At 39.2% G+C, this 72,089-nt stretch overlaps 2 protein-coding genes across 3 annotated transcripts; one reads left to right on the top strand and one right to left on the bottom strand.

Annotated features, from left to right (window-relative positions):
- The first annotated feature begins 26,455 nt into the window (after nucleotides 1-26,455).
- DAPP1 (dual adaptor of phosphotyrosine and 3-phosphoinositides 1) lies at nucleotides 26,456-54,306 on the top strand. Its single transcript, XM_063310452.1, has 9 exons — nucleotides 26,456-26,603; nucleotides 37,862-37,984; nucleotides 39,598-39,731; nucleotides 44,301-44,431; nucleotides 45,282-45,329; nucleotides 47,055-47,117; nucleotides 48,952-49,037; nucleotides 50,268-50,355; nucleotides 52,562-54,306. Exons 1-9 carry the CDS (start codon nucleotides 26,518-26,520, stop codon nucleotides 52,610-52,612), a joined length of 810 nt encoding a protein of 269 aa, XP_063166522.1. The 5' UTR covers nucleotides 26,456-26,517; the 3' UTR covers nucleotides 52,613-54,306.
- On the bottom strand, nucleotides 54,110-63,959 carry LAMTOR3 (late endosomal/lysosomal adaptor, MAPK and MTOR activator 3). Of its 2 annotated transcripts, none has more exons than XM_063310454.1 (7): nucleotides 63,877-63,959; nucleotides 60,928-60,966; nucleotides 60,426-60,460; nucleotides 58,401-58,459; nucleotides 57,295-57,428; nucleotides 56,651-56,714; nucleotides 54,110-55,776 (listed from the first exon to the last, which is right to left on the bottom strand). In XM_063310454.1, exons 2-7 carry the CDS (start codon nucleotides 60,934-60,936, stop codon nucleotides 55,703-55,705), a joined length of 375 nt encoding a protein of 124 aa, XP_063166524.1. In that variant the 5' UTR covers nucleotides 60,937-60,966; nucleotides 63,877-63,959; the 3' UTR covers nucleotides 54,110-55,702. The 2 variants fall into 2 exon arrangements, with proteins under 2 accessions (XP_063166524.1, XP_063166525.1); XM_063310455.1 differs by having other exon boundaries at nucleotides 63,917-63,931.
- Between the last annotated feature and the right edge of the window lie 8,130 nt (nucleotides 63,960-72,089).

Raw genomic sequence — 72,089 nt, 5'->3', positions numbered from 1 at the left:
TTGCCTTTCGCTGCAAGCAAGACCCAATTCCAAGAAGTGGAACTGTAAACCTGGACAAGTTTCAAGACCCTAACCTGAGTGAGATTAAAAGGATTTAGAGGCTTTAAATTGCCCCTTAGAATGGGAGGCTGCGTTTCCTCTCCAGGATGAGTATGGATCAAGTTCTGGCAAACTATTATACTGTGTAATCTACGGTCATGTAACTGAACCCTGTTAGCATCAGGAGCAAAAGTACTTGCGAAATAACACATTTAGAAAGTGCTATCTTTCTCCTTATCAAGTCACCCCATCATGCCAGGTGCTCTTGGGAAATATGCTTACTGAGCGGTGAACCAAAAAGCCTGTGGTTGTCCTGGGTTTCCCACTTATTTCAACAAACCATATAAACATTATTTTGTCTCACAGAATACATTCATTCCCATTTTATCCTACAATTTGGAAATTATGGCAATGTTGACAGTCTCTCCCTCTCTCCACATAATTCGTAACAGCATTTTTAAGGCCACCTGACTTAATTCTTTTATGCTGATAGAGATACAGGAAAATGCCATTTTTATCAAAACTGAGTAGTAAATGTAACCCAACCAGGCATGTCTGACTTTATATTGAAATTAATGTAAATTCCATTTGGCTTAAAATAATTGTCATGATTCTTCTTAGAAGCTTGTGAACACTGAATGCACCAGAAATATTGTTAGCCATTTAAGATGATAGTGCTGCTAATTTGATTTAAAGGTTCAAAAATGATTAATATGCAATGTTAAGTCAGTCAGTCTTGCTATCATTACATTGTAGCTCTCAGCTATTTTTTACCCATTTCCAGGTGTTTTACTATTCCAGTGTGATACTGGAAGAAATTAATGAGCTATAACAGGCTTTTCTAGCAGTTATAAAGCATTTTTCTAGCACTTCAAAGTCTTTCTTCCTTTTCTTGGAACCAAGGCCATGATAATAGGGTAACAAAAGGAAGATTATAGCTTTGACAGAAGGATTATGACAGGGAACTCAGCAGGTAATAGCACTTAGTTGATCTTGGCTGATCTTACAACGCTAAGCAAGGATATATCTGGTTGGCACTTGGATGGAAAATCATAAGAAAGTCTTAAGTTTAGATTGGGAAGTACAAAAATATAATTCTGGAAGAATGCAATAGCAAACAATAGCCTTACTGTTGCAAACAAAACAAAACTTCTGAGGAATTGAGATAAACTTGAGGGAGTGTTTTAAAAAAATGAGGTTAGGTATAGCGGCCATATAAATTTTCCATCACACTTGGCACTTGGGACAGTTACCCATTCATTAGAGTTGTGGAAATTCTTTGTCATATGATTGTTGGGCTGCTACTCAATCACTGCTCTGGTTCATATCCTTAGTCACATCCTGCAAGGAGCAGTGAAGTCCAGCCACATCTCATAGGAAGTCTGCAGTATATTTAAATTGTTGCCTGATTTTGCTGCTGCCCAGATCACCTTATAGGATATCTATGGTGTGACTTGTCTTACCATCATCACAGTATTTTAGCACTGTTCTCTGCTGAATGTATTGATTTAAATGTTTGAGGTAAATCACAAGGCAATTGACAATAGATTGTTATAGTGCACCCACATATATGTCTACAATTCTCAAACCCACAATATCCAACCTCCACACTTAATCCCTGGTTGATGTCAGAGGCTAAAATATGCCTACAGGGGTTGGAGCCAGCCCACTTCCCCATCTTGACCCAACAGCTGAATGAAACTGGGAGGTGGGACTGAATGAAAGGAAACCTTCTGCCTTCTATTTCTCTTGCAGAAGAACATGGCATCATCTCTTGTATTCCCTCACTTTGCTTGATGAATTGGAAAAATGCAATCAATGCAACAACCCAAAAAAGGGTTTCACAGGAGGCCAATACTTCACTGATAAGCACCTTTCCATATCACTGAAGATACATATTGGATGAATGGCCAAAGAAGTAAGATGTGGTTCAAATGAGATGGAACCTAATACTGCTGGCAGGATCAGCTTCTGCCAGTTTTGTCTCCTGCCTTTCAAACGGAAGGAGAAGGCATGAGCAACGTAGGAAGATCAGGCTAGCAGTGGTGGGAATAGGTTAGGCTGGAAGAGTTGAAATGATGGGTCAGGTCAGGACTGTAGATAGGGTTGGAGTGTGCTTGAAGGCACAAATGGAGTAAAACAAATGAAATACATTTGCCCTGCTTCAAAAAACTAATAGAAGAAACTGCAGGCACAGAGTTATAATATAGTACCACTGTAACATGTATTTAGTGATTGCGTACTGTTCGTACTAAACAGAATAAATCCATCCTAGTATAATTCAGAGGCATGGATCTAGTTTTTCATACTGTTATGCTAAGAATAAGCTATATGATATATGAAAATTTGATATCAGGATTCAAAGATCATGTAGCTGTTTGTTCTTCTACATCTCTGGGTCTATATTTTCCACTTGTATAACATGAAAACATCTACTTTAGCCTGCCATTTCCAAAAGAAGCATAAACATATTTGACTTCAGTACTCAGCAGAAATTTTTGGAAGGGAGGATTAAAGATGCAGATCCATCAACTGATTTGCCACCATAAAACATGTTTCACATTCATCAAAGTTAGAGTTTACACTGCCAAGTTAAAAGCTGCTCTACTATTTTTGGTTTGGGTTTGGCAATAATACCTAAAGTTCACGTACTACAAATCTGGCTTATATTTCTTCCTTGACTTGTGAGGAAAATAGTGCTCTCCATCACATGGTGCTGAAAGGATAAATTTAAAAAAGCCCCGGGGCAAAGCCTTCATGAAACTGGATTTGCTATATATAGATGAGTGTAATAAATATCATTGTGAACTGTTTGCAATCTGTTGCGAGAGAGAGATACATAATCATGAGTGCACACACACACCATACATATGAGTTATAATTAGATTTCTTCCATAAACATTTGTAAATTGGCTCTATTTGTCATCTATCTGAGAGCCAGTTTGGTGTAGAGGTTAAGGCATCAGGCTAGAAATCAGGGGACCATGAGTTCTAGTCCTGCCTTAGACACAAAGCCAGCTGGGTGACCTTGGGCCAGTCACTCTCTCTCAGCCCTAGGAAGGAGGCAATGGCAGACCACTTCTGAAAATCTTGCCAAGAAAACTGCAGGGACTTGTCCAGGTGGTCTCTGAGAATCAGACAAAATTGAACAGATAAAAAAAAATCTATCTATATCTATATATCTATATATCTATCATCTAGTTATCTCTCTAGTTACCTAGTTAATTCTCTCAGAAAGTATTTGAGGTCTAACACTATTGCTATTGTAAATTATTCAAGTCAAAATGTTGATTGATTTATGAAATATCTAACAGCAGTAAGTAAATAGATAATAAAATCCACAATAATGTGGTTCTGGTGATAGACTGGCACAAAGAAATCAAGGTTCAAGTGTACCCTCAATCATGAAAGGTCCCTGGGTGACTTTGGGCCAGTCACTCTCACTCAGCCTGACCTACTTCACAGGGTTTTTGTTGGGAAAAATAAGAGGAGGGAATGCTATGTATGTCACCCTGAGCTCCTGAAGGCAAAGTGGGATATAAATCTAATAAATAAATAAATAAATAAATAAGGACTAGATAATTTTCACTTCTTGCTACCATTTTTTAGTATTAGCTAATGCAGAAGATTCAGTTTAATTGACAAATACCCATCTACTATTAAATATCTTTATACGGGTCCATATTGTAACTATACTTGGATATTGAGTACTATTCTGATGGATGGATGGATGGATGGATGGTGTGTGGCACAGCAACAGCTTCAGAGGCTGTTTGGCTTTGAAATAGATAAATAAAACGATAAATAAAGGAGCATGCATAAATGGAGATTTAAAATTCAGTTGGAATCTGCCCTCCTGTAACTTAAAATCCATGACCTGCACTCTAGAACTCAGATTCAAGGAAGAAAAATGCTATTGCAATGCTTTTTCAATCATTTTCAGTTATTAATGTGTATTTACATGTGTTGGGACAAGAAAAGGTTCCATATTGTTTTTACAGAATGTTTTCATTATGGTTCAATGCTGAGTAGTACCCTGGGCTCTTACAGGGAGCAAAGAAAAGAAAATAAATAAATAAATAAATAAATAAATCAGAAACAGTTGTTGGGGAACATAAATTGGGGGGGCGGTGGGGGTGGAGTTATTGCTCTCACATCCTGCATGTGTTCACTGGGAACAGAATGCTAGGCCAATTATGCCCTAAGGTTTGAGTCAGCATAATTTTTCTTACTGTGTTTTGCAATGTATTTTCAGCCAACCATTTGATTTTCCTTTATAACTTCCCTAGTTCCTATTTAATGCATATTCAGGTTTTATATTTCCATTCAATTACCATATTATGAATTACAGTGGAGCTTTTAGTGACAACTGTGGGGTGGGGTGGGTTGTACAAGTGGCAATTCTGCTATTTCCAGGGATTGTCCTTTCACTTATCCCAACTCTGCACAGACTAAGGATATGACTAAGCAGATAATTTGTAAAACTTTGGATGCACTCTTTTACTCTGGTCCGAATATCAGTCACACAGCAGGACCAATGGGGGTGTTTGCTTCTCTCAGCCTAGGAGATCAAGAGTTGGCTGGGCGGACTATAAATGAACTCTGATAACCACCATGACAAATGTTAAGCCAATTTTTCTGGACTGAGGGTCAACGCACCCCACATCCACACAGCTTTGTAGATACAATTCCGTTTTCCTGCATGTGCATTCACTTCCTTTTGCTCCAATGGTTGCAAGTATAGATTGTACAAAGCACATGCACAGGAAATTGTAACATGCAAGCCAGTAACACATATGTCGCAAAGTCCACAGCCTGCCACATTTCCCCTACAGAAGGCTACACAAGGGTGATTCATGCTCTTGCAAAAAGCTGCTGTTCCCCTGTGCTACTTACAGATGGAGATCCTTTTGCCTCGTTTCCTCCTGTGGCTCCTCAATTTTCCCTAATCTGCTTTAGCCTGCACTTGGCAGTGGGATAATCAAGAGGGAGGTCAGGCTTGCAATGCATTTGCCAGATGCCTGACCCTTATTCATTTGTGCACCATGGTACTTTCCAACCACAACAGGTGTGTCCTCTTTCAATCTCTTTCACATTTCAGCAGCAGGGTAGCACACTAACTCTTCTGCCTTCCCCCAAGAAAGGTTATAGCTGACAAATCTGGCAGGGTATTAGCTCTGCAGTTTAGGCAGAATGATAGCCACAGATGAGAATGCTTATTTTTCTTTCTTTGATTCACATCGCTCTGAAAATGCATCTTCTCTCTTCCCATACTTTGGCATTGACATCAGCAGCCAGCATTTGTGTATCTCCATTACCAACCAACATTAATTTTATGGAAGCTAACTTTTATCCTCTGGGATAAACTGGAAATACTGGGAATTATAGTTTGGCATGGTAGTAGGTCTACTAGGGATTTCTCAGAAAAATCTATACTAGAACCACTATGATTTCTCAGGCATCATTTTGTCAGGTTTATTTTAAAACTAATAATTGTTGTTCTAAGGCTGCAAGTAAACGAATCAGCACAGCTTCTGTGGTGTTTATAATGCCCTTACATTCCATACACTGAAGAAGAAGTATGAACACCTTAAAATCATGTGTGCTCATTATAAGCATATTTAATGAGAGTGCATCTATAACTATAGTATCAAAATTGCAGAAAAAGTTAGGGGTTAAGATGGCAATTGCCAATCTTTTCTTATTAGAAGTCCAGTAAATGCATGTACAATTGTGCAGGAGTGTAGGTTTTGAAATAAGAAGCCTGTACCATTACTCTTAGTGACATAATTAAATGAATTCAAATAGAAAATTAGGTTCCTGATGGCTCGTGAAACACCCTGTCAAAGAAGAAATGAAAATAGATTCTTTTGATAGCCATGGAATTTTAAATCTCATTAACTTAATTGAGAGAGAACATGTTAAGTTTGTTCTGCTAAATTCACAAGCAAATACTTCTGAAAAATTAAGACTGCTGTAACTCTGGTTTTATTGAATATTTTATAGATGAGGCGGCTAAAATAGTTATTAATAGCAATAGTAGTAGAAATAACAGAGCAAGACAACATCAAGGATGTGAGAACCTTAATAAAATAAGGAAGCAGTCAGTTTAACTGAGCTTCATTTTGTAATTTTAGTATAACCAGTGGCTTCTGCTGAAAACACAGCCATGGTTTCAATATTAGGAGTGTGATTGAATTCTCTTTTTTAACTTATTCAAGGTTGGGGGAAGGTGAAAGAGAAGAAGCAACAGGCAAGAACTTGTGTGGCAGCTGCTTTTGTATATTATTCATTACTATAATCCAATCCAAATGGATTAATTTAATGTGCCCAGTTGTGCACCTAATTGTATCTATGATCCGTATATTTATATCAGAAGAGAGGATTTGTTATTACTGCTTTTAGTCAATGCATTTTTATTGTTGGATTTTAATTATAACTTTGCTATTTTATTTATATTTTTACATTTTATTATTAGCTTCATTGAGCAGTATTTTGGTTGAAATAAGAATCTAACATACCTCTCTTGTTCAATGTGGTGAACAAGTTCCAGTTTGATTTATAAATAAAATGACATGCATAACATTAATGAAAAATAAATAATGATGAATAAATAATTACAATTAAAAACAAAAACAGAATAGAGGAATAAGAGATGATGTTTGAAACAGAAAGACTCCCCAAAAGAGCCTACTCTATACCCAAAGTATGGGAATAGAGAAGATGCCAATTAAAAAAAACACAGCAAATAGTATCAGTGCTGATGTGATTGGCAGAATTTTTAAAAATTAAAATAAAAGTATTAATATCAAGAAGAACAATCCTTTCTATTGGTGGAAAGCCATAAATAAGAGGTCAAAGTTGCTCTCCATTCCACCTGTGGGGCCTCTTTTTCTGGTCTTTATCTCAGCAGACTAGATGGAAATTTCTCCAGTATTTCTCCAAAAATCAGTAACAATTATATGTACGTCACTCCTGGAATGCGCCCTTTGGGGAATGGAGGCACTGCCACGTTCCCTGTGTCTTGGTGGAAGCTGCACTGATGGAATAAACAGATTTATCTGATTGGTGCTCCAGCTGGAGTGAGTGGTGTAAGACTACGATTATGACTATTTTTAAAATTTAAAAATAGATTTCAACTATTTTTAGACGAGAGACCATTATTCAAGTAAAATGGGAGTAAATAAGGGGTTGAGGCTGTGGATCTATGCCTTGTTACATGTCTCTCAAATAATTTGAGTCTGCATTAAGGCCATTGCAAAGGCCTGAACAGGGGTCTTTTCTGTAATCTGTCATAAGTCAATGACGGTAGCAGAATGGTGAAGAAGCAACTGAGCTGTGCAAGTCTCTGGTTTGATTCTTGTGTCGGCCATGAATTTAGCAAATGGCTGTAGGCAAAATTTCCCATCTCTCCTTGGCCTCAGTACTCCTTTCCTGTTTATTACAGGAACGTAACAGTATCAACCTACCTCATAGACTTTCGGTAAAAATTGGAACAAGACTACGCTGCAATTACAGTGTGACATTACTATATAAATATGAAATGTTTTTAATATAGTTATTTCATCTCCTTGGATTCCCCCCCCCCCCATTTTGAATCCAGTTTTTATTCAGATTTATTCCGAAGTAAATGTTGCCTGCACATTTCTGTCAATGCCACTAAGAATTGCTCCACATGTTCATATGCAGTGACCTTTATTCCATTGCTTTTCTGTGATCTCCCAGAGGAAAACCCTTTCCTTCAAAAGCGGCACCAAATTTCCCCAACCAAGGGAAATGGGTGTGAGCCAGTGAAATTGTTCACTGGAATATACCTTATTAGATTATTGACATTTTATTGGCAGGTGACAGCCATTAAGTGCATTGGTAGGAACATATTTAAAAAATTAACTTGAGCTGCAAGACAGACAGACAGACAGACATTTTTATACCTTTGGGGACAAAACCATATTTAGATATTTCTGCTGACAAGTCAGTCTGGCCAGAATATAACTACTGATGCCAAATTGTTTGGAATGACCCTTGATTATTTCCCTGAAGCTTGATGATGGATATTGATTTAAATACACTATTGAAAATTCAGTTTCCCATTAGCATTAGCTGAGATCCGTTCCCCTAACCTTTTGCATTTTGTCAAGGGTGCTGAGCCTGATCTGCACTGAGACTTACAGTAAGCACGCAGTGAAGAGGGCTGAGTGATTGCTTTGCCACATGGCCAGGTGGCACATCAGTTCAAGATGCGTAGAGGGTAAAAATACATGCTTCATCAGAAACTCTCTGCCCATAGCTTGGAATTAATAGGGGTTCATATGACTTGGCCTTGGCTTACTTTACATTTTAAAGGGAAAGGGGGAAAGGTGATGGGAAGTATCAACTTATAAATTTCAAAGAATGGCTTCCCCACCTATAAATCCACTTGAACTGTGCTAAAAAATATATTTAGGTTCAGTCTTTTAGCTCTGGTTGTCCTGAAAATGCACACTACACTGTTCTGTAACATAAAGAAATAATTTTATGCATGAGCACCCAAAATAGTGGAATCTAAAATGAATAAAAGCCACAAAAGGGTCACAAGACAGAGTGGATGACTCAAACGGTGCAGCTATCACATATACAACTACACTACTATACCGTATCTCTTTTCAGTGTTTTTGCTTGAAGATCAAGGATTCATGGGTATTTCTTTTAAACGGCCTTCATTTCAGAGGTTTCTTTCATTGCATTTATCAAGTTCTTGATCTGGTTCTCCAAGTGCAAATTGGCATGGCAACCAACCATCCCATGTTTATGTGCTTGGGAGAAACCATAGCAGCCTCTATCAGTACTGATAGGTCTGGGACCTGGAACTAACCTTCATACTTCACAGCCCCATTTCTTGTAATTTTTCACTGGCTTGTTTTTTCAGTCCTTGAAGGAAAAGTATGTTCTAATAGGCTTCTTTCTTTGCCAGTTGTACCCAAGTCTTGCAATTCATTCTCCTACTGCTGTTATACTGTACTGTAGATCTTTAGTTAACAGACTTTATTCAAAGTGTGTGTTTTATTAGTTAGCTTTAGCCTATCAAAGTTTCCATAGCTATCTCACTTATCTTCGCTGATTTCTGCTGCTTAACCTTGTCATTTCTCAGCCTCATTTCAGGCCCATGAGACACCTTGGTCCAATTCAACCTCCCACCATAAAATGAATAATCTGGGCACCTGTCCTACACCCTCCTATGGTCTTTGTTATCTCTTCCTGCTTCTGCTCAATAAAAATGAGGGGCTGTATAAATAACAATCCTAAGTGAGTGACTATGAATCCATTGTGATAAATAAACATGGCAGGCCTGGCATGATAAATCGAAGAACAAAAAGAGCAGACATGGCTGATTAAGAATTTTTCTAAGCCATTTACTGAATTTGCTCTTATAACATATAATGTATACTTATTGACAGCCACAAAATATGTCTGTTATATTCAGAAAGACTAAATTCTTTAATGGTTCAACAATTCTCAGTTATCCTGGACATGAAGTGGAGAACCACAAGAATATGAGAATAGCCATGTCAGCCTTGCCATTATACACCATTAGCATCTTAGATACAAAGAACAGAAAATTAATCCCAAATGCATTCAACATTAGAAACATAGCCAATAACGTTTCCATTCCTAGCACATGGTAGACTATCTGCAGTCTTCCAGGTGTCTTCAATGTATTCAAGTCCCAAATGCCTTCCATCCATGATTGGGACTTATCTTAGCAAGTGGCAGTACCTGACTGACATTGTTTAGAGTCTCCCCTCTCCAGATATTCCATGGCTGTAGGTTAGATTGGGAACTTGAAACAAATATCCCAGAAGAAGGCAGTGACAAATCACTTCCTTACCATGGCCAAAGAAACTTCATGGATATATCCGTATAGGTACGAGAAATTGAGCCTGATTTGAGGATATTTTTGCTTTTACCATTTTTGTTCCTTACGAAACATCTTAGAGTGGGAGACCTCATTAAAAACAAACAACAACAACAAACCACATACAGATAGTCCTCATTTAACAACCATTCATTCAGTGACTGTTCACAGTTACGACAGCACTGAAAAAGTGGTACTTACAACTGGTCCTCAAAGTTCCAGCTGTCGCAGCACCCTCAGAACTTACAATGGTTGCAGCATCCCACGGTCACATGATCGCCATTTACAACCTTTCCTGCCAGCTTCTGACAAGCAAAGTCAATGGGGAAGCTGGCAGGGAAGGTTGCAAGTCACTCCAGTAAATCACTCGCACTCTCCCCTACCTGGCAGCAGCCACCCCCGGCCTGGCCACACTCATGCCGTGCCTCATAGGCCACCTGCACAGCCTTCTCCACCCAGTAGCAGCCACTTACCTGCCTGCTGGCCTGCTTGCAAGGCACCTGAGACTTGCTTAACAACCTACAATCCTTGCTTAACAGGAGTGCTGGGATTGCCATCACTAAGTGATGTGGTTATGTGATGTTGCACTTCACAGCTACATTGCTTAATGATGGAAATTCTGGTCCCAATTACTATAGTTAACTGAAGACTAGCTGTACATCTTGATGAATGTTCTAAGAATATGTGGATAGCCAAAGAAGCTTGGCAAGGACTTGTTGGGAGGTGGAGGAACTTCAGGAATGTAGTCAAACGAGGAATGCCTCCCTTCAGAATGCGAAGACCTAGCTCTCTGGAAAAGGCTCTAATGCTGGGAAAGGTGGAAGGAAAGAGAAGAAGAGGAAGACCAGCAGCAAGGTGGATGGACTCAGTTACAGTGGTGATTGGGGCACTGTTGGGGGACTTGAAAGAAAAGGTTAGGGATAGATTATCATGGAGAAAATATATCTATGTAGTTTCTAGGAGTTGAAAATGACTCAATGGCACATAAACAATCAATCAAATAGACTGTGCCAAAACAAAATAAACCACATTGTGTTTTAACATGATGGTCTGATTCATACAACATCACTAAGACAATGGCTGGGTTCCTGAAATATATTGAATCAGAAATACCAACCCCATTTTAGTCCTAGTCTAACATGTTGTCTAGATGACTGTTGGAAAATATGGTAACCCCCAGATTGATTAGCAACAGCAGTTTCCTAGCCATGATGACTGAGTAAAGAAACCAGTGGATGTGAAGTGGTATGATCCAAACTTATCCAGGTGTTTACATACAACAAGAGTGACATGGAAGCACAGTCATTAAAACTATTTCCCGCTACTGGTTTAAAGCACTACCCACCTTTTCTACTGGCAAAAAGTATTGCTGTTGTACATCTGGTTGTCTCTTCCATGGCTCTGCAGTGTGGGATTGTGCTATCCTCACTAATGGGTAAACCAATAATCTCATCCTTGCCTTCCATCCCTCTGTTCCTGTTCTCCTTGATTAACATTAATAATGGCAGGAAACAAGCAAAAATCAGGATATAGCAAACTGCCGCATCTACATTAATGCCATTTATGACTTGCATAATTTCAACTTTGCTCCATTTTAGTTTGTGCAAATCCCTTTCAATCCTCTGCCCCCTTCCTTTTATCTTAGTGTAGTGTAGTGTAGTATAGTGTAGTATTGTGGAGGTGGTAGTTTATCAGGGACATGAAGGCAAATTATTACATGATTGAAAGTTGTTGAAATTAACAAGGAGTCTATGGGCATTTGGAAATATTTTTGTCTTTTCAGAGTTCTTCAAGTCTCTTGTTTTGTAAAACCATCCTTGGGATGTTATACTGTAGTTGTGAGTGGATGGAGGGGGCAAGAAAGGGTAAGTGTGGTGGGAGAAGTGATAGTGTTTATACATAGCTAGGTATACTAACAGTTTGTTTTTAAAAAGGGGCAAAGACTGGATCTTGAACACAAGATCTTGAGTCTTAATTGAGAAGGCAAACACCAGAAGAGAAATTATAGTGGCAGATGCCAGCCAATGAACAGCTAGAAAGCAGTGTGACCACACTTCTGGATATGCCCATATCTGTGGCAATAGTAGAAATAAATCACCTGATTTAGATACCACAAGAAGCTGAGAAATGTCATCAGTTTTGGGCACCTTGTAAATTTGTGGAGATACCCTGTCATTTTAAGCAGCAATCTCTCAATACTTTTAATCTGGAATATCAAGTGAAGACTAAAGTCTGGCTTCATCCTGAGCTGGGAGCTAGATAAGCCAGCATTGTGGAGGAAGATCTTAGTTCCTGAGCATGTTCATGTTAACTGATACTACAGGCTATGAAGAAATTTATCCAATCTTACATCACTGAAAAGTGTCAGATGTATCGTTACCTATTCATATTGCTTTATGTAAAGTTTTTATCTGCACCAGTACTTATCAGGCACATTGGCACCATACAACATAGTCAGGAGGCTACCTCTTCACCGATGCCATCTTCGCTATAGCTGCATGTTGCTTGTATTTTCTTCAGCTCTGCTGTCAGCAATATCGGCCTCCTCCTCTTCTTTGTCTTGCCGTATCTTGCATGGGCCTTCATGCATGTTCTCCCCAGCTGTATTTGAAGAATGCAGAGAGAAGAGAGGAAAAATGCAGTTCACGTTGGAAGCAAAAGTTATAGGTTCTATGAGCAGTCACCATAGAGCAGGGTTCCTCAACCTTGGCAACTCTAAGCTGTGAGGACTTCAACTCCCAGAATTCCCCAGCCAGCTTTGAAGTCCGCACAGCTTAGAGTTGCCAAGATTGAGGAACCCTGCCATAGAGAGTTAAAAGACTCTTGCTTTGGGGAACAGATAGTATTTGAAGATATTATTTCAAGCTAAGTCTCTAGTAGCTCCAAAAAAACTAATCCTGTAGAAAGACATTCTGAGAAACCCTATAAAAAGTACTGGAAAGTGGAATGTTATACATCATAAACTAGCTGGGATCTAAGCTGATTTAATTGTGTCAACATAATTGTTAAATCAAATGTTAATGCAGAGATGGGCAGTGAGGAAATACAATAAATAAATAAATAACCTTTCTTCAAGGAAATTATAGGAAATGTAGTAAATAGGACTTGGGAATTACTGCTTTAAAATATTATTATTTGGTATGTATGTGCATACAAACACATACACACACACAACTTTTTTATCTTCCCTTCCTACAAACTTGTGTTTTTTGTTTGTGACTATTTGCATCTGCCAAATTTACTGAGGCATTGTCCCTCCTTTTCTCCAGGCAACTGAACTTGGTTATCATTTTCATTCCTGACACCAAGTAAAACATCTATCCAAATTCACATTTCCATCTAATGTTGACTGCTATCTTATTTTGCATCTCTCAGAGAAGTCCTGGCCATTTTGGACTTTTCAGCTATGCTGTACTGATGTGATAATTTATAGATCAAAATATATATATCAACATTTATCACCTGCAAAATATGAAATAGATACCTGCTAGCATGAAGCCCTATGAGGAGATCATTCTCATACAACAGATTCAGTTACTGTAAAGTCTTTAGTTTGCCAGAAACTCTCTGCCAAGTTGCATTTGGTTCATAACAGTCTCATGTTATGAGGACAGACAGAAAGGAAGGAAGGAAGGAAGGAAGGAAGGAAGGAAGGAAGGAAGGAAGGAAGGAAGGAAGGAAGGAAGGAAGGAGAGTGAGAAAAGAGGAATCTCAAATTGAATGATTTGGTAACTCTCATTTCTGTTTTACCATATATTAATACAGTGAGTAGTCCATTCACATCCACTGGGCTCTTCCAGCTAGTATAAATTGCTAAACCAAGCAGGAATATACAGGTTATTACATTTAAACTAAGAGACTTGTCTTGATGTTTTCAAACAAGATGGAATGCATAAACCAGGAGAATTTTGCCATCATGGTGCATGAGGTCCAGAAAAGGCATAGATCTGCAGCTATATGACACAATAAGCTTTCACATTCTTGATTAGTATCATCTTACCTAGTACAAGGATCTCAATTGCTGTAAACAAAAGCACTGCTTGTTCATGGCAAGTCTTCTGAAATTCAGCAAACTTTTGCAATGGGCTTAGCTACCACCTCAGAATCAACAACACTCCCTGTGATTCCACATTGTTATTGGCATGGATGGGGGTAGCTGAGGTAGCTTGGTTGCAGCTCCATTTAGTGTGATGCTGGAGCTCTGCAGAGTTCGGGGGGCTGGCCATTGACCCACTGCACTGGAACTCCAGTCTCTGCTTCCAAGCTCTTTCACTCTTCTTTGCTCTCCTTTATCCCTGCATCTGCCAGAAGGATAGCTTGCATATTTATAATTCTATGGAGTATAGGAAGGAATTATGATTGTGTTCTTTCCCTTTTTGTTAGCTGTTCTGCACTTCTTTCAAAAGAATGCAAAGTATTATCTTGTCCCTTTCATTGATATCCAATCCTCTTCCTCCTCTTGAATAGAAACCAAAAGATAACAAGGATGATAATGATAATGATAATAGCAGCAGCAGCAGCAACAACGTTAGTTGCTATCTCAGACCTTACAAGGGAGTGGACAACTTTTGGGGGGAGTCTATGGGACAAAGTGGCCAGGGCGATGATGCCAATTGGGTAAGTCTGTCTTTCTTCTTATTCTTGTGGAGAAATTCTATTTTTTTTTTAAAAACTCCACTATTAGACTTGCATTATGGTTTCCATATGCTTCTTGCTTAAATGTGGGGGTCAAAGGAGGCTCCAAACCATGGCAGCAGAAGGAGCTTCACATAGCTTGGAGCCCCACTGTGCCCACTGATACCCTGGATATATGTATAGAGAAAATGACACAAATGGACATAGAGCAGTGGGTTGAACAAAAGAATGCTACAGCAGTGAGAACAAATAGGCCAAGCATGCTTTAAATAGGGCAGGCTAGCAAGGAACTGTAATCTGATCGGTTTTATGTTGCCATAGCCACATGCAGTATTACAAATATAATGAAAACAAACCCTTCCCTGATGAGCAGACCAAACTGAGTTTCATTGCACAAGGCAGGAATAAAGGCTTCCCAACCTCTAACAGTGAGACCAAAGCTTAAAGGGAGGCAAGATTCCCTTCCTTTTTTGCCCAGTTGAATTAATTTGGGCTTTGCTTGCTTGTGTACCATCTGTGATTTGTTTATTTGAATGGGGTTTAATACAGTCTAATTATACCTCTTCTGAAGTGGGTTGAGAAATCTGCTATGAATAGATGCCATCTATTAAAAAAAAACACCTTGATGGACTGGTTGACCTGTTGGCAGAAAATGGACGTGTTACCCATATGGGGCCCCTGGAACAGCTGTTATCACCAATGCAATAATAAATAACCAAAGGATCAGGATCTGATCAGGTCTGGATCAGACTGGATTGAAGTGGGATTGCAGGAGTGAGCCAAAACACCGTGGCTTAATGACAGCTCACCTACAAAACGGTCTGCAAACCCTTCCTAAACTCCTTAACATATTTATAACAGTGTTTGACAACTTTGGCATCTTCCAGATGTGCAGACAACCCCCCAATTCTCTGCAATGCCACACACAACTGGAATTGGCCAACAATAATTGATAAAATTTCCCCCTTACCTTATTATCCTATCCTTTCCCTGAGGAATGCAGCATGGTCTGTGTGGATCCCCACCTACCTTTTTATCTCACAATATTTCTGTAAAATAGGTTAGACTGAAAGAATCACCTTCCCAATTACCTTCATGGCTGAGCAGGGTTTTCAAATGTTTCACCCTTCCTGTGTAGGCACTCACTCTCTGATTTCTTTTGAGATGGATATTCTAGTGGTTTGGACCTCTTATATGCAAAGCATGATTTTTACCCTTGTGCTATGTGGCCATTTATATGATCTGGATGTGTAGTTTTTCTCTTTAACCCTGTTGTAAAATATATGCCATGCATAATAAGATAACAAAAAGCCAGGGACCACTTGGAGCCAATTATGACTTTACAGTGTGGAAACATCTTCTCATGGTCCTTTCCTAGGCTGCCTCAAGGGCATCAAATTAAAAATTAGAACAAGGTAGTTTCCCCTCTCCACCAGATTTGTTCTGTGTTCATATTACAGCTTCCCTTCAATAAGTATTGACTTTTGCAGTCAGCATACATTAATCAACCAAGCAGAAATGGTTTGTCTTGAAGGACTGAGTAATTGAGGTCCAACAAGAAAAAAAAAAAAACAAGTTTCCATGATGCCAATACAGCCTTTGGGGGAGCTATAACATATGAATTGAAAATGCTGCTTAATGGAGTGCCAAAACAAGATGAAACCTCAAACACACACCATACCTGCAATATTTTTTCTTCTTACCCCTCTAAACTTACAGATCATAAACTGGAGCTATTCAGACTTACTGGTCTTATAACATAACAAAAAATGTTATGATGCCAAAAATCAGTGCACATTTGAAATCTCCATGCTCTCTTATCTTTCATCCAATTAATCAAATATTTTCCTGTGCAATTCTTCTCTGCCATCAACTTTGTAAGCAGATTCTTGGCCTAAAAACATTAGTAACTGTCCAGCCTTGATAACTGATTTTATACGGCAATTAATCTAGAATTGTGCGTGCATGTATCTAATTTCACCTTATAGCTTTTATATTCATACAATTCAGCAGAGAGTAGCAGGAAGAAAATACTATGTAGAAACATTACTTGGAGGCTTCCTAAGATTAATAACCATCACTGGAAAAACAGCAAACAAGGGGATATTAGAGGCTTTAAATTTTTTACATTGGGTAGCATTTGAAATAACCTGCTGGTTATGTTATGAGAAACAAGCAAATGTCCATTGGATTTGTCTCCTGGTTTTGTATCCACAAGATATTCTAGATATTTTGGATTAATGCTCATGAAGCCTAGTCACAATGGCTAGCAGTAAGGGACTGTGAGAATGTAGTTCATAATATCCAGTTGGGCTGGTGGCCCTAATGGCCTCTTAGTAGCAGATTTTGTGGAGCTTTATCCAGAAACAGGTGAAGAGGGTTCAGATTCTCAGTTTCACTAAAGACTGCAAATCAAAGGGAGAACTACAGGATAATTCAGATATGAATTTTTCACAGCATTCCATGATTTTCCTGTTGCGAGCTACACTAGATAGGCAACTGGATGATAACTAAGTGATACACAGCTTATTAACCATAATATGGTAAATTGTTCTTTTTGGGGTTTATCTAGTCTTTCTTTTGTACTATTAAATGTCCAGCTTCTAATCCATGAATTTTTTGGTATCAAGCTTCATCTCATCTGTTTCAGAAGTTCACCAACTGTTTCAGCCCTAATGCTGTGGTCCTCTGTGCGTGGGGATCATCTTCATAGAACCATCAGAGTTGGAGGTGGGTAGGTGTTCATCAAAGCACAGCACTGGCTGCAAGCCAATGCTTTCTCTAGTGGGACAGTATAGCAGCAATCAGCAAGATGAATTTTACTTGGAAACATTACTATCATGGGAGATAATAGCATGAGATCCTAGCCATCAATATAGGCTTCTGAAAAAGTCCCATTCTTTTGTTTACAGTAATGATAAAATATAGGGAACTGGTTTTATTAGGTAGGTAGATAGTTTAGAGAAAGAAAGAGAGAGAGGGATACTGTAGTCTTAGCAGTCAACTTGAGGGAAAATGCGAATTTATGTTCTCAGTTGAACAAAACCTCAGAAAGGACAACTTTATGCAATGGTGCTAGGTGTAAGATTACTGGCTATTCGTTTGTTGCTCAAGGCTTCAAAGTATTCCTAAGTAATCCAGTACAGAATACTCTTTTTTAAAAGAAATGTGGGATATTTTAACAAAAGATTTGGGTAAGAAATGTGGATTCCTTTTTTGCAAAAGTAATATAGGGGCTTCTGCAGATCATTCTCTATTCTTCAGAATATTTCTTAATGATTCTAGTGATAACAAGAGGAGAAACAGAAGGTAGTATTTGTTCTGGATCTGTGTGTATATTACTCTCTTAGTGCACTTTGTATCATAGGGTGGTACAAGAAACATTTTCTCCCTCCTCCTCAGAGGAAAAAAGAAAACCAGCAAGAAGTGCCAAGTAATAGACAAGCACGAATTGTAGCTTTTAATATTCCTACATGGATGTTCCAGGTAAGACTACACCTCTCAAGAGGATCTCTATTTATAATTACCACTCTAATAGGCTGTGCAGCCAGGTGTTAATGTGACAAAGTATTGGTTTTTATCATGACCCAGATACCTCAACCCAAAATGGAAGACAGCAGAACAGAGATTTTTTTATTCATATCAACCACTATGGAGGGGCAGAAGTCCCTCCAGGGGCATGATGGGGGAAGAGAGAATATATACTGTGTGATGCACTGAACATCACTCAACAGGTCTCTTGACTCTCCTGATTTCCTTTATGGAACGGAGGCCCTTTTCGTCTTAGAAGTCTTTTGTGCAATGACCAGGAGAAGCATCTGGGACTTTAAATAAGCATCTGGCATTAAATCAAGCTGTCAGTGGCTTGGAAATGCCAGCGGTATTTCAGATTCCCATTTGTTATCTCCTTGGTTTCTGGTTTCACACATATAAGTAGTGGTTATGTGGCCTCTTACCAAAATAAGAGGAGCTAAAATCACATAATCACGTTTGAAAGGGTACCCTGAATACTATATGGAGAGATTATATGCTGAACATTAGGAATCCTACGTTCAAGGGATGGAGCCACAGCTCTAAATATGGGTCAGAAGGCCACCAAATGTGATTTTTAAAATTTTTGAATTTATTTTTATCCTGCCTTTATTATTTTCTTATAAGTAACTCAAGGCAGCAAACATACCTAATATTCCTTCCTCCTCCTATTTTCCCCACAACAACCCTGTGAGTTGAGCTGGGCTGAGAGAGAGGGACTGGCCCAAGGTCACCCAGCCAGCTTTCATGCCTAAGGCGGGACTAGAACTCTCCTACCACGCCTGATTGGCTCTTGGGCTGAGAGAGAGGGACTGGCCCAAGGTCACCCAGCTGGCTTTCATGCCTAAGGCGGGACTAGAACTCTCCTACCACGCCTGATTGGCTCTTGGGCTGAGAGAGAGGGACTGGCCCAAGGTCACCCAGCCGGCTTTCATGCCTAAGGCGGGACTAGAACTCAGTCTCCTGGTTTCTAGGCCATTGTCTTAACCACTAGACCAAACTGGTAATCCTTCCTGCAAGGTAGGACCATCCACATAACATCCACCATCTGTTTTGTACTATGTGAACAGCACAGACAGCATTTTAAAATTCAGACAACACTATTTTGTACACATTTCCATCAACCTCTAAAAGACTTCCTGCACAGCTGACAAATGCACCAAAAAGTCCATTTCTCCAATCAAATAGCGATGATCATTGCAAGTTGAACTTAAGGGCTTTTCTTTAGGTTTCAAAGAGTCTGCCTTTTTACTTCTTCTGCAGAGAAAAAAAAACTTTCCTCAACAGTGCATTGATGTTACAAGATTATAGCATTCTCTGAAAATGTTGATGTGCTTAGAAAATAACAACCCTTCTACCAGATGGCTGAGAGTCTACATTGATGTATATTGTGATTGCTGGGTAGAGTGTGAATCTGTGGGTCTCACACACTCTTTTGGATACTGTTTGCAAGCTCTTCCTTGCATGACAAGACACAAGGCCTTTATCCCTTTAGTACTTGTGCCATTTATTTAGCTTTTTATTTTCTTGTCTATGTTTCTTTTTCATACCCGGAAAAATTACTCTCCTAGGTAGCACAAAATCATTGCACAAAAAGGAGTTTTTATCGGGTCTTCTGCTAGGACAGACAGGCAGAAAACTAGCAGAGTGCATCCATGAATGCCAACTAGAAGTCAGAAGACACGATAGATTAAAAACTCCTTAATCTCACAACACATGGACAGACGCAACCATAGTTTCAACTGCGAAACTGTGAGCATCCTAGACCAAGCCAAATCCAAAAATGTTAGGGAATTCCTCGAAGTTTAGCATTCAGACAAATCAGCCATCAGTAGACACATAGAATTAAACTATATTTACATGCCATTCAAAAGAGACAACAAAAAGCTAAGAAGAAAACAAAAAGACCAGAACACATCTCCTCCAGAAGCCAACACCCAGATAAGCAGGGATTGACACCAGACAAATGATTAAGCAAGCAGAAAACAACACCCTAATCAAAGAACTTCCAAGGAAAAAACCACACCTCCACCAACACTGGCAAGGCAAGCTACTGTATATCAACAGGGAGCAAACCCCAAACTCACTCGCACTGATGATGTTACCTAGTTGGATAGTGAAACATCTGCAAGCAACCAAGCTCAGAGAACATCAAGGACTCCACAATCTTCATTTTCCACAATTAGGTGGCTGCCTACATTCTTTCCCTGGACTGATGCATCTAAAGAGATGTTATTGAAGGGCACAATAGCTCTTCTTGCTCCTATCTGCACATAAAGCATCCAGATGCAGTTTTGGAAAGTAACAGGTTGTCACTCCCTTGCTGAACCTGATTTACTTCACACTTAGTCCACCATTCTGGTTCCAGCAGAAGTCAGCTTAATATTCATTATATTTGACATTTGTATAGACTTTACTTCAAACCTTTTTACTCTGTTCTTCAGCCAGAAAGGATGCTAAAGCTTACATACATTCAGTTTAAAAGGCCACAACCCAGAATGGAAAAGAGAAGGGGAAGAAGTGGGAGACAAGAAAATGCTGAGCACTACAGTAACAGTTGGAAGGAGGAACCACATGGACCTAGTCCATTAACAAGGCCCTGACTTCCATTTCCCTCTGCTGCAGCCTATTGCACTAGCACTCTCTTGTAATTCTTTCAGTGATTGTGTAAAGAAAATCAGTACACTTATTTTCTTTATTGCTGGGCTGAGAGTCGAAGTAGATATAGTAAATGCATTCAAATCCATTCAACCTATTTGAATCAGCTGGGAGGGGCTGACTATTTGTGTGATCAGAACAGGTTCCAAAGGAGGAAATTAAGCTTTAAACAATACCATGAAGCTAAAGATAATCGCTCCGCTGAAGGTAGTATTTGCATGCCACTGAAATCCAGTTGGCGTTTGTGGGAGGTTTCCTCTAGCCAATGTGGTTGCAGAAGAGGGATTTTCTCAAGAAAAGAATTTCTAGAGAATTGCAGTAGAAAGGGAAACAGATCAAACCTATTTGGGTTGCAATCTGGATGGTAACTGGACTGCAGCAAGGAAAGTAAAAACGATAACAACAACTCTTCGTTGTCATTTAATGGTCAACTGAATTTTTGTAACCTGGATATGTTAGCTCTAGTTAAATTCAGTTTCCTAGTATTATCTGATGCATTTTTAAGGCCCTGTATATAAGATACAAAGAAGCATGTAACAGTGCTTATAAATGACCCAAATGCTTTTTTTAACCTGAGATTTTTAAAAATAGGTAATACTGTTATATATTAAATAAATCATAAATCCAGAAAGAGAATATCTATACTCCAAGTGAATTGTAAGCCAGGAAAAAAAAATCAAATCAGGCTCATCCTGACTTATTGCTTTATCTCTAACATCCAACAGCTGTCTCTGTGGAGCTCACAATTCAGACAAAATTATGGCTATCTCATCCATCCCCTTTCATCTTTGATCAGGAAAAAAATCCCTTATATCATCTGAACTATAATGTCCAGGATGGAAAAGTCAGCAAGCTTCAAGCTGAGCAATCCTGAACTCTTCCCAGTCTAGCCTTCAGCCCTCAATCTCTCCATTGGAGCCTGCAGCAAACCACGAAGGTGCCAAAATGCAGACACAGGAGTGATGATTCAATCATGCAAATGCTATGATAATCTGAGTGTTTTAAGACTGACACAGGCATGTACGGTACAGGATTTGCATGATTAATCATCACACTTGTATCATTTGCTCCCCTTGCCCCCTCCCCTGCCGTGGAAGACCATGATAGTCTCCCGTCTAGCTACCCTGCTTTAGTGACTAAACCCAGATCAGGTCAAGCAGGTGAAGCCACCTCTTGAGACTCCGCCCCTTTGGAAAGCATGCAAAAGAGCCGATTTCAGCAGAGGTGATACACTATGCAAGTTCCACCTCCTGAAATCTTCTATTGTACTTAGAAACCGTCTTGCTTGGCAGTTGGCCATCCTCCTGGTCTAAAATAGCTGCCATGCCTTCCTCTCTTGAACTTGGTCTACTGGCCTTCATCTGTACGCACAGCAGCTGGAGGTTGATACAGAGGATTAATGCTTATGATGGAGGAGTCCTCTACATTCAAAAAACACTCTGTCCACATAGCGTATTAGCTGATGTGGAACTACCAATCTTTCTTAGAAGAGCCAGCTCTGCCAAAGTGTCTTTTTTTTCCCTCACAAGAAGCCACATTCAAAAATGGAACAGCTGGTCCAAAGTCTGACAGCTTACCTGATTCCTCAAAATGATATAGTATGACGGCACTGCATACTTCGCAGTAAAAAGAATATGACGGAATGCCCTGTATGACCTTAGAATGCACATGAAGAAACCACCCCTTTGAATTCTCCACTGCAAAATCAGATCTTCATTCCTGGATATCTCCTTGCTGTCTTTGGCAAAGATGCAGAAGTGGTTTGCCACTGTCTTCTTCTGGCATGTTTTTACAACTTCCAGTCTAGCCTACAGCTTTGGGTAGTCCATGAGACAAGTACAAACCAAGTCCTATCCTGCATAGCTTTAGAAATCAGCCAAGGGTCCCTCTGACGCTGTCAGATAGCTAGGGTATCATATTTATTCACATTATTATTATTTATTATGCCTAAAGTCAGGTAATTGCTGCCACCCAAAAATGGCATCCCTGCTAAACTGAAGTATACTCCACCTCCACAGTCCATGGCAGGATTACATCAGGCTGAACACATTGATTAGGCCAGTGTTTCTCAACCTTGGCAACTTTAAGCTGTGTGGATGCTGGCTGGGGAATTCTGGGAGCTGAAGTCCACACATCTTAAAGTTGGCATTAGGGAGGTACTAAAAGGGGCAATTGGCCCTTTCTTTCTGACATACTTCTCCCAGAAGAAGGGACTCCTGGGAGGACTTTGTAGACTTCCTACAACAGCAGACAGATGTTCTGGACAGAGTGCTGGCAAGTACTCCAGTATAGCACCCCATGAGCATTCCAGCATAGTCATAGTGTTCTTCCCATACCCCTGGCAGACTTGGCAGATGACCGACTTGTTGTGTGGCAGCTATTTTTACATCTTGTGCTAGAATTGGCCTATTTCCTCTACTTCTCCCTCCTGAACCGCATCAACGGTTTTCTCTGCTGAAACTCTCGTGCAGTAACTTCTATTTCCCCTTGTTATGGGTGGAGCTATAACCACCGATCTAAGAAAGGAGAGTGACTTTCCTGAGGGAGCCACGGCTGCAGTGACAAGGTGGAAGGAGAGTGTAGAATGTTGGAAAACAAAATCCATTCTGACACTAAGACACCACTAAGCCTCTAGCCTTGCTTTAAGTGCTTTGCCATTCATCTTCTTCTCACCACCTATTTCGGAGCAGGGAAAAGCTGCAATGGGCAGGGCACTGATGCAGTGATGTTAGACAAATGGGCAGAACCAGGACTGGTGGGTGAGGAGGGATTTGTATGTTTGTTTTCCATTTTGAGAAGCTATAAAGCTCTTCATGGCTAGGAACCTGGGTATCTATGGGACCACCATCTCCAACCTGAATTTGGTCTGGACTGTTAGAACATGTAGGGAGGGTCTCCTTGTTGTCTCACACTTCTGGGATGTTGGGAGTTGAAGCTAGAAGGTGCTGCTTTTCTGTAGCGCTGCTGCTGATGCAGTGGAATGGGCACCTGACTGAGATCAGACTAGACCCTTTCCTAGTAGCTTTTAGGAAGTCATTAAAACCAAAGCTTTTTCAAAAACCTTTTCAGCTACATTGCCTTTTGTGATTCTTAGTTTTTTTCTCTCATGCTGTTGTTTTTGTTTTGCAGTTTGGATTGGATGTTGTTCTAATTCTTTTCTTGTTGTTTCTATTGTGACATTGTTGAGAGTCCCAAGACTGAGGCAGGATCAAAACCGAATAAATAAATAAATAAATAACTACTCAGCTAAACTGCCTTTGCCCACTTCTCCACTCCCCCAAAAAGCTTGGTAGGAAAATATGTCTTCATTATGTGCTGCCCAATTTTGGCCCTGAGTTTCCTAGAAGCTCCAAAGGGGTCATAAAAAGGGGTGGTTGGGGGCTGCCTGTGGTCTGCAGGTCAAAGATGGACTACCTTGCTGCTGGTTATTGTAGACCACTCTGAATACAGAGCAGCGGTTTCTGTGCGTCTTGTACAATTCCTTTCTACACTGAATATTGTTGAATCTAAGAAGAGGGAAAATGTACATCATTGGTTCTGCTGGAATGATGTATCAACTGCCTTTGCTAGTGTGCAGGGAAACAATAAGCTAGAGGTAATATAAGTAAGCAGAGGCTTTGATTACCAATAAAAATAATTCAATGTGTACACATTTAAAGGAACTTGTCATATTTTCTACTTCCTCTTTGGAAATTACCTGCATATAAGAAGTACTGCTTTCACCATATTACTTAGGCCTAACTTTCTGTGCAAAGGTAATTCATACAATGAGTAAACTGACCTCTTAGAACAGGGAAAATACCCTGATGGTGATGTGACATTTGTCATCCTTGAAGGAAACAATGTCAAAGGAACATACTAGGATAGAAGGGCCTAACTAGAATATACGAGCAGGATGAATGCATTTGTATAGGGCCCAGACTGAGATAGTTTGCATTACTGATTCTGCATGGTGTAGGCAATTGGATTAGATGACCTTTGAAGTTCTTCTAACTTTATGATTCTGTAAAGTGGATCTTTTTACATAGCACTGATTCTCAGCCTCCTTTTTTAGCTTCTGTAGGATAATCAAGATAAACTGACTTTGAAACAGAAGTCAGTCCCCTGCTGCTAATAAACTATATTCTGTTACAATATGATACTTGCACACCAGAAAGCCTCAGGTTGGAAAGCATTTCCAGTTAAAGGATCTGCCAAGTAGCAAGGCCACTGCCCATTGTTTTGCAGACACTACTTGGCTACGTGGGAGGCTCATTGCAGGTATTTGTGTACGTGCTGAAAGCAGGAGAGATGGGTACCCACTGTGTCTACCCAAAGGGGTAGAGAAACCATCCGAAGTGAGTCAGCACTACAGGAGATTAAAAGTTGGGGTCAGAGCCCAAAGAGAAGGCCTAAGCAAGGGGATAAAACCAGAGAGCAATAGGTCAAGAGAGAAACTGTGCTTATATATCAGAGTGGCATGGAGTACTTAGAAAGTGCCAAGTCAGGGCAGCTGGTCCCTCTCGTAAGAAGCAGTATGCTGGGGAAAGCTATGTTCTCAAAGAAACCAGGGGCCTAAGGGCTTCTTCCAGCATTAAACTGGAAAGGTATGAAAAAGGTAAGTGAATACCAACTGGGGGGCAAAATCGGTTCCCAATTAAAATCACTTTAGTTTGCTAGACTGATTCTTTGTCTTTTTTAGTTTGCTGCTTGGATTGGTAAAGTCAGCACAATCTAGTGCCAAGCCCTGCCCCTGGCTGCTGTGGTATGCAAGCAACGGTCACGCCGAATCAGTGGGGCACCCAAACAACAGCTCAGCAGTCCTGGCACAGCCTGACTGGTTATTTTGGTCTTCTAGGGAAAAAAAATGGGGGAGGGGGGAAGCAAACCTCACAAAACATGTAACTTTATTTTAAGTTAACAGGTTTGCTGTTAATTTTTCCAGGGTTGTAAGGAATTTTCTCTCTATCCTTGCTGCAATCTTGCATGTAAGGTAGTCAGGAAGAGTAAAACAGGAACAACCTACTCCATCATGCTTCACAGCTAAACAGGGGTTTAAACTAAGTTTTTCCCCCTTCCAAGCATGCCACATCTCTTAAAAAAGAACAAAAAAGAAAGGGAAAAGAAATTATTCTGTTGCTTTACATTCAGATGAAAGTTCAGCTGACAAAACTTTGGAAAGTCAGAAAAATGTGGGGTGAGAGAACATAAAAGTTATGACACAGTCTTGCTGTTACTCCATGGTAAAAGTACATCCTGATTTATTTTTTTTAAAAAAAGCTGGAATGTTATTGTAGTGTATCCTCCATGAATATTCAGTTGTTGTTGTCCTAATAATAAAATCATAAACATAGGAAAACCCGTTTTGGTGTCTATAAACAGGTAAGTAGTGGTATAGATGCTTGCCCTTGCACATGTGTGTGCATAACCTTATGGACTAACAGGCTACTGTGCTTGTTTATTGTAACAGCGGTGAGTGATGCAGGACAGAAACAGAGATGAAACAGCCCTGGCTGCATTCTCCAGGCAGCTTCCCCATTTCCCTGCACTGAACCGGAGAGGCAAGGGAGGGCACTTTGTCAAAAACAGGGAGGGACTCTGTTTTCACTTCCTCATTCACCCTGAACAAGCTCCAGAGAGGTTTCCTCGTCTTAGAGAGTTTATTTACTGTTGATCGAGAAGAAGCTGGAACAAAAGGATGCCAACCTGTTTCTTCCTATCTCTCTGATCTTTCTTTTGGTGGCCAGTGGTGCTTTGAAAAGGAGCCGCAGCAATTGTGGTGGATGGGCCTCGCAGAGATGGAAGACAGAAGGAGAATGAGCTGCCGATACATTCATGGCAAAGCAGAAGAGGAGCTCCAGAACTTAGAGTAAGAACCAAAGCTATAATTACAGTAGATTGAGGGTCCTTCCATTCTTGGGAGGGCCCTGGGTAGCCTATGAAAGCTGGCTGACATTATCCATCTGGCCTTTCCTGATGATCCCTCCCCTATCTTCTTTCTTTAGCGTGAGCTCTGATCCAACATGCAAGGCTGGGGTGTTGAAAGATAGTCAGGAAAACCAGTCTGCTCCTTTCCCTCTTCATCCTTAAACAGGGCAAACACGTCTTAAAACATGTTCTAACCTTAAAGAAGGAAGAAGGAAGAAGGAAGGGAGAAAATGCTTTATGAAATGACAGGGATGGCTCTGAGGAAGACAAGAGGTTTGCTAGAGGAATGTTTCTTTAATTTGAAAAGCCTTTTTGTTGACGTGGTAAAACAAGATGCAATGCTCAACTGCTGAAGCAGTGGTGGGCAAAGATGGATGGGGTGGGCTTTGGTTTTTTTTAAGAGCTGGGGGCTTCAGTGGGCAACCTAAGCCACATTAGTGGCCTATAGCCTCAGTCCATGTTCTCTTTCTATGTCTCTCTCCCCCACTTTTTCAGGGACTGAGTTTTTCCTTGGCTTTTTAAAGCTATGCCAATCTATGATAGTGTATACACTACAGGTATCAAGTGTTTTCTTACAAAGCTGGAGGGGAAACAAGTTACCAATTTCCAATGGTTGTGGGTGGAGAAGTTAATGAAACTGGAAGCGAGGGGCCTGAGGGTTATATAAGCCTTGGAGTTGCCTATTATTGCTGTAATGGAATATCTGTAATACTATTTTAAAAGCTGTTACAGCTGCAGCTTCTATAGGGAGGGGAAGTACTCCATACTAGCAAGACCTCATTATGTCAGTAGTGATGCTATAGTATTACCCAATCGCAACCCATACCATGCACGCAACCATTGATCTCATGCTTCCTCTTTTTTCTCAGTGGCATGATATCATTGTGGCATTACTGGAAGAATGCAGTTTCTCTTAGAGGAGGGAAATCCTATAAATCCTTGCAGCAACTGAGTAATATCTGCAAAGTGTTCTTAAAAGTCTAATATGATGACTTTGCCACCAACTTGGTCCCCCATTCTCCAAACCAGTGTTTCTCAACCTTGGGAACTTTAAGATGTGTGGACTTCAGCTCCCAGAATTCCCCAGCCAGCATGGCTGACTGGGGAATTCTTGGAGTTGATGTCCACACATCTTAACTTTCCCAGGGTTGAGAAACACTGTTCCAAACTATGGCTTAAAGATGCAGAATATAAAGCAACCTTCTTTGTAGGCTTCCATTCATACCGTGTAAGCTAGAACTGCAGCCATCAGTTCTCCAAAACTGTGTGTGTGTGTGTGTGTGTGCGTGCACGCACATGCATCTGTGGGTTTTTGCCAATGGGGATGCCCAGAAGCTAATATAGTCCACATCTGCCATATAACCAAGTAGGAAAAAAGTAGAGTGGTTCCACATTATATCTTGAAACTAATAATAAGTTTATAAGAACAATTCTAAAATCCATAGTTAATATATTTGTTAGAGCCAACCAACTGTTTACAGAACTATGGATGAACTTTGGAGATCTTAGAATTTTTTTCATTAGGAAAAAGATAGGAAAGGAGGAGAAGAAAAATGACTGATTTGAGGGTGAATCTATGTGCTCTGCATGGTCAGGGAATTTGAGGTGGAGGAAGAGTTATAGTTTTAAATTATTATGCTTTCCTACATGATGTGTAGGATTCAGGTCATACCTAGGAATCTGGGGACAAACAAGGATGAAAATTTAAAATCCAGCTGAGTTTCAGATTTGTCCCCAGCCTTAGGTAAAACACAAATGTTCCTAGCAAAAAACAAAAGTAAAGGAAAACATAGTTTTAATATTAGCAGAAATGGTTAAATTTAGATAATATACTAAGTAAAAAAGTCAAATTGTGTTGTACTAGTTAATTATTTATGCAACAATGATCCTAAAAGAGTGAAGTTCCCTCTTTAGGTGACAGATACTCATTTTATTCCAAATAAGCATCTGTCACTTCTGAGCAGCTAATCTGACTAACTAACAAATTAAATTAAGTGCTTTCCAAGTTGCACATAATACAAAGTAAGGCATATTTCTTCATGGGAAAAACCCTAAAATTCATGGTCAGGCAATGTCGTCATTAGTTCCAATCAAAAATACAAGCAATTTACATCTTGTGAGACTAAATTCCAGTTTTCATTGGAAAGGTAATGGCCGTAGATGTAGTGTTAGCTTTATTAACTTTGGAAATGGGTAATAAAAGCTTCCTACTCAGAACAGACACTTTAATGGCACCTCTCTAAGCAGGTGGAAATTTCTTTGGCACAAGAAGTAGAAACTTAGTTTAGGGTTAAAGATTATTATGTCATATATTTTCATCATTCAGTAAGTGGTTGTGAGCCTCAAGTTAAAATCTATTTTGACTTTCAGATAGGACATAAGAGTCATTTTGTCCCTATCTGCTATGACAGATTAATATAGCTATCTTTTGTAAGTTGTCTCATTTGGAATGTATGTTTTTCTCTAATATCAGCCTAAGTGGTCAGCAGAAACAAGTTTGGCCATTTTTTTCGGCTTTCTTTTGAAATTATCTCAAGATAAAAAGTCCTTCCACATGAGGACTCTATGACAATATGAGGCCACCTCTAAACCTTCCTGATCTCATCATGTTGACAGTGGTAAAATTCATCTTTGAATTTCTGCAGTTCTGTGAAACTTGTGTCCATTTCTTCATTTCCAGGAACTACTGCCTCTGGGTTTCTGGGCTTTAGTTGTCCTTTCATAGGTTTTTCCTAGAGGAATGGTGGATTGACAGTTTTGAAGCTTCCCCTCATAGAAACCATTTGGATATTTTTTTTTGCATGCAATCAGATACATGCATACAACAGTGAGCACATGGAGGGTATATGTGCTAGAGAGTGTGACTGACTCAGAGTCACCTAATCAGCTTTTGTGGCTGAGAGTGGACTTGAATTTGGATCAAGTGCCAGTTGAACACACTGATTCACATTTAACATTTTAATATGTGCCTTTGCAGTCTTTATATATGTGAGTACATTGGATTAAATGTCAGATAGTTGTTATACATGGAGGGTCTCAGCTCCACCTCCCCACTTCCAGAAAATCACTTATCTGCTTGCTGCAGGACATCTACCTCAGCGGAAGACACTAGCACATGGCTAATGACCTTGGTGAGAAGCCTGCAGAGACTAGCCTGTCATAATCCAGGTAGTCCTTGTTTAGTGACTGCCTTATTTAGCAACTGTTTGCAGTTACAATGGTGATGAAAAAGTAACTTTGTGACCGATCCTTGCATTTACAGCCTTGAAGTAAGATCAGAAGCACAGTCGCAGTTTCACTTAATGACTGCTTTGCTTAAAGACTGAGTTGCTGGTCCCAATTGTGGTCGCTCAACAAGGACTATCTGTAGTATAAATACAATGTAGACCAGGGGTATCAAAAGCATTTAAAGGGGTTATTTGAAAAGCATGTTAGCCCATGCAAGGCAATGCTATTGAAAGCACTGAGTCAGCTAAGTCCTCTTGAAGGCTCACCACAAATTCTTTGAGGGCTTTCTCAGGTGGTCTGCTCATGCAATTGAGCATGCATAGAGAACATTCCTGGTGAGACTATTGGTGAGCTGCAGTGGCTGGGTATGAAGATGATCTGGGAAAGATTTGAAAGCAACCATGCCAAACCTTATAGAGGAATGAACTTGTGAATGTTTTGTTCAGCCCTAGAATAAATTCCATCTTTTTGGTCTCAGTGACTTTACTATAGAACAATATGGATTTTTTGAGAAGGGCCTGCCCAGCTGCTTTCAAGGGAGAAATTAGCTAACTGCCAAATGAGGAATTTTCTAAGAAATCTCAGTAACTTTCCAATAAAGCAGCAAAAGGAGAAGCAATCTTTCAGTTGTGTCCAATGGCATGAATTTTATTTGTTTGTTCTTTCCTGACTCAAAAAACCAGGTCTTTTGAGGGCAGCCTGCTTTGTACTAAAATCAACATGTATAATCTTGAACAATTAAAATATACAATATTTAAAATATTCTGCTTAAAGCAGAAAAATGTATGGTCAAGCTGATAAGGCCTGAATCATTACACAGTCCTCCATATGGAAGGATTTCCCTTTTCATTATATCTATTAGGACTACACATCAGCATCAATACATGAGGTTTTGCTCTCTATTCTCTCATATATCTTTCATATGGAGGACTGTTTAATGACTCAGGCCTTATCAGCTTGACCATACATTTTTCTGCTTTAAGCCCTGAAATCCTTGTTACAGAGAGCCACTCATCTATCCATCCTAGTCAAAAAATGATCATTCTGCGTTTCTATGGCCTTTCCAGTTAAAAGAGTAAGATATCTCTGCTAGAGGCCATGGAAAGCCAGTTAGACAGTGAATATAGAATCAGATGGAAAAACAGCCTGAGCTACTTAGGCAATGGCCTGTGTATGGTTTGTAGAACAACTCTCTTTATCTATGAGAGGCACTGGGAAAGGATGCTTGGCTGGCCCAGGGCAGAGGTGTAAAATTGAATGGCATCAGAGTATTGATATCATACCCTGTATCAGCAGAAAACCTCCCCCAGTGGCTTCATAGATGTCAAACAGAAGCAAGGAGAGAGTAAAGCCCTAAGGCACCTCAAAAAGCAGGAGTCTCCGTCTGACTGGAACCAGCCCTGGAGAAAGGAGGAGAACCACTGTAATTCAGTACCTCCCACTCCTAATCCCCTGAGCCAGCCCAGAAAGATACCATGATCAATGGATCAAAGGCCACTGCGAGATCAAGGAGGACCAGGATGGATGCACTACCTCCATCCCAAGCCCCCCAAAGGTCATCAACAAACACAATCAGTGCTGTTTCAGTACTATGGCCAGCCCTGAATCTTGACTGAAAGGGGTCCAGATTATTTGCTTCTTCCAGGGCTGTCTGGAGCTATAAGTGAACCACCTTCTAAACTACCTTCCCCAGAATGGGAAGGTTGGAGACTGGATTCAGTTTTGTCAAGATCCACTGGGTCCAATAATGGCCTCTTAAGGAGGAGATGGACAACCAGCTATTTCATGGTGCATGGAATCACCCCCTCTTACCAAGAAGTAGTCACCATTGCCTGGACCCAGCCACCGGCCACATCCCAGGACAGCTTGATCAGCCAGGAGGAACATGGATCTAAAATACAGGAGGCCAAACTCATGGTTCCAAAGTTGTCCACTTTGTCAGGGCCAACAGGTTCGAACTTCTCATGTAACTGGGCAAGGCTGTGCCTTAGGCAACTCCACAGGACCTGTACAGCTGGATTCCAACTGCAAGAGAAACCAAACAACTTTATCCTACAGATGCCTAGAATAGGGACAAGGTTACCCTGAACAGGGCCACGGGTTGGCTCTCTGCAGACACAATAAGGGTGGAAAAATAATCAGATGCCTTTGTCTTTGTCTTTGTCTCTCTCTATATACAGTATATGTATAATTTTTATTAAAGAAGTTTTTTTTACAGAGTTAAAAGATAAACACAAAGCAATATAGAAAAGGAAGAGAGAAAGATAAAAAGTTGGTAAAAACAGTAAAGAGCAAAGAGAAAGAAAAAGAAAACAAAAAAATACTTAAATTTCGATCTTCTTTACAGCAGTTATAGACATACTTGAAACTCTTTTCCCCCTTCAGAGTTACATAACATGGCTCCCTTCTCCCCATATTCAACCCATATTAATCAGTAAATACAGAAATCATTTTTATCCATTTCCAGCAAAAAGTCCATAAAGGGTTTCCAGTCTTTTATAAAAATAGTTATTGTTCCCTCCTTAATCAAACAAGTCAGTTTAGACATTTCTGCAAGTTCTGCCTCTTCATGGTCCATTACTCCATCGTGGGTGCACTCTTTTTCCTTCTCCAATAGTGTTTTAGGTGGAGTTCATTTGAAAACCAGGGGCCCCTTCTGGATCCACATACAAAAAGAGTCCACATAGGCGCATTCCTATCCAAGGCCCAGAGGGAGTGATCTGTCTGTGGCAGTTTTGGGTCTTATTGTTTTTGTTTCAGTTGTATATATTGTTTTTACTGTTGAGTTGTAAGCCACCGAGAGTTTGATTTTAAGCTGGAGGGCTATACCAATGTTTTAAATAATCTCTCTTGGCCCAACCCATCTCACAGGGTTGTTGCTGTGGGGAAAAGAGGAGAAAGGAGTACTAGGTATGTTCACCACCTTGAGTTATTTAGAAAAATAATAAAGGGATAAAAATAAAATAAGTAAAATAAAAATAAATAAAATAAATAGTAATACAATACAATACAATACATCTCATTCCAGATGTTGCCACTGCCCTGAGATAAAAACCAGATCTAATATGTGGCCTTTGCTGTCTAATGTAGGGCATCCACTTCCAGGTGTGTGGACTTCAACTCCCAGAATTCTCATCAACTACCCTTAAAACTGGCTTATTATTGTTCAAAAATCAGACCACACCTTAAATCCTTGGAAAATGAATTAAAAACCTGATATTGTCCACGTGTTTCATATGGCTACTTTGTCTGTGATCTTTGGTCTCCACAATAGTTAAGTGCAATCTGTAGCTATGTGAAGGTTGCCCATCCTTGATTTATGGAAATTCTGTAGGAGGTTCCTGGGTCACTACAGCGAATGTTATGTTTACAGGAAAATGTTAGAAATGTTAGAAATGAATGACAAGAGGATAGAGGTTTCCCAGGTAAGATTTTGTCACTACAAGGAAGTAGTGATCCTCCTTATCTGCTGGATAAGCCATAGATGGGTTTAAACAGTTAAACATTGGGCACTTCCAGACACCCAACTTCTCCTTCTTCTAACCTTTCCCATTCAAATACAAAAGAATCCCCCATTGGGGGAGATGGGTGGTGATATAAATTTAATAAATAAATAAATAAATAAAAATGCAACCACAATTGATGGGGCAGCTTTGATGTGTGTGTGTGTGTGTATCTATTAGAATCATAGAGTTGGAAGGGGCCATCTAGGCCAGTGAGTCCAACTCCCTGCTTTGTACAGGAATTCTTATTAAAACATCCTTACCAAATGGTTGAACACATTCAGCTAAAGGGAACTTGTCACCTGCCTAGGTAATTTATTCAACTGCTCTTACTTCTTGGAGATATTATAGAACAGTCAATTGGAATATTGAAAAGTCAGTTGCAACTCTTCATGCATGTATAATAGCTCAGCCAAATCATGTATAATAGCTCAGCAGGGGTGAATAGCTCAGCCATGCATGTATAATAGCTCAGCAGGGGTGAAATTGACTAGAGGTAATCAATACTATACCAGAGTGTTATAAAGCTCCAAGATGATTGGGCCTTGTCAATTTCAGACAGCACATCTCTAATAGTGAAGTTCCCTACCTATTGGAAAAGAGAGAGAGAGAGGGACAGAGAGGGAGATCAAGGTTTCATTGCAAGCCATTGGTTACAATGTCATTTGATCATTGGAAGCTTAACTTGCACCAAAACAGAGATTTTATCTTTGTCTAAAAGCCCACCACCACCTTTATCTCAGTATATTACTATTTGTTTGAAAAACTGACAGCTGCTGATTCACTCTGTTGCTCACAACAGGACATCTTGAGACACCGTTATGTAATTCTCTACATTCTGTTCTTAGGAACTTGACAGGGGATTGCCTTTATGCTTTATCCTTGACAACATATTTGAGGTAGTAACATTTTTAAAATATATGTTTGGGTAAAAATGTACTTGTGCATTAGGTAAAGGTAAAGGTTTCCCTTGACATTAAGTCCAGTCGTGTCCGACTCTAGGGGGCGGTGCTCATCTCCATTTCAAAGCCGAAGAGCTGGTGTTTGTCCGTAGACACTTCCGTAGTCACGTGGCCAGCATGACTATATGGAACGCTATTACCTGCCCGCCGAAGCGGTACCTATTAGTCTACTCACATTTGCATGTTTTCGAACTGCTAGGTTGGCAGTAGCTGGGACTAGCAACTGGAGCTCACCCCGTCATGCGGATTCAAACCGCCAACCTTCCGATCGGCAAGCTCAGCAGCTCAGCGGTTTAACTAATAATAATAATAATTCATAAGCCTCCCCAACCCAAGTAACCTTGCTTTATTCTTCAATGAATTTTGTGATTGATTTGCACTTGGAAGAATGATGATCATTTTTAGGTCTATAGTAATGCTCTGAGAGCACTGGCCATGTTTTCCCCCATTAAATTGTTCTGGTGAACTGGAAAATGATAATGATAATGGCAATGATGAGTTAGTATTATTTGCATAGGTAGTTTGTCAGTCATCATCACAGCAGATACATGTAATGGATATGCAAGCTTATGTCAGGCTGAAATACTTATGCACATTTGCTTGAAAGTAAAGCAACTAGAAACTGAGAGGAATTTATTTGCAAGTAACCATATCTCAGGCTACAGCCCCCTCCCACTTTACCTAATCATGCATGATTACTGTCAAGTCCCAGTGTGTTTATATTCTGACAGAAATAAGTTGGGAAATGCAACCTTAAGGTTTGTTCCTTTTCACTACATTAGATCAATGCATGATCATGGTATCCATTCATCAGAGACCTGCTCTTTGACTGTTTCTCATTCTGGCATTTACTTAACAAGCTTACTTGGAACAACAGGTGCTGTTAACGATGATCCTTTGATCTTTTTATGCATGCTGGGTAGGCGGATTTTGGAGCAGCTTCTAATTTTAGTATTATTACATACAAACAGTGGTAGGTTCTATTCACGGCTTCCATAGGGCTCTTGGTATAGATTATAAATTCAAGGTTGAAATAATATAACCAGGTAACCCAAACTCTCTCCATGTTTTCGTACAGGATGAATCAATATAATTTGCTCTACTTCCACATGGAGTGCCTGGAATCATTTTAGTTAAGGGCTAAGGGAATGAGGGAAAGGGAAACAATGGACATAAGGTAGGGACGCTCCCACATGTAATGGATAGAGAACAGGGCAATGGCATAACTACATCATGTCTTACTTAGTCGCTGGTGGCTTCTGAAGACAAAAAGCCCCAACCTACATGGTCTGCTACCTTTTTAAAATTGGTTTGCTTGGTGAACTGTGGGATTGCAATAGACATTGGTTATATAACCTGCATTGATATTGCAAGTGTCTGGAAGTTGCAGTTGGTTCAAAATACAGCAGCTCAGTTTCTCTGGTACAAGATACAAGCAATGAATTGAGTAACAGTTGCTTACTGGACACAATTTAAGGAGATGGTATTAACACAGCAGAGTTAATGGCATCAACTAGCCAAGGTTGGCTGATCTTGAAAAGCTAAGGAGGCTTGGACCTAGTTATCTCTTCCATGTTAGACTTCTGTATTAGACTACCAGGAAATCCCTGAACTATTAACTAGACAGAAAAGTGAAAAAAATCTCAGTAGAAGGCAAGGCAAAACATTGCTGTGTTGTTGCCAGGAAAACAGCAGAGACGTGTCCAAATAGTCACAGGAGTCAAGTTCAACTTGAAGGAGACTTTACCTTACTAACATTTCTGCCCTAAACAGCTTACAGTCCAGTTTTCTGGGGGCCAGTCTTGTCCTTGATGGCCCAGTCCAAGCATTCAGTTCTGCAGGGGAGGGGCCTGATACAAATATCCATGCTGTCAGAGGCCCATCTTGGAAGAGGACTTTTTCTGCATTGCTTCCAGACATTCCCTTTGGTGTGTTGGTTCCCTGCATTCTCAGTTTTTAGAAAACTCTCTACATAGTTTGGGCAACAGATGAGATTCTACACATCACTCTACTTCCTTCATGTACTGAACAACAAAGAAAGTGAAACCTCCACCATTTTACCATACTCATTTTCAACTACAGCTTCTCACACCAACTGCCTAACTGGATCAAACTGACATCTATGAAATGTATGTGCAAGTTGGTCTGGGGTTTCAGCATTTATGATATGCATCTGTATATACATACGTTGTTTCTAATTCTTCTGAAAGAGGAAGCAGACCAGTAAGAAGGCTTCCTGAAGAGAAGGCTTCAGGAAATTGTGATTTAGAAAGTTGCCACGATGGTTTCAAACACACAAGAGCACTCAAATAGGGTGGCCCTATCACTTGGCAGAGTGAGATGGTCGCATCAAGGAGTTGATTTAGGGTGCCATGAAGGGGCAGCAGATTGTTAGCTTGCATGTTTTTATGGCTGTATTTTTCCTGACAGGGAGGAGGGAGATACCCACATGTGGAGTGGCATTCTCCAACTCAGAGCATTCTGGCTGGCCTCTTGATTGGATGTTATTATGTGCAATATACAGCAATATACAGTATATTGGTCTGATCCTGCAGATGCCTTCAGCACTTTACTATGGGCCAGTTTAACCCATCTGACCAATTCCTGAGAGGCTCACTGGGATAAGAATGAGATAACTTCTTAGACTGAAATAATAAGCATAGAATTATAATGGAAAGGAGTAAGGCCATATTAGTGGGTTTACTGTTCAAACAAAAAAATAAAGTTTGTCTTCAGATATGCCAAATATTTGGTCATAGGAAATGGAATTCAAAGACTTCTGTACAGTATGAGTCAGGGCCATATTTTCTGTACTTTGTATATTTTATTTTGATAATGCTAGAAAGGGGAAGGACAGCATCTTCTCAAAACCTTATTCAGCCGATTCTCTGGCTTTTGCAGTTTCAGAAGACGTTATCCATGCATTTCAAAAAACACTTTCCCAGTCATAATACATGCTAGAAAATTGTCTTTACAGTTAAAAAAAAAGCTGTGGTCACCATATTATTTTACAATAACATGTACCCAAGTCATGGGTGTGAGGGCATTTGCCAGGGCTGGCCCTTTCAAAAATGCTACTTTATAGCAGGTGAAGATCTCCCCATTTTGCACTCCAGCAGTTCATTTTATTAACAGCCATTTTAAAAAATCACACTTGTTGCCCATTGTATTGTATGATTGGTATATTTGACTTTTTTCTGCCATATAAGTTCATAAATTTGCACCCATGGATCTGATCACATCATTCACAGGGATATTGATAAACAGTCACTAAATCCAGATGTCAAGATACCTGAGAAGAAACTATTCAGAATGTTCTGAGACTCCCCACCTTAATGATCTCACTAATAAAGGAGGATTGGAAATTCTGTAATCCTACCGTTAAAGATACTTTATTGAAGTCTGCATAATGCTTGCTTCCTTGACCTTGCCCAGCTGCATGGGGCTTGGCACTTATTGCAGCAGACATAGTATTTAATGAAATATGAACTTTGATGTCTCATTAGGTGGTACCATGATAATCTCACACGTCATGCAGCAGAGGCTCTTCTTCTTTCCAATGGCAGTGATGGAAGCTATCTCCTAAGAAAAAGCAATGGCAAGACTGCTCTTTTTTCTCTTTCTGTAAGGTACAGTATTATGAATATTTCTTACATATTTTTCATGGGAACCTGCTCATAATTTCAGTTCAGTATCTGCTTTCTGTCCCACTACTGTCGTATATTGAGTGGCTGGCACAGGAAGCAAGGTCTTCTTGTAGTATACCCAGACAATCCTCTTGACTCCGTTACTGATTTTTTTTTCATAAGGCAGTTGGGAAATGCAATTAATATGAACACCAGTGAAATAGCTGCAATTTAGGAACATTTGACTAGAATATGCAATTTAAAAAATGCCACAATATTGGAGGTAGAATAATTGAAATATTCATGATTAATCTGTTAATGTTAATTAAAATTAATGTGCTAAGCATAGTATTGACAAAGATAACATCAGTATCTTATATAACATTGTGCTAAAGCAGAACTGGAAACTCATGTACTACAAACTACATGCAACCCGAGACATTATTTTTGTAGGTTACAGGTACTTGCTTGGATTTCAGCTTACATGAAAAGCTCACTTTAAACTTACATTAAAAATAATGACTGTTTGCATAGATTGGTTTGTAAAATAGTGAAGTCTCAAGTACATGCAAACTAGAATAATCTTTCAATCATTCTAATTTTGAGATTTACAGTCTGAAACATGTCCTTGCAATGATTTGCATTGGTTTCAGTGATATCATGGTTTATCAAACAAGCATTATTATATGCTTACCACTCCTATTAATGGATAAGAGATAAGTGCATTTTGTTTAGTTATACAGATGAGACTCAGAGATAAAGATTAAACTGTGTTGCAGATAGGCAAAGTCATTCATTTCTAGCCAAGGTTCCAATCCTGCAACAGGACTGAAAGGGTATATTTTGAATGATGATCACGAGTTGTGTTTGATTACAGGGGCACTTCCACACTAACATTGTTTTTTTAAGCCCTTTTAGAATGATCTGTGATTGTCTTAACTTTGGTCTATTTGAAATGCTGAGAACAAGGAGTGAAAATACAATTTTATTCCTGCTCTCGTCTCTTGGGCTGCTGAGAGAGAACTGCAAAGCCATCAAGCTAGCATTTCTATTATAAGATCTGAAGCTGAGGAACTGGGAAGAAGAATAAATCAATAGTTCCCTCCAGTGGAAAAATTAAACTACCATATCTCAAAATCATCAACAGCTCCACAACTGCAACTATAAGGCAGTTGAGCCGGAAATAAATGAGCTCAGCTCACCAATGCTACTTAAGCTATGGGATCATGAAAGTCTGGAACTGCTTTCAGACTGGTTCAGAATTCTTGTATGGAAGGGGCCTAACTTCCAAAGTTCCTGGCTAGCACGGCCAGTTGTCATTCAACATACTTGGAAGGCACCAGGCTTGGGAAGGCTGATGTACATCAAAGGAAAATAATGAGTGGAGTAATATAACATGAAACTTAACTTTCTCACAATGAAGCTTATGATCTTTTCTGAAGGGTGGATGGCAGGGAGTACCGTAGGCCATAGGCTACAGGGGATAAACCTGAAGGCAAATATGAAGAAGTTCCTTATGAATATAAGGGAGTTTCTTGTCTCTAACTCTCTTGTTTAGTTGTCTTCTGGAACAATACAGTTTGTACAGTTCAACTACTTCTTTTATTTTGTTTCAGAGCAAAAGATTCTGTAAAGCATTTTCATGTGGAATACACAGGGAATTCATACAAGTTTGGTTTCAATGAATTTTTAAACTTGAATGACCTGATCATGCATTTTGCAAATCAGCCTTTAATCGGTAGTGAGACAGGTAATCTACATTTTCTATTTATCTGTTTTGAAATATTTTATTGTGAATATTTTAATGTAAATATTTTATATTGTATTATTTACTTTAAACCTGACTTCCTTTTTATACTCTCAGATTAAACTTCCCCTCTGTACTTTTTATAGGTTCCTGCTGCCTCTAATAAAGTTCTTCATATTTTAATTAATATCTGATATTTCCTTTTTGCTGTCAGATGCTCAGGCATTGCATTAGGGATCTGTTACTCTATATTATAGAGAGCTAGTATGGTATTGTGGTTATGGCACCAGGCTAGAAACCAGGAGACCATAAGTTCTAGTCTTGCCTTAGGCACAAAGCCAGCTGGGTGACCTGGGGCCAGTCACTCTCTGTCAGCCCTAGGAAGGAGGCAATGGAAACCCCTTCTGAAAACCTTGCCAAGAAAACTGCAGAATTTATCCTAATAGGATAAATGTTATGTACATTGTGGATTCAGGATATGAGGGAGTAGAGCACAAGTTGGCATAGAAATCACATATTTAATTATGCTTTCTGAAACAAGCTTTTTGGTTCCTTAAATCCTTTTGCCATCAAAGGTAGGCTAGGAAAAAGAATGGGTTCAAACGAGTAAGAGGCAAACCAGATTAGTATGCTACTGATTCAGAATGGGCTCATGAAACTAGTAACTCCAAATCAATAACGAAAGGGGGTTGATGAAAAGGGCTCTTTAAAACTAGCAAGCTCCACCATCCTCTTGGAGAACTCTGGCTTCCTTGAAAAGTCTTGACAAGTTATGGATTTCTCATGAAACAGGAGATGAAGGTCCCAGCGTATTCTTTCTTAACAGCAGCCAGGAGATGCTTGGAAATGAATTGGATGAGCAATATCTGTGCGGAGAGAGAGAGAGACTGTTCCTTTTTTTCTTTCACCAGCTGTCTCTGAAAAGTTGCCTTCCAGATGTGCTGGAGTGCCTTTTCCAGAATTTCCAACCAGCTTGGCTGGGGATACTGGGGAGTTGTAATTGAAACAATTCTGGTGGGTGCCAGGTCGGGGGAAGCTGTCTTTCATGATTTTCTTAAACTAAATGAAATTGCTATCTACTTTACTGGGTTATGTGATTCTGTCACCAGAGCTTCGTTACATTTCTTGGCTCAGTTCGGCATTTTGGTTATGATCTCTATGACTTTAAGATCATCTAGAGGAAGCATACTTAGTATGAATGTGAAAGGGGCCTTCTTGGGGGCAAGTTGCAGTTTTGGGAACTCCTTACCAAGGGAGAAGAGCGCGGTGATTCCAACTGTCTTTTCTCCTTTCTAGCAAGTGAACAGATTTTTTATTCAGGCAGCTCTGTAGCCTACCTTTTTGCTGAAATAGATTTTAGTGTGTGACACTTCTTCGTTTTTATGAACGTGCTAAAATAGATGTGTTTTATGTTTTAAGTGTGATTCTGTCTTATTTATTGGTTGTCTGGTGACACAGAATAGCATTGCTAGTGGAAAGTAGGATATAAGTTTAATTAAGAAATAGTTAATGGAACAGTTGGAGAAGTGATCAATAATGTAGGTAAATAGGTTAAATACTTCTTCCTTCAGTATTTCTCCTCTCCTTCAGCTGAAGGTTTCCTTCTACTGCCTTTTTTAAAAAAAGGTAAAAGGTTATAGAAATCCAGACACTGGCTGTTTGCATAACCAATAGTTTTGCCCTATTAATAACCATATACTCTGTTAAAATCCCTGGCACTCTTTGTTTTGCTGGATTGGTTCCACAGAATTCCTTCTTTTGCAATCCTTCTTTTGAAACTTTTGGATCCATTCCTATGTAGCTTAAACATTTAAATTTAAATCATCTTGATAAAAATATTTTTAGTTTGGTTTTGCTAACATTGCTGTATGTAATGTGGGATAAATACTGATTTTCTCCTTTAGTTTTATTTGATGAGTAAATATTTGAATAAACCATTCCAGGTAGCTAAAGAAAGTACTTGAAAACATAGAAAGGCAAGGAGCTCGAAGATATACATTGAGTTAAAGGCCAGAAATGGTTTAATCTTGTTCGAGTGTCAAGTCTATTTCCTGATACAAGTGTTAAAATTCATTGACTGGCCCCAACTGACTCAGTGCCCAGAAACTTGAGCTCTGTTGTTACAGTTCCTAAATAGGTTTGCTATTTAACACAAGATATGCTTCAGATTTTTGATGGACAACTACTACTTGGAGCAGGTCCAGATGAAGAAGAGGTCCCATTATCAACTCATTATGTGACAAGTAAGATCAATGGGCTGAAATTTTAAGAGCGCTAAGCTACCTGGCCATCCTGAGAAAGAAAAGGATGGTAAGGAGCAATAAGCTCTCCTGAGGGTTTTTTTGTTTTGTTTTGTTTTGACAGTACCACCTCAGTGAGGTTTTGTTTAATAGAATTCTCCCTTTGCCCAAATTAGATCCTACTGTACTTTTGTTTGAGTTGCTTAAATGCTCTGCTTTTCTATACTCAGGATCAGGGTTGGCACTGTAACATTGGGATTCAATTTTAAATCCATTTGAGGATTCCCTGATCTATAGGGAAAATATACAAATCAGTGGGAATGCTTTAAGATGAGATAACTCCATTGCCTTTCCAGTCTTCTCTACAGGTCTTCACTGACCTAGAACACAATTTTGACACAAGAGATTCTATCTTCTTAGTTTATTCTCTGTTGCCCTTCACTAAGATGACAAACAACTGTACAACTAAAAATCCATTTTTTGATACTTCCAACATTCATTGTTCCCAAAAATAGAATCAATCAGATCAAGGGCAAAATCAGAGGCATAGTAGATACCAACTTTGCTAAAGCTAGGCAGATCTAACTTCCATTAGTATTTGGATGGTGGATCACCTGACATCCTATGAATAGTGATGTAAACTGCCTAGATGAAGAAATAATTTCTCACCACTTACTGGTAATGGTACCATCCGTCAGAATTTTATTTGTTTAAGAACCACAGAAACAGCCTTACTCTTTCAGAAAACTCATCTACTCCGGTCCTAAACTAACAGAAATAGTTTCTCATGGCTTGCATCCTATATGTACTATACATTATTGCCTAGGAATCTGCTCCCATTCTTTCTTCCCCTCTTCCTCCTTATAATTATTGTTGGTTCATTTTTAATATTTTTAAGGCACCTTGTACATTATTGTAGTTTTCCTCTACCACCAGCTATCCTGCCATCTGTTATATCTGTTAACAGTGAAGAAGTTCACACTATATATCAGTGAATCTGATCTCCAGTGTTGAATGATAGCCTTGGCCTATGGTTTACCAGCTCCCAAATCAGATTCTGCTGGCTCTGTGAAACTCCTTTCATGTACTTAAAATGGAAAGTGTCACCGGCTGGGAGATAGGTGTCAGACCTCATAATACCCATGAACTTATGCCCTTCCATGTTGCTTTTCTATACGAAGCAATACCTAGGAAAGGAAAGTTGACACCAGAAAGAAAGAATTGCCATTTTCATGTACTAATAGCCCAAACTCCACAAAGCAGTTTTCATGGATTAAAAAACTAACCTTCTCTTTGTATTTATAGGATCCCTAAACACTTTAACCACTGTAACATTTTCCAATGTAGTGCTCTACATATGGGCTGAATTTCATTCCCATCACTCTTAATGACTTTGGAAATCAATAGATTTCACTGCCCTTTCTGGAGACCAGAGAAGAAATCTGGAATGAAATTCGGTCATGGTTACAAATAATGGATAATTTCATTTGAAAAATCAGTTTTGAAGGTCAAATCTCCCTTTATAATATGTGGCAGGGCTTTACTTAGCATTTTGTCAAATGAGAACTATGTTTGTACTGCTGTTCCTGTGACAGTCCATAATATTTAAAAGCACTTTAAACATGAACTTGCTTTTAATATTTATTAAAAATAAGCAAAGTCTCCTTTGAGTCAAGTTCAACCAGTGATTTCGTGGCTATACCATGTAGTTTTCTTGCCAACAATACAGAAGTGGCTTGTCACTATCTTCTTCTGGGATGCTTGTTCAATTCCCAGGCCAGCCTACAACTCTGGGATTTCCTGGTAGTCTCCTCTCCAAGTAGTAACTTGTTTAGGTTTTGAGATCAGGTAGGGTATCTATGTACTGCCACCTAGATGGGCTTCATGTTTATTGCCATTGCTTTATTCATTATTTAGTTGGGAAGAAGGACCATGCCTAAATACAACAAACTGCCCAGATATTTCTAGGTATCCATGTAAGTTGACATATTTTGTGGATTGTACTTTTTAGGTTAGTGAGGGCCAAGCTCAGATTGGAGCTAAGGTGGACCTGAAGGAGATCCCAACAGGTTTTTGGTGAGTCTGAGATAGAGGGAGATATATAAAACAAAAATAGGTAAACTTGTTTGATACTTGTTTAAAGTATCAAAGTATTAACTTTTTAAGTATACAGCAAGAGGCTAGACTAGAAGATCTAGGTAAATGTGGTGAGTGATATCTTGTAATAGCTTTCTAAGATCACATTTCACACTTTTTTGAATACATCCTATTATGGAAGAGAAAAGGCCCTCTATTCACTTCTGTGGGCTACTGAGGGCTTTCTTTCTTATAGGGACCTTGACTGTATTGAAGCATCCATATCCTAGGAAAGTAGAAGAGCCTTCCATTTATGAATCTGTGCGGGTCCACACAGCCATGCAGACAGGAAGAACAGAAATTGACCTTATTCCCAGTGCTCCATCGGTGAGTTCCTATTTTTACTGGTTGGACTATTGGTTGGAGAAAATAAAGTTTTCCATAGCCTACTATGGAAATAAGATAAGATTTTAATTAGAACTGAAGTGAATTCTTCAGAAGAAAGCATCCAGCTTGGAAATTCTTGGGATTGAAGACTTGGCAAATCTAGAAGACACAGCTTGGGAAAGATGGTCTTAGAGAATGCTCTTCCCCAAATGAAGCAATCAAAGTATCTTATAGCATATAGATCCATGAACATGAAGGCTGGGATCACACACTGCTCTAAGTTTTAAACCTGGTAACAAAACACAACCACTGTGTTTACATATTATGATTCAATGTGATTGTTTAGTTCACACAATATTCTACATTAATAGCTGGATTTCCCAATTATGCAGTGAACTGCAGATGACCCAATTCCATTTTGCCTTAATTGGGGTGTTGTGTAAAGCCATCTGAATTTTGATAAACAGAGGATGCTCAGTTGCCTATTGTTTGTTTACAGTTTGACCCATCTAGAATATATATCCTGTACATTATGATCAGCACCCACTTTCATACATGTTGCCAGGGGGAATATTTCACTGGTTGGTGGAATTATGGTATTTTTGCACATGCACCTTAGGTGTACATTGCGATGATCCTCTTGACCGAGGGAGCAGGTAACTCAGTTATAAGAGAAAAGGAACAGTTACAAGCTGAAAGCTACCAACCTCTTTTGCTGTGTCAACCACATCAAGGCTCTGAAAAGACCCATGACTGAGATGAAGGACTACCTGTCTCTGTCTCCTCTCTTCTCCAACTCCCCAACATCCTTCTCGACCCTCCTAATAAACTTTCAACTCTTTTCTTACAGCTAGGTACTAAAGAAGGTTATCTAACAAAGCAAGGCAAAATAGTTAAGGTAAGTTTTTCAGTTTCTTCTTTCCTTACACATGAAAAGCCAGCCGGTTAAAACATGCTGAGGAACAGTGTTTGAAAATTATATTGGGCATGTGTGAGGAAAATAGGGTCTGAAAAAAAATCAGACTGTTTGTACAATAGCCAAGAATGGCTGTACTGTTATGGCAGCTTTTCCCTAGCATGGCAGCCTCCAGACATGTTGGACTTTCATTCATATAATCCTCTGCCAGTATGGATGGCTTCCTGGTTATGATGGGAGTTATAGTCCAAAGCTCCTGGAGGGCATCATGTTAGTGAAGGCTGCATGAAGCAGTGCCATATGTAGCTGATTTTGAAAAGGCAGCAAATGGTATGTTTACTTACAAATGCACTTTTCCTGCTATAGAACAGAGAGGTACTTGTTGGACTTTCACCTCAAGTGCTGAAAAAAACCCAGCTTTCAGCAGGAGTATACCACCCGCTTTTTATGTGCATTATGTGTATGGATGCCATCTTGAGTTCTTTGAGTAGTATTTGTGCCAGAATATGTTGGCTGTTTCACATGTTCTTCTCTCAGTACCATTTTTAAAATTGTCTCTTCATCTCCTGCCTCCCCCACAATTGTCCTTTTCAAAATCAGATGTGGCCACCCCACTCTTCCTGTTTTCAGATTTGCAGTCTGAGATCACTGCATGGACCCTTGAAAACTAAAGGTCCTCTAGGGCAATGCTTCTCAACCTTAGCAACTTTAAGTTGTGTGGACTTTAACTCCCAGAATTCCCCAGCCAGCATGTGGGACATACTGATGTGGGCCATATCAAATCATAACCACACATGTTCAGCGAGCTATAGAACGGAATTGGACAGCATCTGACTTACTGACTTACATTAGACCTGTAAGTCTAATGTTATATAGGGTTATCATGAATATATTGTTTTATTCTAGGACGATTATTTTTATTGTAATGAGAGAAAAAGAATTTTATTTTGAATGGTTGATAACAAATAGTTATTATAGATGATAATCCTATGCTTAATTTTAGATCCAGCATTGTATCAATTTTAGAATTATTGTATATTCACTGTATTGGCTGAGTGACAATTTTGAATTTTCTCAAATCAGGAACTAGGAATAAGTAGCTAACTTCAGCCTCTTTCCATGCTCTGTGTTTAACACTTTGTGAGTTCACAGGCAAGACTACCCATCCTCCTTTGGGCTGTGTGTGGTCTCAACCTCACTCCTCCTTTTTCATGAAGATTCATCTGCGGTTTTTTTTCTTTTGTTCACATCTCACATCATTTAGGACATGGTTGCAACACCTTGTTCCTCTTCACTTACTAAATCTGCTTTTCTTGCCTTGTTTACTTCTAGAATCTTCTTCTGATCCATCCTACCAATGCATTTCCCTTTTTTCCAGTGCTACCTAAACCTCATCTCAGGTAGCCTTCTCCAACTTGGTACCTTCCAGATGCGTTTGGCACCTGGAAAGTTCCAGATTAGGGAAGGCTGCTCTGTGGCATCCCCAGGCCTCATTTAGCTCTCTTCCTGTTTCTTTCTTATCTTGCTTATGCAAGTTGCAGTTCCTTTGTCCAGTTAAATACTTTCAGTACAGTTCCTAGAATAGTATGGGAAATGCTGTGTGTGTTAGACAGCATGGGAAGGAAGAGAAGAAAGGGTGGTTTCTTCCAGTACACATTGCCCCTTTCATGTTGATTTTTTCAATGCCCCTTCTCTTTATTCTTTCAGAACTGGAAAACTAGGTGGTTTACCCTGCATAGGAACGAGCTGAAATATTACAAAGATCAGACGGTGAGCTGTGCTGTACCTTGTTGCTTGTGAGGGCTAAAGCAAAGGAATCAGCTGGATTCTGTAAATGCTCTTTGTCCCCATGTTCCCAGAGTAGCTATTGCCAAACTCACTGCCATTTTTATCCATGGCATGTCAGTTCAGTTAGTGGGCTCCAGTGACATGCCATCTCTATTGTACAAATGGCTGCTCTTCCCTTACAGCAGAGTTGGGAAATTCAGACTGCACATTCCTCCCTAGTCCCCATATTCTGCCCTGAAATTTGGTGGCAAAAATTATTTTCTATGTTGTAATTTCCCTTTTTGGAGGCACCGAAAGAGTTTTCTTAAGTCTCTGCAAGGCTTAATAAGCCTAATTGCTATGTACCCTTCAATGCTGCAAAATAAAATGGGGTTGCCCTGCCACACTGATATCACAACGGTTGATACACATCCTGTGGGCTTTGGAGGCCATTAGTAATTTTTAAAGCATGGCCCCAAAATGTGGGCTGCCCCTCCTTTACAGAAATGTACTCAAAAGAGGCCTAAAGCCATACAAAGAAAAAGCTACATTCATTACCACTGGAGGAGAAAGAAAAGTAACTGATGTGTGGATTTCTTTTTCTGAGGTCTTACTCCTTCTAGTTGTACTACAGACTTCTGCAATGTATTAAAGTAGCTAGTAGGCAACCCATACCTCTGAGCTGTAGGCAGTCTGCAGAAGGACCATCTTCTTCATCCTGCAGTTCGCACAGCTGTTAAGATTGCTGGGTATCCACAGGATGGGGCAAAGAGGTGCATGTGATGCTATGAGCATTGTGATGATGTCATAATCCTAAGTTATGTAATTATGTAATTACAACATTTGCATCATTTGTACAATAACATAATGATGCATGTGACATCTGAGGCATACAAGTTTCATAAATTATCATCATGACTTGTACCATATGCCTATGTCCAAGATGACTAGACTAAATCAGGGGTAAACCACTGTTTATAAGTCAGGCTTGAGGCATCAAACATTTTGACTGTGCGCTACGGTTCGGGGGAGCAATAATGTTGCAGCAAATGTGTAATCATAATAGGCGTCTGGCTGGGTTATGATTTTCAGATTCTGTTCATAGTCCTTTTTAAAAAAAAAAAAAGATGTGGCTTGATTTTGTTTTGTTTTTTTAAACTGCAAAATCAGTTCTATATACTTCACTTCCTGTGCATTTCCCACTGTAAAGTAATGGAAAACTGGACTGCTGAATTTTGGCGAGGGCTCCAAAGCTGCCCAAAATGAGCTTGGGAGGCACTGGTGGTCTAAATAGAAATCCTTTTTTGGGTAAACTGTATAAGCGCTGCAATTTTTGTCTTGCTTGAGGAAAATTTGGGTGCATATACACCCGCACACTCACATACATCCACGTTGCCACTCTTTCTTGACAGAGTTCAGTGTAGGCATGCAGAGGTCATAACAGTCAGTATGGCAGCAACAACGGTGTGGCCAAAGCCCCACCCCTTTTTGTGTGTGTCACAACTGACATCTTGGTTTTTTTTGTCCCCCCAGGAACCCCCCCCCCCCATGTACAGTATATATGCAGCATAGGTTATACACGAGCTGATACTTCAGACTAGCGTGGAGAATTATGGAATTAGAATTAACTTGCACTTCATGGAAGGACAAAGTGCGCATGATCAGGGGATGCACCAGGAGCCAAGGCAGCTGAGGAACAAAGTGAAATTGCAGAATAATCTGTGTGCGTAGGGTCTTATTTACTGTTCTGCTTCTTACTTGATGTGAAGGGTTGAGGTAGGTAACCCATTTTAGTTGATAAAACAGAACAATTGTTTCAAAAATAACATTTTTCAAGTCCACAGAGCCAATCAGAGCACTCGATTTAACAGAATGCTCAGCAGTACAGTTCGACTATTCCCAGGAAAAAGTGAATTGTTTTTGGTAAGTTGAGGCTTAAATACAACTTTGGGGTATACTGGTGTGTCTTTTCTTTCTTTAAAAGCTTGTCAGTGCTATTCTGCATAAACTTTTTCTTCTTTGAATTCCATTTTCCTACCATGGCAGAAAGCACCCCACCGCCACCCAAGTCACTCACACTTTTCATGAATTCAGTTAAGATATATCATTCTGGTCTTCCTTGATTTTGCAGCTTGCCATCAGAACTAATTGCTTCTTCCTCTCCTTTTGTTCCTATTTTTGAACAGCTTTAGACAATGGCTGTGCTTGAATTCCAAAAATTCTACTTTAATTAAGGATGAGTACCCAAGCACACTATTTGATTGCTTAGCTCCTCTTGCATATTTGTACTTGCTTAAGACTGAAACAAAAAGCTGCAGTTTTAGTCATCATAATAAACAAGCTCAGCAGCAGCTTCCACAATTTATCTATTCCCACTTGGCCTTTAGAATTCAGTGGTTTGGACCTACTTTGGCATACTTGTCTATCAACTCCGTGGACTTACTCCCTTTCAATTCTATGGGTCTAGTTTAATTAAAACAAAATATGCATTTAAGTTACAGGTAGTCCTCTTTTAGCGACCACAATTGGTACCAGCAACTTAGTTATTAAGTGAAGCAGTCGCTAATGAAACTGCGACTATGCTTATGATTTTAGTTCAGCTTTCCTTTGCTGAAAGTTGTAAATGCAAGGATTGGTCATAAAGCTATTTTTTCACCAGTCAAATGGTTGCTAAACAAGGCAGTCACTAAATGAGGATTACCTGTACTTTTGTTTTAAAGCAGCCATACCTTCCTCTATTTCTCAAAAATAAAGTCAGGACATGCCTGTTGTGGTTTCTCCAAACTGGAGCTCCCTCCCTAAATATTTTGGCTAGGCATGATGAGAGTTACACTCTAGAAGGCCCCACATTTGGTAATATGTCTGATTCATATTGAATGGAACACTTTGGATACATCTATACTGCTGGTAAGTTTTTTCTCTATTTTGCTTTTTAACCACTAAGGCTATTACTCTTTTTATCATAAGGCTTTGGTCAAATTTTAAATATTTATGTCAATCACTTTCTATTCCTATTGGGAAGAAAAGTAAGATTATTTTTTAAAACTATCTTTAGCTTCAGTTTTTTTTGGAAAAATGGAATATTAGTATTGGGGAGTGACTATTTTTACCTTATATTTGTGATACAGAATTTTATAATTTTATATTTCACAGTTTAGTATTTCCAATGCGGACATATTATCTCTATGCAAAGACTGGAGTAGAAGCAGATGAGTGGATTAAAATATTACAGTGGAAACTGGTAAGGAAATGTCCATCACAGAAGATTTGATTAAAATTAAGTGGGTAGTAGTATGGTGAGAAATAATTGTTCATGTGTACAGAGCTGATTTCTATAACTGAATTCCACCACAGTAGCCTTAGAAATAATATTTAAAAGAGAAAATTACATCGCACATACACATAGCATGTTCTTTGGGATGGAATGTGAGGGCAACCTTGGAGAATGGAGGGAAGAGATGCTGCCTAGGGAACGATCAGATAAAAGGAAAGGGAGTCCATGAGAAGACAAGATTGTTGTCAGTCTTTCCAGGTAAACCAGAGAGGAAACACAACGAGATGAGCTAATTCTACCTTATTCTAAGGCTACATTAACAGAATCTTGCAAATCTGAACCACCCTCCCTATTTATCGCTTGAGTGGTCAGGGCAGGTCTTTCCCAGGTTTCTTCTTTAGACCGCCATCCTCTCTCGGAGTCCCTTTCCTTCTTTCTGATCGTTCCCATGGCAGCATCTCTTCCCTTTATTCCCCACGGTCACCCTCACATTCCGTCACAGTTCCCCACCCTGAAGAGCCATAGGTTGCTTCTTTGCTCTTACTGGCTCTAAGTTCCATCTTTGGTATCTCCAGATAAGAAATAGATCTGAAAGCAGATGTAAGCAATTGCACTCTGTACCAACACCACCAAATTAGATGGCCCAACAATGTGACTTGATATACGGCAGTTTCCTATGTTCCTTTTCCAAAAGCAAATTAGACTATCCTAATCGTTAGGGTCCAGTGCTTCTGTGCACGTCACAGCACATGCTAAATTTCACTTTTTCGGTAGTGTTCTCTGCAGTCTTCCTGAGCTTAGCTGGTGCAGGTGACTCAGTCATAATGAAACCCTTCCCCCAAAGCTGTTCTTTGGACTCTAGGTTATCCTTTAATATTGCACACTGGTGCTCAGTGGGTAACCACACTGCATTAAGACTTTATGACACAGGAACAGGGCTCTTACTAAGTGAGGAGGGTAGTACAGGTGAGGAACTGATTTGGATTAAATGCTGAGTGGAGAAACTTAGAAGACGTGAGTGATTTGCCTTTCTTGTAGGAATGAGAAAACAGGCATGAGGCTAAAGTTGCAGTTGGACAGTGGTTTCTTCAAAACGTTTTGTTTGCTTGCTTCAAACCTCTTTTGATCTTTGAAATCAGCAAGGGGTATGGGTGATGACACCATCAAACCAGAATTGTTGCTTTACTTTTTCCAAGTAAAATATATAAAATGATTCTATGAATGACCTTATGAGAGAGAGGCTTAACCTGCCTGCTTTAGTGGTTAATTTTAAAAGAAAAAAGTTTGCACAGAATTGGTAAATGTTCACCAAGTTTAGTGATTCAGTCTGAGAAATACAAAAAAAGTTGAGAAATGCTTAAATGACTTAGGAGAAATGTTCTTAAATTCAAATAACTGAATATGGTCATTTATATGATAGGACCCATTTTCCTTTTCATTTTCTGTTACCACACTGACCTTTTCCCTAGTCCTGATATCTTTGTTTCTTATCAAACCATCATATTTCATCTTTATTCTGTCAATCCAGCTTAAAATGTATAATGCTGAGAAGTCTTGTCCATAAATGGCCCTCTTGTGCTGTTTTTTAGTTTTATTTACTCTTTTTGCATCCAGCCATAACAGGGACTCCCAGTGGCTTACATTTATAAAACACCTTGAATATTTGCTGCAACAATAAAAGACAGCACTATTAATATCAACCTTGTAAATATGAACACAAAGGTGACTGCTTTTCATCCCCAGATGCCTTCCTTAAGAATTGCATTTTCACCTGTTTCCAGAAGGCCAATCATGAGGGTGCTAAGCTAACCTCCAAAGGGAGGCTATTCCCAAACATACTGCCAAGGCTGGAAATTTCCTGGAAGCCAATTGAGCAACTGCAATTGTTATGTGATTATGGCAACCTGGACTTGCTAATGCAAGAGCCACTGCATTGCGAACTAACTGTATTTTCCAGCTGGTCTTCTGGGTGGACTATAGTTCCAATTATTGCTGGCTACCATATACTATCTCTATAGTAAACTGATTAGAGATGATGGGAGATGTAGTCTAGCAATATGTGGAGGATACCAGAAGCTTTTAAACTACATGGTATATTAATTTACTTTTATTTACAAATTCATTTCTTCATTACATAAACAACAAATGTTTTTCCCCCTTTTCATTTATCTAGTCACAGATAAGGAAACAACAACGCGAGCGTGATGCTACACTCAGGCCGTAGTAATTTTGGTCCCAAATCGAACTGTGCAGAAGCCAACATCTGTTCATATTAATACTCCCTCAGATTCATTATTCAGCATTAAAAAGTGCTGCGCTGGATCAGGTCAGAGGTTCTTTAAGCTCAGCAGTTGCCAACATGCCAGCAACTTGTTTTTAGGAAATTCCTGAATGCTCTGTTAAAGCAGAAGATGATTACCTTGGAAGATGAATATTCACCTGCCTTTCATTATTTTGGATATGCCCAGTGGCTACTGGCATTCTATATTTGCCTTTACTGCCAGGTTTTCATTAGTTCTTCCTATGTAAGCAGTTTCAATGAAAGGACTTGGATTGTTTCATAGCATGAACCTGAACTGGTTGTGAACCTGCTCATCCCTGGCTGCCATTCTGTATGCTCCAAACCATTTGCACTGTGGTCTCCAGCACAAATTACTTGCAGACTTTGTTTTTTAAATAGTTTTGATTTCATCTGTGGCTTTGACCGGTGTTAAGAATTCTCTGCTAAAACGTCTAGATCGTTTTCTCAGAACTACTGTTGTCTGACTTCCTTGATGGGCAATCATTATAGATAATCTACTGCTAGTGGAACACATTTCTACAGGCAATTAGATGAGATATTTTCTTGTACTGAAAGTCTGTTGTGCCACATGAGGTGCTCCTTTAAAAGTCAGCTCCAGGTTTGGAAAGCTGTTAGCACTGTGCCTTTCAGAAGCTGCTTTCTGTGGCCATGGCCCTCATTCAGTAGTGGCTGTACTTTGCACCTGATTGCTGCTGTTTTAAATTTACTGCAAGGTCTCAAAATGCCAGTGGATACCCTCAGTACAGACAGAATTGTACACATCAATGTGGCTTTGTTCCAAGACGACAGAGAAACTGCACTTATGTCTCAAAACACAGATGGTAAGATGTATCTTCAGCTACACTGTTTGAATACATTTGCCTTGTATACACAGTAGAAACATGTCTACTGGAAGCTTTATGCTTGAATGCACATCTAATATGTGTGTTCTGATCCTGGTTCAGCAATATATCTTCTGCCTATGTTCAGCATACTTAAGCATATAAAGTCATGTAAGAGAGAACATACCTCCTTTGCTAGATCATAAGAGACCCGCAGAATCAGATCGTAAGTTTGTGTAGCATCTTATTACCTCCAGTTGTCAACTAATATCTTTGGAAGGATGAAATAAAATTTTCTGTCAGGGTATGCGTTTGACGTAACTATGATGTTCTATGCCAGTAACTCCAAACCTGTTCCATGCAGTTCTAGAGGCCACAGAACTTGGGCTTAAAGAATAGTAATGCAACAAGAGATATAAAATAACACAACACACATTAGGGAAATAATTGGCATACATATAGAATTACCATTTTTAATTAATTTCCATTAATAACTATTTAAAATTAATACCATTTTAAGAGTACTAAAATATATACTGCTAACTAGGGCTCTCACACTGGTTAACGTTTTCTTGTTTTTTAAAAAAATCTTGTAAAACATTTGTTTTCTCATTTAATATTTTTCTGTACTACTAATAGGAACATTTCAAAATGTTATGCTGTCACCAGAGTGTGTGAAGACAAGAGGACCATGTGAATGAAGGATTGTGCAAATATGTATTGAGAACAATTGTATCATATTTTGTACTTTTATTATAAAATTTCTAATAAACCAGGAACAAAAAGAAAATACAATTTGAGCTGTGCAGTGGGTAAGACAATGGTGGTAATACAAATATTTTCAAGCTTTATGTAATTGATCTTGAAAAAATATTAATCCTTTCCCAGTGGGGGTCTGAGGTTAGGGTTAGGCTAATGCTCTTAATTTAAATGAGATTACTTTCCACTCCTGCATTCTGAAAAAAAGGACTCGTGTACTCTCTTAGTTCAGTGTTTCTCAACTGTGGCAACTTCCAAATTACAGAATGTAAGAGTTGGAATGGACCTTGGATATCAGCTACTCCACTTGTTCTCAATCTTGGCAATTTCCAGATGTGTAAATTTCAAGTTCCAGATTTCTCAGCAATGGCCAGGCTGGTTGGGGAATTCTGCAAGTTGAAGTCTACACATCTGGAAGTTGCCAAGATTGATAAAGGCTGCTCTAGTTTAGAGTCCAGCTCTACACCTAGTCTGTTCTTGACATGAAGCCTATTTGTTAGAGTGCAATCCTACGTATAGCTACTAATGTCCCATCAAAGGTAATGTAGGTTTCTTCCATATACAGTATAGAATATACCCCTTTATGTCTTAGGATTCTTATACTTTCCAATTTTCAAAATGCTTTCTCTCATTTAAAAAATGATTCTAGTTAGGTTTCTGGGTTTTTTTCTTTACTCCAAGGCAACAGCACTATATAAATCAACCTACTGAGATTAAAGACAGCAATAATGCTGCTTTGCAAGATCTATCTCTGTGATAATGATCAGACTGTACATCTTGTCTGTTTCTTTTATTCAGATTTGCTTAGGAACATACAAAGCCAGATAAGTCAGCAAAGTACCATAATTACATGTATTCAAAAAAAAATCAGTTTTATAAAGAATACAGAAAGGGAACACACTGATTAATTTGACCTCTGCAAAAACAGCATGTAGCTAATTTCTAAAAAATAGCTATCCTGAACCTTAACATTCTGCTATCCAAAGAGTCATTGATTGCATATCAGTATTAACGTAACTTTTCCCCATAATGTTCTCTTTCTAAGCATAAAAGGAAGATATAACTGCAAAATGTATATTTGTACTAGTCTCAGTTTATCTATAGACAGAGGCAATGTACTGCTGGTACAGTGAAAAAGTTGTGGATGGCATGTTATACACAAAAAATATTTTTCCTGCTATGAAATATGTGCTAGCATGAAGTTAACTCCATGGGAGTTGTTATGCTCACTAATATACCCAGCAACTTAAGATATACAGGAACAGCCCATTTATCCCAATCTTACCTTATTTTTTCAGTCTAGTACAGTTTTTAACATACAATAAGAGAAAGTGACATTTTCTCCAGGACATTCATTATACAGTGTGAAAATGACTGAATCTTTCCCTGTTTGATATTGAAGAGATGCTGCACTCTGGACCTAAATACTGAGTTAAGAGACTTCCACCACTTGCCACAGCTCTTCAAACAAGGGAGCAAGCTCTTTTTCCAGGCTTACAATCAGTCCTACATAAAGGCACACAAAGAAGATGAGATATTAAGATTAACTTTTGCCCCTCAGATATGAAAGCAAGTGTGGGAAGACTTAAACTCCCTGTTAATCTATTGATTCAGAAGGGCAATCTCACAGCTGGCACCTATAAACTAGATTCTGTACAGAGGCACTGTTGGATCTAGAATGGGCACGAGTGGGAGGTGCTTCACTTTCACAGTGTTAGGAAGAAGTTGTTACTTGGGTGAAGGAGCAGCTCTGCCATCACACTCGCTGAGCCAACTTTAAAGAGGCAACCTGTTGCAGGCTGCAAACCAACAGCAAGCAGAGCTGAAGCCCTTTCTTTACACTTCTGTACCGAAGCTCAGTTCCAACAGACTGCAGACAATGGCACATCAATGCAGAGAAATGCCTGAAGTTAGACAGAGAGCTGCATGTAACCACAGACCAAGAATGCCTGCCCTGGCAGGGAAACCCTTTCCTGGGGCTTCTTCAGACTAATAAGAGCAACTGGAAAAAGGATGGAAAGGTACAGATTTGTTCATCTAGTATGCAAGGCTTCTTAGCTGATCCAAAGTTCCCAGTGCTGTTATAGGGGCATGGTTGGGCTAACAGTGCTGCTCGGCACTATATAGATTTCCCTTCCATTTGGAGGAAAACTGAAGTGTTCGGTTCTGCCGCTGATCTTGGCAGAGGATAATCTGTGAAAGCTTTGATATAAGGCTTTCCTTACGTCTAGCTTTTCCCACTTATGACAGGAATGACTACTTTCATAATTCTTTGCAACAACTGTATATAGCTTAAAAAAATAAGTGCATGGACCTTACAGTTTAAATCTAAGTACTGAAACACTGAATTCAGCAGTGCTCTTTGATTCTGAAAATGTACCTGTATTGGCGTTGCTGCTGGCAATAAAACTCACTACCAAAGGAAGTCTATTGAACTGAACCACCTACAAGAAAAGAAATACAACTTCAACATTCAGTGTGTTCTGTTCGGGGCGGTTTACAAGTTTGGGTTGTATATAGCCAGGCTGAGCAGGCCATGTACAATTAGCCATTCTCCATTCCCACCTCTAAAATAATGAAAGTGCTGATAATATCTTTTACGTACATTCATATGTACAGGTATACACAATCTAAATACATAAATGAAACATCAGAATGCCCTATTTCAAATGAACAGTCTGGTTTCTCTTTACATAGTATAAATCTGTCATACTGGCTGGGTTTATACATTATGATAAGCTACTGTTTGGAACATACTTTGTTAAATGAACTATTGAATCCAGCTTCATATAGCACACAAATCCATAAATCCAGGTTGACTTACTGTAAACCCACAGTGACTTAGGTTCATGCACCATGCCAATCTAACCCCAAACAGTTTACATTATAGGCTCTTGACAGATTTTGACAAACTTATCCGTGGCACCTGAACCCAGATCCAGTTCAAATATTTTTGTAGCAGTCCTACATATATTCACCTGCTGGCATTCTTGCTAACAAGCAAGCTCATTGCTAATTTCTTACCTGATAAGTGTTGTAGTAACAGATTATGCTTTTGTTTTTGGAAAGCCCAAGCTTGCTGCCCTGATCTGTTGCAAGTGCAAATGTTGACAAGAAACCGGGTCGAAGAGCATGCTCAGGGGCATTATCATTGGCAACTAGAAGAAGAAGGTATTTTTTAATTGTCCACAGAATAGGCAGGAATGCAAAGCATTACCTTCTTGGATAGCAGTACAAACTCCCGAGTCCTCAACATCCAGACAACAGTGCAGATCTAGCAAGATGTAAAAGCAGTACCAGCTGTCAAAAAGCATGGGTTAGTTTTCTCCAACTTGGGCATCCTCCAGGTGTGCAGATTCAGCATGGCCTATGCTGGGAATTTTGGAAATTGGTCCATTTATTTGGAGAGCACCCAAGTTTGAGAAACAGGATTGGCTCTTCCAGAAATATGGTGCAACTGTGAGCACAGCAAGGGAGGGCAAGGACTACTGCTGCTCTTGCATCAGGACATTCCAAAAACAGACCCACTGCAGTCCTCTGTGGAATACTGTTAATTAGAATCCTAAGTATATAGTCCACCAGTGCATTTTAAACTTACAAATCAGAAGTGGTTGGGAGATCTGACAAACCTCTTCCTGTTTTTAGAAGAGTTTTATTATACAGTCTGATGTACAGCTTAGCTCTCAGTATGAGTTGCTTTTACTCATCACTTATAGAACATGAGATAATGAGTCCATACTGTTACTCAAACTCACAGCACCAAGAAAAAAAAGCTTGCATGCAATTTCCTCAAAGTCACAGTTTCCAAAAGTCACATCAAAGAAGTGCATCATGAATTGGTATTACACTTCCAGCTGACCTACAACTATGCTGAAGGCCAACAAGAGTGGAGTAACAAAATCATGACTTATGCACATGCATGCTTGCTAGGTTATACTGAACATTTCCCCTTTGGAATCAGGATGAAGCAGTGTTACAACTTAGATGTAAGAAGGATGAAAATATCTTACTTCTGTCATCTCAGTTTGGTTGGAATGGTGTTCTTCAGCAGGCAGTTCAATGCCAAGCATACAGTAATCAATTTGCAAAGGGACAGTTCACCAGTTTTCCTATCTGTGATTATTCCTTACCCTTGATTACTGGAACACCATCTCTGTCTGATACTACAATAGCATGAAGTCCTTCAACACTGAAAAAGTAAAAGGAGATTGCTTAGTCATCTGTCTAGAAAGACAGTAAACCATTTCATTCTGCTGCCTCCTTGCTTTTACCTTTAATTAGTTAATAAACATAACGATTTAAAACTTGTTACCAAGTTTATTTTATGGCTAAATAGAAATAATTTAAATAATTACACAATTTTGGGTTCCTTATGGTGTAGCTAAGGTGACTCCAGATTTTATCCTCACAACAATAAACCTGGAGATAAGTTAGGCTGAGTGTTTGTGACTGGCAAAAATCACCCAGTTAGATCTTATATGAAAACTTGTATCTTGGTTTCCTGGTCCCAGTGCAACATCAGAACCACTTGAGATGATAAACCCATGTCAAATATCTTATCACAATCACATAGTTTTCTCAACAGTAAACACTGTTTCATGTAGCTTAAAAGTTTGATTTTTTATTTCTGTTCTTGGCCCAGAAAATGGTCTGAAGGTGCTTACTTATTATAGTGCAGCTCTGAAGCTAAACAGATTTTAGTTCATTGAGATTGGTTGGGAAACCCATGAATTCTAACCAGAATGCATGGGAAAAAAAGATGATCGAATGTCTTCATTCTGTTTATATTATCAACACTTCTGGAGCACATAATATTTGCAAATTAAGTTACTATCAGTTGCAGGCAACCAAGGAATTCCATATTGTATGCTGTGACCACAGAAAGTTGTCTTTATACTGAGGCAGTGCACTGGTTGACCTTGCCCACCACTGTCAACACTGGCTTCCAGGATTTCAGTTTAGAGGCTTTCTAGCCCGGCATGGAAAAATAAGAATGGAACCTGGGAGTATTTGCATGTAGTTTTTTACAATTCAAGGCTCTCAACAAGCAGAAAAAATCTCCACTATGAAATGGGTGATCTAAATTTCTGTTCTTATCTTCCTTCTATACTATGCACTCTCATTCTACATCAAAGAGGGCTGTATCAGAAAGGGATGCAACAGAAAAAGAAGTCATATATACTGAACCGATCAGACTGCAGTTTGTAATTTGGGGCTGTCAAAAAAGAAATCTTAGTTTTAAAAGTAGCCATTACTGTTCTTTCCTCTCCAGCACAAAGCAAACACCCCAAATTAGCAATTTAAAAAGTCATTCAGAATCCTGTGACATATAGACACTTCTAATGCTATTTAATTTAGCCCTGACTAGCCAAAGTTTTTGGCTTTATATAGCAGTTATATATTTGGCCAAAGGTTCAGAAGTAACAGCCAGATGGACCTGCATCTGGTTATTTCATATGCTAGAGGACCCATCTGTAAAACTAATGTCAGTCTACAGTCACATCCAAGTGAGTCAACTAGGGTCATCAGAAAAGAAGAGTGAAAAGAATTGCAAGACCATTAGAGATTTCTGAAACTACTCAGAGCATTTTTATACTGATGGGTTTACATGCTTAGATGGTATAAAAATCTATAACTGGACAATATCTTTATTAAAACCAGCCAAAAGGGAAAAAAAAGATTGTACAACTTGAGGTGTCTGTAATTCTTTATCAGGCAATGTGGTACAAAAAGCTGGGGCCATCTGCACATTCTTTTGAGTCATTTTGGTTGATCCTAATAAAACTATTAACCATGAATTTGGGATGTTTTCTTCAGGGCTACTTTGCAGCCCTCACAGCCTTTCCAGTTACTGTCAGATTGTGATTTTAGGTGTGTCATAAAGGAAAAACAATTTTTATACAGAAGTAATAATTTAGTTTTGGTCCTGCCATATGACTGAAATGTCATTTACCCAACCTGCACATAACTCTATAATATAGGTTCTCAAAGCAAGCAACTTTACAAGATGGTCACAAAGTTTCCTTTACAAGCACTAATAATTTAATAGCAAGTTCTGTGGAATAAATGGAGTTGACTCCAGTTGAAATCTTAACAAAGACTTACTGAAATGTCAAAGTCAGGAATGTAAACTGTAAGTCTAAAAAGTATTTTACCTTGGTAGCTTTTTATACAGGAACCTTTTCAAATCCTAGAATGAAACAAAGCAAGCAGCTTTTTTTAGCTACTTATGTTACTTACAAGAGATCATACTCCTTAATTTTTGAATTAAGCTAGATTTTGGAGAAATTATGTTTTGTTGTCATTATTAAGGATGGTATTTGTTTAGGAATTACTGCCAGGAGTCATAAGCTGAGTGATTATAGACAAGAAGTAAACAGTACTCTACCTGCACATCCCCAACTCTTCGGCCACCATTTTTAATGTATTTCTACCAGTGAGCTGCCATATGGGCTGATTGTTCTTCAGATCTGAACCAATTACTTGTGAGTTACTTATTCAATATAAGTTACAGACTAGAATAAGCTAAATATATTTTATATTCATAATTACACACTGGAATCTTCAATTATTCCATAAACATAAGTGGAAACTATTCAGTATGTTAACTTGATACAAAAGACAGCTTCCAATCATTAAAAGGATATTCATACTTACATCTGCCATGATGCCCAAATATTATAAATTGCCAGCCCACTGAAAAGCCAAAATGATATATTTTTAGAAAAGATAATTTGTCTTGTACATGCACGCAGGATAATAAATGGCCAGTATCCCTTACTTCAATCTGCTCATCTGATTAGTTTGGACAGGATCACCCAAATAATTCTTATTATTGAATTCTTGCTATCAAAGCCTATTCTCACAGACACTAAACCCTGGATCAAACTAGAAACTAGATAACAGCTTTATGTACAGCACCCCAACTCTATATTAAACATGTATCATATGATAGCTGAAAAAACAACACCCCTGCCTCCTTTCAAATAGAGAATTAAACCAAGGTTTGATTGAACTGTGGCCTGCAAATAGATGGAGGGAAAACAAACCAATAATTGCTACAGAAGCTGTGATTGCTTTGTTTCTATGCAAGACCAATTGATGGTTTTCTGAACAAATTACAGTTGGGCTGTGGTCACACAACACCTTAAGATATGGTTTGTTTAACCATAATTTATTAAATAAATCACATTGCTATGTTCACACAGAATACTAAGAAGGGAACCACATTTTGGCTCAGAATTAGTATGAATCTTCCCACTAACTTGCAGAGAAGCCAAATAATCATAATTTTGCAACTCTGGACTCATTCCCCTTCCTTCCAATCTTTTATTTATGTGATTAGTATCAGAAAGGGCTAACTTGACTGTATGTTCGTAGAAATTGCTTTTAGATCCCATGAGGTCTATTTGTGGAAGCTGAGAGAATATATATGTGGGAACCTCTATCACAGTATCCTGCCACAAATGGATGACAACAACTCTATTAGCTGTTAAGGTGCCATCAGCTTCTTTGCTCTTTCTATTATAAGTAAAACATAGCTATTGGGGCTGTGCAATGATCTGGATTCAAAGGTGAAAGTGATTTGGAGTTTGGGAGGTTAGATGCTCATTGAGATGTTTCTATTGATTGTTTTGTCTGGGTTTACCCTTGTCAGCCATTATAGGCTATTACAATGTTTATTAATTTTGTTTTTCATTGTTTTTAACATGTCAGCTTTTTAATTTATAAATAAAATAAATATGTGGGCATGCACCTCATAATAGTTAGCCCTTCCTTAATTCAAGCACATCTTTTCCTGGGGTCCACTGCACAAGCTCATGTGAAGGTATAATAAAATTAAATATAATAAAACATATACACCCTTATATTTGATTCTTTATGCAGCTAACAGGCAGGATTATATTTGTATAACTTAGTGCCTAGTTCTATGACCCTGGACTGGAGACAGTTAACATAAACCAGAGAGTTGTCTTTCTAGGCAGGAGGAATGGAATGACATAAAAGGAGACTAAACACAAACAATGTTGTTTATTGTACATGTTGATAATATCAGGAAGGATACTGCAAGTGTGAAATATAACAAGTCAATTTAATAGTTTATCAAAGCATTCCGGAAGAAGGGTTGCAGTGTAATCCTATTAATTCTTTTATCTTTCTGTTTCAAATGTAATTGACCAAATATATATAATCTATAGAAGTGTTGCACTTGGGACTCTCTCTCCCGCTGTCTGCTGGCAAGGAACCCGGTTATCATTGTAAGCACATTCTATCTCCAAATGCTTTGGTTTCTAATTTAAGTGAGTGGCTTTCTCACAACATTCAGGAAAATATGAGTTGCCAACAGATGCAAGTTGTGTGCCCTCACACAGTCCAACTCACTTTTCCCCTTTCAGTTTGGAGTACTACACAGCCCTAACATCTATCCCTCTAGAACAGTGTTTCTCAACCTTGGCAACCTTCAGATATGTGGACTTCAACTCCCAGAATTCCCCAGCCAGCATGGTTGGCTGGGGATTTCTGGGAGTTGAAGTCCACACATCTTAAAGTTGCCAAGGTTGAGAAACTGCTCTAGAAAATGCTGGGGAAAGCTGCACTGGGTCAATCTGTGCTTCTCAAGTTTGGTATCAATTATCTTAACCAGGGTGTGGTACCTTTTACCTCCTAGGCAGTTTTGCTTTCTCAGGCTTCAAACTAGATAAATGGACAGAATGCTGGAGAAAAAGGGATAATCCCTACAGATAATGACGACAAACGCAGACCCAATTACAAAGCACATAGAAACTTCAGTGACAACAAAGACCAAGTTAAAGGAATTCCACAGCTGTGAAAAAATGTTTTTGAATTCTGGATTTGGAAAGGGCAAACGTATTGTGGATTAAAAAGACCAGTCAATTTTGAAATAAATAAAGGCTGACTGAGCAGGTGGCATCACTTGGCCAACTTTCTCTGGCTCTACATTGGATCTTTGCCAAAAGGCCAAGGAGTGATGCCTGGGCTCACAAAAAGAGCAGTGTTAGCCCTGATTAGTGTTTGGATGGGAGACCAACAGGAAATCCCAGGGTTGCCAGTTGCCTGACAAGTTGAAAAAGATACTGAAAGGCAATCCCAATCAATTCTGTATCATCCTCAAGGAAACTGCATGGATCGGTCCATGCTGTCACCGAGAGCCAAGCTGCACTTGAGAGGATCTTTACCTTTATCTGGCTTTCTTAACGCGATAATTAGCAACCCACAACAAAACACACACATGATGACTAGGGAAAAAAACGATGAAGGGAAGTAAAAGACAACGAATAAGGCGGATGGACAGGATGAGAGACCATCGGAATATCTTCGGAGGAGCAACGAGTTCTCAGAGGTAAGGAAGAGGCCGCGCATCTGCCCGTGTCCGACCCGGGAGCACCTACTTACTCTTGTCCACCCGGGAAAGGCGGAAAGGGGGCGCGGGAGACGGAAGGAGACTCAACCCTCCCCCCTACTGCATTCAACCTTAAATCAGGGGGAAAAAGGAGTCCTAATAACAAAATTAAACACGTGAGAAAGACAACTCCCCCGCCTTTCTTGGGCATTCCTAACAACCTCGACCTTTCCCCCAATACAAACCTCCGCTCGCTTCCGGCATTGAACACTTTAACCGACCAACCTTAAGCCGCGTCCGTGTCGCTTTCCGGTCTCTATCGCCACGTGACTCTTGAGACAGCGAGAACAGTACTTCCGTCTCTCACGTGACTCCACATCCGGTCAGGCGCCCCGGACGTTGCTAGAGATACTAAAGTGGGGTGGAGCGTAACAGGACTTCGAGGGGAGGGTGTCTGGTTACTCCACAGGGTGGGGCGGGGGGAAGAGAACCAGAAGCTCAACGCGCGAGTAGTCAGCGTGCATGGGTGGCGTAGGACGGTGTCTTCGACCTTGGCCACTTTAGGATGTGTGGACTTCATCTCCTAGCACAAAGGGTAATAATAGCCTACAATGGCTGATAAGGGTAGCTCAGGCAATACAATCAGCAAAAACCTTCCAATGGACCATCTGACCTCCCAGCCCCCAAATGACTTTTCAGTCCGTTCTAAGTATCTCCGTTCTAAGACAGCGTGGTGAGCAGAAATACTCAGATATTGGTGGCTCAAAATCTGGAGGAATACTTTTCCTGATCATTTTTTTCCCCTACCATGCTTGGACCTAATCACTTTATAACTTGGACCCCTGTTTTGTTGTGAGAAGTACATTTTCAATCTGTCCCCACTTTTTCCACTATAATGAATTGCATTGATTTTAAGCAAAGATTTAAAAAGAAGGAAAAAGCTGCAAAAACCAAGGGAGTGTATGAAATTGGGGAAGAAAGGCGGCCAAGAGTGTTCCGTGGTTTGAGAGGCAACCAGGAGAGATCAGGACTCAGCTGCAAAGGGGCCTCCAAATATGATAGGCTGCTTTGGTAAAGGGCTAGAATCCAGGAGACCTTGAGTTCTAGTCCCGCCTTAGGCACGAAAGCCAGCTGGGGGACCTTGGGCCAGTCACTCTTTCAGCCCAACTCACCTCACAGGGTTGTTGTGGGGAAAATAAGAGGAGTTATTTATAAAAAAATAAGGCGGGATAGAAAATAAATAATTTTTGCCATGTAGAGAATCCTCTCTCCACATGATGATTAAGTCTATATGGAATATAAATGAATATAACGAATTGCATGTATATGGTCTGATTTTTTACTCATTTTTGCTTTGTGAGCGTTCTTCCAGGTTCCAGGTTCTGTTCCAAATGTTCTGTTCGCATGGATACAGGAATGATCCCACTGGAGGTGAGGATTCAGGTTTGCTGTCTCTTGTTGGTTTGAACTTCTATTTTCTGTTGGCCCACTGGCCCCTCTAATTCTCCTTGATGACTTTGCATCAAGATAGAAAGGAAAAAAACATAGCTAACCTGTGTTATAGTGGCCTTTCTATTCACTCTTTGCTACCTCTAGGCCTAGAGAAACCAAAAGCCAAGATTTGCAAGAGTCTTTGCTATTGCATGTCAGACAGAATTGAGCTCTGCAGGCAACCTACAAGGATGGGTTCCTTCCTGAACACCTTTTTGACCTGCAAACTATCTGTTCAATCTGGTTTGCTCAACATACTATAGAGTCTTCTTTTCAACCCATTTTAATATTCTACCACCAGTAGTATTGGATGGGAGGTTTCATAAAATTTAGTGAGAGAAATTGTCCCTAGTCCAGAATGTACCTGAGAATTTAGTGCATGTATTTCTTCACTGTCTCTTCTAGAAGAGCTTATGTGGTGGTATACCTTAGAATCATAGGGTTGGAAGGGACCTTGGAGGTCTTCTAGTCCAACCCTCTGCCCAAGGCAGGAATTCTTGTACCATCTCAGACAAATGGTTGTCTAATCTTTTCTTGAAAACCTCCAGTGATGGAGCACCCACAACTCTGAGAGGCAAGCTGTTTCACTGCTTAATAGTTCTCACTGTCAGGCAATTCCTCCTTATTTCCAGGTTTGTTCTCCCTCTGATGAGCTTCCATCTATTGCTTCTTGTCCTACCCCCATGTGCTATGGTGAATAGATCAATGCCCTCTTCCCTGTACAGGAATAGTAATTCTTTACATAGGGTGCAACTCCTCCTCTTTTGCTGGGTCTGTTTCTTTTGAATAAATTTTGAACTATTTGTTTTGAACCAACTTTACCACCTCCTAGCAGAGATCAAACTTTCAATGAGGGAGAAGTGGTTTGTTTTCTACTCTTAGACTGGAACACTGCTATTATGAACAGAGTTGCCAAGTTCTTAGCAGCAGCTATTGCTATAAGAAGGCTTAAGGTGTCTAATCCTATCACAAAGAAGTCCTCTTACTCTTTTATCAAAATTTTACTCTTACTTTATCTACTCTGTTTTGCTATATTTAGTTGTCTTTGTTTACTTCTTATATGTATACATTTGGATTGGCAGATCTATGTGGTGGTTTTATTGCTGTTATTGTATCTGAGCCTGCTTGTTTTAGGATTGTAGCTACACTGCTGGTAATTGACCGTAAATAAATGTTTTCCTACTCATTTTTGCTTCCTTTTTATGCTTGCATGTGCTGTTTTAAATGTAAGTTGTTGAGTGAGTAAATAGCATATACATCTAATAAATTAATAAATACACTGAATAAAATAGTTATAAGAACCTAAACATTTCACTTTTTGGTGTGAAAGCATCTTGCTTGTCTCAGTTATAGCTTTGTAACCAAGCTTTGTATCCAAATTTAGAAAAAGATTAAACTCTGCAGAATGCATCCTCTGGACCAGTATTTATCAAAATTCATCTGAACATTTCAGATTAAGTCTATCTTAAATAGACCTTAATGGCACTGAAGTTATAATTTTTTTCTTCAAGAGCAATTGAGTGGAAATAGGCTTTTGAGGAACGTACAGCTTGAATGTGACACAGCTTGATCTTCATTCCCATTAGCTGGAAGGTATGGAAAAGTGCTACCCCATAGCCTTGAAGCATCTCATGGCATGTGCACTATGGGATCTCACAAGGTCCCATACCCCTCCCTCCCCATATTCCCTCACTGCTCCAAGTTTATATGAAGCGGCTGGAGGACAGTTTTTGGAAAAGTTGGAGTATGCTGTCATAGTTACACTGAGGACATTCTTCTTTTTGTTTAAATCAAGAGATACTGTGCCTGGAAGGAGTTCTATTGTATTCCTGCCAAAGGAATAGATGCAAAGTTGTGCTGCAAAGCTATCACTTTAGAGTTACAAAAGAGAGCCACTTTGGTCTATTGGTTAAGGCAACGGGCTAGAAACCAGGAGTCTGTGAGTTCTAGTCCCACCTTAGGCCTGAAACCTGGCTGGGTGACCTTGACTCTCTCTCAGCCCATCCCACCTCACAGGGTTGTTGTGGGGAAAATAGGAGGAGGGACTATTAGGTATGTTCGCCGCCTTGAGTGATTTATAAAAATAATAAAGGCAGGATAGAAAATAAATACATGACTATATCCAACTCTAGCTATATTGTTACAATGATGGCTCTTCATTTTAACCTTGCGACTGAATTATTGCAATGCCGTTCACATAGGGCTACTCCTAAAAGACAATTGAAAAGCTTCAGCTGCTGCAGAATGCAAGGTGAAAGTGCCATTTTGTTTCATTGGGAGGCTGAACTGGATAATTCAAAGCCAGTATTCAAAGTCTGGCACAATTGTGGGGAAAATGCCAGGAGGAAGAAGTACTAGGTATGTTCCCGCCTTGAGTTATTTATGAAAATAATAGGATAGAGGCAGGATAGAAAATAAATAAATGAACAGCTACCTGAACCAGCTCAAGGTATTACATTGGTTTATAAACTCCAGGATCAATTAGGGCTCAAGTAGTTAAAAGACCGGCTTGCCTTTGCCACTCAATTTGTGCATTATGAGTCAGGGAGGAATATTTTGGTCCCACCTCAGGGTTGACCTGCAGTGTGGTAAGAGCAAATCTTTCCCAAGTGCCAGCCTGGGTATGGAATTCTCTACTATAGAAAGTAAAGCCGGTGTATTTTCTGAAGATTGCTTGAGGCATGCTCATCATCCTGGGCCCTGTGTTAATTCAGTGTGAGTTAGTTGTGATAAATGATTTTAACTATTGTACACTGGAAGATGGTACTTGTATTGCATGTCTTTATTCCTATTTTTAATTGTCAGATCGTTTGACTAGTATTGTTTCTTCTCTGCACTGCTCTGGACTCCCCTGTGAGGAAGCGTAAGATATAAATACAAGAAATAGTAACAAGAATAATGGAATCTAAGAAGCGATTTGTCTTTTGAAAGTAATATTTGTTTGGGCAAATATTTCCAGAACAAAGAATTTAAACTAATAATTGAAGAAATGGCTCAGTAAAGTTTAATAGAATATCATATTTTGAGGATCTCCCTGTCATAGTATAATCATATCCCTGTCTATTTCTCTACTTAAAATTCAGCCCCACTGAGTTGAGTAGGATTTAATGCCAGCAAAATGCACAGGATTGTAACCTTTACCTATTCCAACCTGGGAAGTCAAATACTTGGTCCTTTCATTGCTAGTATTATATGAGGTCTTTAAAAAAATTAGATTTCTGTTTCTCTCAAACCGATGCAAACGACAAACACTGAGCATTTTTCTGGAGTACTGGTAAAAACATCTTAAGTTGCTTTCTGACTTACAAGCAGTGAAAGCTTTATCATTCTGATCTACTTATATTCATTGGCTAGAAGCCTCCCTGTAGATCTTTTTTTACCATGTCAATTATTGGCCTCTTTTTCCTGCAGGGTTCATTTAGCAGCTATCTTTAATTCTGATGTGATATTCAGTGTCACAATGTCACAAGGAAGAGAAATGGATTCACACTTCTCTATATTGGCACTCTGATTACTGGATGTGCCTGCTGCTAGCAGCTAATGTCTTCATTTTCCCTTTTAAATTTCTTAAGGTTGGACAGTCTTTTTGAATATGGCATGGGAACCAAGACTGGTGGCTGCACGGAAGGAGAAGCACACGTAAGCACAGTGTCACGACTTCCTCTAGGAAGACGTTCTGCTGGATCTAATTTTCTTCTGTGAACGCAAGGAACCCTTTCTGTAGTACAGCAGGACTAACTCAAATATAAACAGAATACTTTAAAAATCTTACCTATTTAATCCCATTAGAAAACAGGAATCTGATTAGATGAACAAGGAATTGTTTGCCCAATGTAAAACCACATTTAACCCACACACTCATATATTGAGATAGTATGCTAGGCCAAAACAAACCACATTAACTTGATTGCCTGGTTTGCATAACCCAAGACATACAGTTTTGGTTTAACCATTATGAATTGTAAATCCTGGGTAATGGTTTAGAGTGTTTTACAAACACAATCTCTGTGCAGTTGCTTCCATGTAATGTGCTAGTACCTGAATGTGATGGGGTAATCAATCAAGTAGATACAGTCTATTCACACTGAAAATAGTTTTATTTTGATATAAGTCTGATATTAGGTACATTACAAATAAGATTTTATTTTTCCTTATTCCTAACCATAAATGTACAGATAAATAAAGTAAGATCTCCTTTGTAAGATGCCATCCTAAATTTTAATGGATTTCTGTTACTGGGCATCTTTGATAGATTTTTAAAGCATGATTTCAAAACGTTATCAGGCCTTCCAAGAATTAACACTGAAGTCCATTCAGTTTTTTAAAGCAGACAAAACAGGTAAAATTCTAAATGCATTTACTTAAAAATAAATTTATTTATGCTCACGGAGCTCCTGCCAAGTGAAACTTACATATTTATTCAAGTTTTATAAAACCTCATGAACAAACAGTAGTTGTTATTGGATTATTATGTGAAAGGTTAGCAAACAGTTAAGAAATGTCTGTCGGTAAGACATTTTATTAGTTCACTTTATTCAAATGGAGAAATATGTTTAGCTTTTAGAAAAAAGCAAATCTACACTGGTTTTAATTAGATTCTGTAAGAACTAGAGGGTGAAATCCAAAGTTTCATGAGCAGAGGTTTGCTCACATGACCAAACTTTTTTCTTCCTCTATGCTACCTGAAGGTCTCCTCCAGGAAGTCTGTCTAGAGCAGATTTTGGGAGATTCAGGAGAAAAAGGGAATTGACTCGCTCTCATTTGTGATTGTTCTTCATCCAGAATGTCCTCCCATATACAGACGTAATATTTAAACATACCTGGAATTCCTGAACTATCACTAAATTTAGCTAAATACATGATATGAAGCCACAGATAGAAGTTCTTATTGTAAACTATCATTTATGAGCATTGGTAATGTTTACTGATGAATTTGCACTTTTAAGGCAACTTAAAAGAAGCCAGTAACTCTTCCATTCATGAACCATTTAGGCCAAAGGAATACAAATTGACTTGACCAAGTGCCCCAAACTAAAGTAACTTGTAGGCTAATCAGGAATAATGGAAAGCCGAACTGCACAAATTTGCGAGAGATACATAATGACATCTTCCCATTTTTTTAAAATGTTCTCTTTGCTCTTTAATCTAAACCACTTTTTTTCTCCCAAAGCTAAAAAATTATTTGCTAATAAAATGAGTAGATTGAGATAATAGCATTGATGGAAATGATTTAATGCTTCTTAACCTAGCAAAGCTCTGTCATCAAATTCACAGCCTTTGTGGCTATTTTCAAATAGAAATAAAAAAAGTATAAGGCAATCAGGTCATATTCCTGTCAAATTGGAGAGTCAAAGGACAGCCTATCTTAACAGTGAAGATAAACTTTTACTTATGTCATCACAAGCTCATGAATAAAACTAGTTGAAAACCATGTTTAAAGTGAAGTACTGTCCATGTCTTCAATTATTAGTAATGTTAATTTTTTTTTCTTCCTAGCATTTTTCCTGCAAGTACGGGGTCCACTTTTTCAGATCAACCGAACTTAATGTTTTCCACTTACTGAACCTAGAGGAAAATACGTCTAGGAAAACAGATGTTCTTGGAAGTCTAAGCTTAATTATGTATCAACTTTATATAAAGCAAATACTATCCCAATTCTAGAAACAGACCTTTCAGAAAAGAAGGTATGCTGCAAATATCCCACATAATTTTCCACATCCTTATCCCTGACCAGAGGGATAAACCAATACAATTCATCAGTATAAGCATTCTGTAAGATGGTTTGCACATAAACCTGTAAGATGGTTTGCACATAGGGCTAATTAGCTTGTTATGAACTAGTAGTTCATACTTGGAGATCCATACCTCACCATTTGAGAACAAGTCCCACTAATTTCAACAGGTTTTACTTCAATGCTTTGGCTTGGATTAAAAGACACAAAATCTGAACAAGCAGGCTTTCTACTACTCCTATTAGCAACTTTCTGAACACATGTTCTTAAGAGATTAAGATGTAGTATTGCGAGCTGTAGCAGGAGAGGAGAATCAGTATAAAGGGGAGAGTCCTTTAAAATACCATTTATTAGTGAAAAGCATCTTTAGATCCAAGCCCATGGATTCGCTATGGAAGTACTAGTAAAGTTAATCTTGAGCAGCCAAATGAAAGTTACTAAATATTTTTGTTGCCCAGAGAAGTATCTTTTATCTACATTCAGTTTACCGACTGGTTAAACTGCAGGTTTTCAACTCTTCTTCCCTCCCCACCCCACCCCACCCCACCCCGTTTCTGGAGTGTGAATTTCAGTTTATCCCAGTGGAGCCTATGGTGTGTGGCCAGAGACTTATACAAATGTAAAGTGCCTCTAACACTCTCATAATAGCTGCAGATGCCAGAAGAGAACCATGTTATTGGACAATTCAGTTCTCAATCACTGATATCTGTGCAGAATCTGTTAAAGTCCCATACCATGAATTTGTTTAACTTTGGATTATTGGAAGATTTTTCCAAGTTTGCTTAATATTCTTGAACATGGTATTACTAAAATTCATCCTTCAATAAATATAGAGCAAGGCTCCTGTGCAGTTCCAATAACATCAGTGAAATTCAATAAAAACAATTGTGTGGATGTTGTTATGAAACTGTATCTACACTTGCAATCCTGAATTTATTAGGAAATACTGAATTCATTATAACATATTTACTTGGAATTAAATAAAGGATCATATTTGAGATGTTAGGCTACCTAAATTAACAGATTTTAGATCTGTTCTAGATTTTGATCACAGATCAAGGCTAGTATGCTTGCATGGAACTTAAAGCTATAATGATACATATAATTTTAGCACAAAATCAAAACCAGTAATTTTGCAACTCAAAACAGACTGAATGATCTTCAAAATAAACCAAATTCATGAAGTGAAATGTATCAGATAACTAAGACTATAGGGAACTTGTGCTGATTATTTA

This window comes from Candoia aspera, chromosome 8 (assembly GCF_035149785.1).
Source record: "Candoia aspera isolate rCanAsp1 chromosome 8, rCanAsp1.hap2, whole genome shotgun sequence".
NCBI classification, from domain to species: Eukaryota; Metazoa; Chordata; class Lepidosauria; order Squamata; family Boidae; genus Candoia; species Candoia aspera.
The sequence above is the reverse complement of the archived record's forward strand: the minus strand, read 5'-3'. Positions and strand labels throughout refer to the sequence as shown.

Coding starts and splice junctions, on each gene's coding strand:
- LAMTOR3 (XM_063310454.1), bottom strand. Junction 58,460..60,425: donor CTGTATAAAAAGCTACCAAG/GTAAAATACTTT, acceptor TTACTTTTTCAG/TGTTGAAGGACTTCATGCTA. Junction 56,715..57,294: donor GTTACTACAACACTTATCAG/GTAAGAAATTAG, acceptor CTTTTCTTGTAG/GTGGTTCAGTTCAATAGACT.
- DAPP1 (XM_063310452.1), top strand. CDS start 26,518: ATGGGCCTCGCAGAGATGGAAGACAGAAGGAGAATGAGCTGCCGATAC. Junction 26,604..37,861: donor GAGGAGCTCCAGAACTTAGA/GTAAGAACCAAA, acceptor ATGTCTCATTAG/GTGGTACCATGATAATCTCA. Junction 50,356..52,561: donor AAATATTACAGTGGAAACTG/GTAAGGAAATGT, acceptor TCATTTATCTAG/TCACAGATAAGGAAACAACA.